Source organism: Mixophyes fleayi, chromosome 2 (genome assembly GCF_038048845.1).
Source record: "Mixophyes fleayi isolate aMixFle1 chromosome 2, aMixFle1.hap1, whole genome shotgun sequence".
NCBI lineage: Eukaryota > Metazoa > Chordata > Amphibia > Anura > Limnodynastidae > Mixophyes > Mixophyes fleayi.
The window spans coordinates 193,583,923-193,656,011 of NC_134403.1; the positions used below are offsets into that span (position 1 = coordinate 193,583,923).

At 39.5% G+C, this 72,089-nt stretch overlaps 2 protein-coding genes across 3 annotated transcripts; one reads left to right on the plus strand and one right to left on the minus strand.

Moving 5' to 3' along the window:
* Positions 1–6,616: 6,616 nt before the first annotated feature.
* Positions 6,617–19,160, plus strand: LOC142138492 (eukaryotic translation initiation factor 3 subunit I-like). Its single transcript, XM_075195215.1, has 11 exons — positions 6,617–6,719; positions 7,642–7,734; positions 10,971–11,058; positions 12,557–12,622; positions 14,079–14,228; positions 15,848–15,975; positions 16,148–16,258; positions 17,708–17,797; positions 17,880–17,953; positions 18,023–18,115; positions 18,203–19,160. The coding sequence occupies exons 1-11, from the start codon at positions 6,717–6,719 to the stop codon at positions 18,282–18,284; spliced, it is 978 nt and encodes a 325-aa protein (XP_075051316.1). The 5' UTR covers positions 6,617–6,716; the 3' UTR covers positions 18,285–19,160.
* On the minus strand, positions 18,993–51,264 carry LOC142138490 (myotubularin-related protein 9-like). Of its 2 annotated transcripts, XM_075195213.1 has the most exons (12): positions 51,155–51,264; positions 48,956–49,040; positions 48,096–48,322; positions 40,504–40,663; positions 39,296–39,421; positions 38,587–38,760; positions 32,904–33,121; positions 32,659–32,820; positions 28,370–28,511; positions 28,042–28,262; positions 19,468–19,619; positions 18,993–19,382 (listed from the first exon to the last, which is right to left on the minus strand). In XM_075195213.1, the coding sequence occupies exons 3-12, from the start codon at positions 48,290–48,292 to the stop codon at positions 19,297–19,299; spliced, it is 1,638 nt and encodes a 545-aa protein (XP_075051314.1). In that variant the 5' UTR covers positions 48,293–48,322; positions 48,956–49,040; positions 51,155–51,264; the 3' UTR covers positions 18,993–19,296. The 2 variants fall into 2 exon arrangements, with proteins under 2 accessions (XP_075051314.1, XP_075051315.1); XM_075195214.1 differs by lacking the exon at positions 51,155–51,264 and having other exon boundaries at positions 48,956–49,429.
* Positions 51,265–72,089: the final 20,825 nt, after the last annotated feature.

The following is a 72,089-nucleotide window of genomic DNA, read 5'->3' on the forward strand; positions in this document are numbered from 1 at the left end:
GTTTAATTTATATTATTTTATTCAGAGTTAAATGGGATGATAATGTAGCTGTGTGTTACTTAAACCAAATTTTCAAAACTAGTGATTTCTAGACATTTAGTTAACTGTTTAAGTCCCTGACTGAAATGTAGTTTAGATCCAGTTGTAATTAGAATACACATAAAGTTATAGGTATATTTATGACATTACTTTCCTATCATGACTAGCAGTGTTTTAGGAGAATATGGAAAGACATTAATTAATTAATTAACTGGGTGGTGCGATAGTGATAGAAGATATGGCTTTTAAGTGATGCATTTCCTTTTATCAGCATACAAATTTTTATCATACACAGTAATCCTGCATATGGTTGTAGAAAGCAGATGCACGGGGACATTTACAAACAGCACAAAGAGGGCTTGCACTTGTGTATGAACATGTTGGTCAAATAGGTGTTTTTTCCTGGTTTTAAACCATGACAAAACCAGGCACCACAGTAGGAATATCGTGCTAGCCCATTCTGTCAGTCATTGAGCCAATGGGACAACATCGGCCCACCAAATTATTAAAATGCTGCCCGGTGGCCAAATCCAGTATTCTTTTTGAGGACCAAAAATGGAAGGGGAGAAGGTCCACAGGAAACATGGAACAGCTGGGGACCCTGTGACATCATAAAGTAGTGGTGGAAGGGGTAAAGAACAGGAGAGTCTGGACTCTATCTTCAATCAGGAGGTGGGATTTTGACTATTGACTGATCATTGTCCCAGGATGTCCCAAAGCAGACTTGATAGCAGGGAAACAGCAGATGGGCTACTGCTGAAGTCATATTCTCCCTCCACCCCTGTTACTACCTAGAATCTATCCACCACCAATAAAAATGGATCATGACCCGGGGAGAGGGCCTAGGTAGGGGGCAAGGATCGGGGGACTTTGGGGATGAACAAAAAGGGAAAGACAAACAGGAGTGATTGTTGTTGTTGGGGACTTTTAGAGAGAGAGGACTTGGAATGTTGTTGAGTAGTCATAATCAGGGGCCAGAAATCATGTAAATCAGGAACCTGCTCACCCAGATCGGGTGCTGAACATCTAGGACTGATTTGTTACCACTCCATCGGGGGACACTCACAGATTCTGGGAAATTGGTGAGCCTACATCGGTAGGGAGACTGATACCCAGAGTCCCTCCAAGCTGGTGGAGAGTTGGCCGAGAAGCTGGGATCAGCAAGACACACAGGATCCACTTATCAGATCAGAACCTGTGGCCCACCTGGATTTGTCAACTGTGGACTTTGTTGCCGGGAGTTTGTGCCGGCTAGGATGTAATTTTTATCTGCATTACCAGAGAGCTTAATGAGGACCTGAAGGTATGGGAGTACTATGTTTATCAATTCAAAAGTGTATTTTTATGATCTAGCATGATGCAACCTAATCAGGCCTTCAGTCATCAGGTAGTTGCAATAGCCAGTAGTGCGGTGCTTGGACAATAACGTTACTTTTATGGCAAAGCAATGGCCGGGCGAGCACAATGTGATAACTGGCAAGCCCTAGGGGCAGAATTGGGATGTTTTTAGGGCTGAGGGACCACAGGCGAGTCATTGGCAGATAGTCGAGCCAAGCTAGTCAGTTTAATGGAAAAGGCCTTGGAACCGAAAAATTCCAGAGCTTATGGTGAGCTTGGCTTGAATTGGAACCAATTTAAAAAGGTAAAAGCTTTGAAGGGTAATGAATTAATTTAAGATGCCATGTTGGCACTCATGAGCAGGTTGAATGGAAGCGGGCATCCAGGACCACTGTTAACACTACCCTGGCAGGCATCTTTTTTTCTCTAAGTTGAACAATGAAATGGATGTTAACGACTTCAAAGTGTGCAACATAATGAGTGGGTGGGTTAAGAGGGAAATCAGAAAGCCAGAACCCCAGAAGCCACTGAATCCAGAAACTCAAGACGTTTTGGGATCTCTCTAGCAGTATTTAAGGTTGGGTGAAGATGAGGCGATTTTGTTTAGAATGGTCTTCGTGATGGTTGTGACTTCAGATGTCGGCAGCAGAGGAGGTGCAATCAGTGGACATCAAGAGGCTAGGTAGTTGGAAGTCCAACAGTTATAGAGCATATGTGAGGTTGGTACAGATGGTAGGAAGTCGAAGCAACGCAGAGTAAATTGTCCCCATCTCCTTTTTTCCCGTTTATGTCTACACAGAGCAGTTGCAAGGTGAAGGAAGTATAAATTGTTCCTTATGTTTATTGGGCAACTTGGAGGGCAATTAACAGGGTCATTACTTAGGGATGCCGCAGAGAGGTAGCAACTGTCATGGTTGTGTAAACAGGGTATGATGTGGGGAGACCTTAGAAGGGAGACAATAAAGACACTTGAGGAGCATTAGGTCACTTGATTTGATCAAGAATATTCGGGATGATAATGCATACCTGCTTGCCCTCTGTTAGGCTAAACTTGGCATAATATTACATTTGGTGAGCACTAAAGCTCCTTTATCCATGCTGACATTGAGAGTCAAGAAAAAAAGTTAACTCCGCCATTCACAAACTTGTGGCCTCAGGTGAAGGGCGATGCATACTGCTTTGCACACCTGTTTTTCCCTTGTATGTAATTGTGTCAATGAAACTATGACATTGTTTTCTGCAAACAGGATCCGTTTCATTATTTCTTCAAGATGCTGATTCTGTGCATAAAAAATATGATAAAATTCAACCTTTATTAAATATCCATTAAAAGACTATACTTGTCAATAAAATAAAACAGCTAATAATATAAAATTGTAATGTTTTTTTAAAAAAACGTATGCTGAGCCTATAGATCTACCTTCTAATATTTATTTATGATAAATAGTCCTCACAAAATATAGTAGCAGTTATGACGGTGTTAAAATCCAGACAGTAGTCACAGAATAAGATACTTAAATTATTATTTATAATATTAAGAATGTATACTGAATATCTCCTCGTGTACTATTTTAAGAAGTTTTTTTGTTATATAATTACATTTGCTGGGGAGATAAATATTTAATTACTGTGTCTATTTGAATCTAATAAAACATTGAGTGCCGTCTGTTTCTTTGTTTTTTAGTTCAGATATCTATATTTTATCTGTTTGGTACTCTTGCAATTTCTTGGATCAATCATACCAATAAAATATAGGGTAATGATGATTTCATATTTGTTTAATACCAGCACGGCTACACATTAACATCAGTATCCTAACAATTTTAGGCAGGTGGTGCAATGTGATACAGTATAACAATTGTTATTTATTCATATATTAGGTATCTCCTTTAAATTACCCTATTTGCTTCTCAGTAATGCCACAATCATATATCAAAGTGCACCAGGGCACCTTGCATTTAATTCCTATAGAGATCTATTTATTAAAGGAAGATAAGCCCTAAATCCACATCATAGGGAAGCCTACTTTCCAAGGACAGTGACCGTATAAGTACCTCCATTGTCCACTGATTGTTAACAGGAAAACATTGCTTTATTTTTAAAAACATTTCAATATTTTTTTTTATTTTCGACTTTAAATTATTTTTCGTAGAATCTGGAAGCCCAAGTTCCGTCTTCTGGTTCCACTTTGCATGCGACTCTATCATGCACGGATGGTCCCAAAACTAGCTTGGCAAGCGGTAGGTATTCTCTTACGGCTGCCTGCCAGTATCACCACATTATCAATAAATTGCCCAATGTGCAGTGATGGAAAATCTTGTGTTCGGCGGGGTCATAATAAATAGACCCCATAGTGCTAAACCATGCTTTTCTTTCTCTATCTATAAAATATTGTTTTGTGGAGTGATGTATTGAAAGGATTATCACAGAAAGGGATGATTGGGATGATTTCCTGCAGTATAACTCCAAAACACTGGATGGTAGTAGCTTAACTTTTTAATCTTCATTTCAGATTTTATAAATTACAACAAACATATTAAGCTTTTAAAAATAGACAATAAACTAAAAATTCTGTAAGTAGGACTCCTAAGTGACTTATAATATCCATATAATTTTCAATATGAAATGCACTATCACATATATAGTTATATATAGGTGAGGAGTCTGTTGTGTGTTGACTAGGCATATTATAATAAAGGAGTATATCGAACATGTATACATAATATTCCTTAGGTCATAATATTACACTGTAAAAATATTTTATTTATGGTAAATTGTATAAAAAATAATTACATGGGATGATGGCGTTTTAAGCAAATATTTGTACACTATGGAGTGTTTTCTATGTGTTTCCAGTTGGAAGATGGCTATACATTTTATACTTACGTGGGATGATTGTGTTTTAAGGATTGGTATGTGCACTGTGGGGTGTTTCCTATGCGTTTTTCAGTGGGAAAATTGCTATATCTTTTTTATTTACATGGGATGATGGTGTTTTAAGCATAGATATGTACAATGTGGAGTGTGCTCTATCCGTTTCCAGTGGGAAGATGTCTATATAATTTTTATTTATGTGGGATGATCACGTTTTAAGCCTAGCTATGTACACTGTGAATCATTTTCTATGCGTTTCTAGTGGGAAGATAGCTGGATTAGGAAGGGAGAGAGAGAGACATATAGCGCCTGATTCATCAAGGTACGCATTTTGAGCACAACGTGTGTTTGTTAACAAACCAACGCAAATCGGATCTGCATACTCCCGAAGTCAACAAGGAACGGATCTGAAGATATGTGCAATGATGAATTCGGGTTTAGGTCTGCTCTGCTCCAGAAGATACTGCAGGAAACATCCAATACCTATGTGGACTATAAATTTGCATAACAATGCACAGAGAAAAAAAAATATTAAATGATTGTCACCTGCTAATAATATAGGCGTTAGTGATAAAACAGTAAACAAAAACATTTTTTTAAATATTTTTTTCATCCCGTTAAATATTTTTACTAGGGTGTTTTTAATGTCTACAAAACATAAAATACATTTTTACAGCTGCTCCTGATTGCAACACATGTTATAGCATGCATAGGAGACTGTCATCACCACTGATCAGGACTTAGGCTGGGTACACTCTATACAAAATTTCTCCCGACGCGAAATCCTTATAGATTTTACCAACGATAAAAACCAAACCAAAAACTCCCGATCAGCAGGCTGATTCATGTTTACACACTAAACACACTTTACATGATTTACCTTCAAATCTGTGCTCTTCATCTGTCATAACCATCGACTGAAAAGATTGTGACTCTGCACACTCCATAGAAATCTATGAACACTTCCGGTCATGAGTGAATACACACTGCAGAATTGGAACGGTATTGTTCCATCGTTGAGCGAGATTTTTAGTTTGGTTTAAAAATCAAATGCAACAATATGATGTCATTTGGAATGATAATCATCGGGACGAACGGTCGTTTATCGTTTGATTGACCTGATAATCGACTGAAAATGCTGTCGTGTGTAACCAGCTTTAGACTAGCCCTGTAGCTGGAGCTGTAGAAAAACAAATGTTTGAGATTCCCAGAGCTTGATTTTTACGCGAGTGTGGCATGTAGATTTACTGTGGAAAAACGCCCCTTTTCCACATGTTCACTCCCCGAAATCGTAGGCTGTAGTACGTGTCCTTTGCATTCGAAAGTGGAGAGGACAGGGCTGTGTTTACCGACGAATGATGCAATTCTGAGCAGAGTGATTTTGCGTATGATGCGCTGGAAATCATGCCTTGATGAAAAAAGCCCATACACTCTTCAGCAAACATAGTGCAGTAATGATCAAGTATATTATACCTTTAAAGATCTCACAGGTCCCCCAAACATAACTTACCCCTGAATCACACAGGGTATTGTGCTTCCAATGAAATATACTAAGACAGTGCTTCTTTCTACCTCAAATAAATATAGGACATGTGAACAGATGATTGCACATGAACAGAGGGACATGGAGATTATAAACAGGTCAGGCCCCTAAAACACTTGACATAATCATAATTATAAAGCGATACACAATTTGCTGGCACTATATAAATGTTGATGATGATGATAATCAAGCTGTAAATAAAGACAAGAATGAAGAGAGACAGAGAATGTCCCAGACAGTGCTAGGTTGATATTATTTTCATCTAGGACAGAAACATTTTTAAAAATGTTATATTTGTAACAACCGTAAAGAAAAAAACGTCACATGCTACCACTGAAAATGATAGAGCTGTTGTGCTGGAATAAAACAGTTCATGTACATTTATTTGTCATTATTACATTTTATTGTTATTTTTTAACAACAGGTATATATATTAAAATGTAATTTACTTATTGTGCATTTTTAAAATATTAAACATATTGTTGATATAAATAATTGAAATACAGCTGCTGTAATGTACGAGTTGCTTTTCCTCTATTGAAACCATTGGGTGAAAGAAAACTGTTAGTGCCATCTAATGGCAGGAAAAGTAACTGCAGGCATTCATCCCGTTCATTCTTTTCTGTGATCGTTCCATCCCTTTCGTGGAAACGGAGTAGTGTTTTACTTTACTAACTCCTCTTCGCAGGAAAGGGTTAGTGAATTCCCAGAGGACGAACAATAGCAACGAGAACAGCTCCCGTGCGGCCAGAGACAATTGTATCCTATGCTGGCACCACAGTGAGAAGGTAGCGTCTAGACTATACAGGAAGTATTCAGCAACGACACGTCCTACTCCCAAGACCATAGAAAGCAGGAAGCAGGTGTACTCTATCGTTCGCACTTCCGGGTTCTTTACCCACGCTGATCCTGCTGCACAACCATGGTGAGTGAGATGTACCGGTCCATTAGGCGGGCTTGTTTGCTTGTTGCAGAGTTGATGTATTAAGGAGATCACTAAGTATCTTTGCTTCGGACTGAGGCAACATATGACTCCCCAGCCATTATGGATGCAGAGACCTGTAGTTCCACAGCAGCTGGGGAGCCTAAAACATGTTGTTAATGCAGCTCAAAACTGACACTGAGTGTGAGCTATTATCCTGCACGTTTGACAGTGAAGGTTTCTGTTCAGTAGTTAAGTAGAAATGATCTTTTCAACATATTGCAGATAAACTTAGAAGTGATGGTCAAGCTCCGATGTTCTAGAATCTAGATACTCAAATTAGCATAGAAAAATGTAGAGTGCTCTCTGTGTATAATCACAAACAATGTCTATGCTATTATAGTGATTTGCCACTATCCTATGGTCATGTGAGAAGTCTGCAATGTATCTTAGACTGCCAGCTTCCCACAGATGTTTATTTTCATCTCAGATGGAGGTGCCAAGTTTAAATATTAGTCGGCATAGAGTCACTTACAGATGACATTAAGGACGCAGAAAGTATTTGTTTACGCTATCACTACTTCAGTTTTAATTTATTAAAAAAATATGGGTATAGGTTTTCTGTCTTGTGGCATTTAGGCACTCCAGGGGATAATTGCATTAAAGTGTGATTTTTGCAAGATTTGCCTTTAAACACATTGCCGTTTTTAAGTTAGCTGCTATAGTTGCCGAATATCAGCGATTTGCACAAATTGCACTTTAATACGTTTACCCCCAGGAGTTTCATAAAATTGAGAAATGTAATGTTTTGGTAGACGCCAAATTAGTTATGTTGATGTTTTTAACACACTGCTGTAATTTCATGAGCATATCAAGTGTGTTAACCTGCTTTCAAGATAAAATATTTCTCTCTCTCTATTTTCAGCGACCCATCCTGCTTCAGGGCCATGAGCGATCAATCACCCAAATCAAATATAACCGTGATGGGGACTTACTTCTTACAGTTGCCAAAGATCCAGTAAGTACGCCTCTGGTTTTACAGGCCTAATTATACTCTAACTATATAAGGTAAATGTTTAGAGTTGTACATTATTACACGGGGGGCAGCATTGAGGATGATATAAATCAGGCTTACATATATTTGAAAAATGTATCGCTAAACTGAATTATTACCCTCTTGATGGAAAGCAGTAGATCATTGTTGTATGCAGGGGATATATAGGACATTATTTAAAAATACAAAAGAAAATCCTGCAGGCAGAGAATGGTGATGTAGATCTGTATATGATCATTGGACATCGTTATAGATGTGTATGAGCTGGAGGTGTTGATGAAAGTAAGAGTTGGGAATATGTCTGTAAATTATAGATGAGCGGGCTCGGATATCTGAAATCCGAGCCCACCCGAACGTTGCCGATCCGAGCCAGATCCGGGTATTCCCGCCAATTGCAAAACTGAAACCGAGGCTGTGAGTCATAATCCCGCTGTCGGATCTCGCGATACTCGGATCCTATAAATTCCCCGCTAGCCGCCGCCATCTTCACTCGGGCATTGATCAGGGTAGAGGGAGGTTGTGTTAGGTGGTCCTCTGTCCTGCTATATCTCGTGCTGTGCTGGGGAAATAACAATGCCCTTAGAAGAGCACAGCACAAGCACAATTTTTTTTTAAAAAAAAAATCCTGCAGTATAAGTCCATTGGTACTGCAATATTACAAAGTTCACTGATTCTGCAGAATAGACTGGGAATTAGTGGAAATGATTGTTATTGAATGTTATTGAGGTTAATAATAGCGTAGGAGTGAAAATAAACAAAAAAAACTTGATTTTAACACTTTTTATGTTTTTTTCAAAATAAATCCAAAACCTTAAATCTGAACCAAAACCTTTCGTCAGGTGTTTTGCCAAACAAATCCGAACCCAAAACCTCAAGCAAATCCGAATCCAAAACACGAGACACCAAAAGTGGCCGGTGCACATCCCTACTGTAATTAGGCTTTGGACCTTTCTAACATAGCCAGCATTAACTTTCTCATCAGTTTGTGCTAAAGTAGCTCTTCTATGGGGTTGGATCAGACGGGCTAGCCTTCTCACCATGCTCATCAGTGGGCCTTGGGTGCCCATGACCCTGTCGGCGGTTCACCGGTTGTGCTTCGTTGGACCACTTTTTGTAGGTATTAATCACTGCATACCAGGAACGCCCCACAAGAACTGCCATTTTGGAACTCCTCTGACCTAGTCGTCTAGCCATAACACTTTGGTCCTTGTCAAAGTAACTCAGATTCTTACACTTGGCCATTTTTCCTGCTTCCAACACAGCAACTTCATGAACTGAATATTCACTTGCTGTCTAATATATCCCTCCCCTTGACAGGTGCCATTATATCACGACAATCAATGTTATTCACTTCACTTGTCAGTGGTAATGTTGTGGCTGATCGGTGTGTGTTTAATAGATAATTGTGGCGGGGACTGATCAGTAAGGTTTGAAAGTTGTTTGTTTGCAAACTTTTTCAGTTTAAAAAAAAAAAAAGTGTTCAGTTATTATTGCTTTTTAGTACAATACAAAATAAAGTTTAGGTGAACATTTTTAAGCCCCACATTTCCCCAAACAACAACACTGAACATGTCCCATGCATGTCCAGCCCACAGTAGAAAATCACATCTGTTAGCCCCAGCAGTCCCATAGCTCACAGCCTGCAGGTTGACCATTAACTCCAGCTGGCACCTCAGGAGCCAGGTGTGGGACCTGTGCGGTTTTGCTAATTGTGGGGAGGTGTGGATCTTATTCTTGAAATAAATACTTAAGATTAACCACTTTGTAAGACCACTTAACCTGAAAATAAAATTTCAAATATAAACCAAGAGGTTAAAATATATATATATTATTTTTTTTTGTTAAAAGTAAACTTTTTCCTTCATTATAGACAGCAGAAGCCCCTCCCATATCTTTAGAAAAGTATCCTAATAGGACCTGATACAGATTAAAAATGCCATATAATTTTAGAATGCAGCCATTTGTGCTAATGTGACATCACTTGCCCTGCGTCTGTGTATGTATCAAACAGTACACACAGTGCATTTTTACAGAGCTGTCCGTAATTCTATGTGCTGTGTTAGAGAGGCTAGATTTCAACATGGCAACTTGTTGCAAAGAGCACAATAGACATATTTTTTTAAGTCATGAAATTTTTATTAAACTTTAATAAGAGAAAAAACAAAAACCTATAAGCAGCAAAGTATCCAAATTATACCTGTTGTTCACATGGGTAAACAAGACTTACAGGCACTATGTATATTCGTATACTCTTCTGACTTTTAGCAGTCATTGTTAAGAGTACTACAAACGTCCATGTTTTGTCTGCTCTCTTAATAAACTTATCCATGCCTGGAGGTAGTTTAAACTACTATCTGCAATCTTTCCATTTTTGTGCTGTTTGCCAGGAATATCTTTTCTAGGTCTAATCATGAATGTTTTATATTTTCTTTATGATTTGGCTTTTGGTAGATTTAGCAGATTAAATGTTTTTATTTTATAGTTATAGTTGGGGAAAAAATTGGCAAACTCCTCCCAAAAATACCCACCTCTTGAATTCTCCCCTTAGTTCATTTTACACATTTAGGGGCAGATTCAATTTACCGCGTTGTTCTCGAGACCATCGTGGCCCGCGCATTATTACCGTTTCTACGGTAACTTCAATGTGGAATTTTGCTTGCGGCTTACAGAGCTGCAAGCAAAGATCAGTTGAGAAATTACCGTAGTAACGGGAAATTGAATCTGCCCCTTAGTGTCCTATCTTTCCTTTTTTACAGGTGGCTTAAATAGATGAAGCATCATGTTTGTTATCACAGGATGTATTTTGGTGATTTTTGTGTAGATTAACTATGATAGGATTTGCAGATGTACTGAATATGGGAAGCCGGAGAGCTTTTAAGGTGTTTCCAGTGAAATTTTTGGTATAGTGAAGAAAATGGATGGGAGGACAAGTAGGAGTGCTCGTTTCTTTTAGTTTATAAATACATACATGCTATACAAGTAAAGCATGTTTGTCTGTGGAGTCTTTTTGTTTCATTTTCCTTATGTTCACAGGTGCACCAGTAGATGTAAGAAAATGTGATAAAGTAATTTTGTTACTTCTGTCTTCAAATAATATGTTTGTGGAGGATGGGCATTATATTTCCATGTCACTGTCATGAGCTGTTCTTTTAAAAAAGCATAACAATGTTAATTGTACTTCTTGGTATCTTTGTCTCCAGGTGGTAAATGTTTGGTACTCTGTGAATGGAGAGCGTCTGGGCACATACAATGGGCACACAGGAGCAGTATGGTGCGTGGATGTTGATTGTATCCTTTTGATTACCAGAAGCATTTATTGGAATCATTTAAGTGACACAGAGTCCGTGATAATGGTAGGAAAAAGGTTAAGTGGTCAGTAAGCAAGCCAGTCCTGAAATGTACGTTTTGCTCAAGATCTCCATCCCTGCAAGTGTCGTCCTCATTTAGCGGTAAGGCACCACAAAACCCCACAGTGCCAGACAGTGGGTATAAGAAACTGAACACAAAGGCCGTTTGTACAGGAACATAGAACAAGTACATACAAGGTTGACGAAATATATACGAATGTGAGATAGCGTAGATAGCTCTGCTTGTGTGAGCTTGCCCTCTAGATTGTAATACTGAAACAATAGGAACAAGTGGAAATCAGAGTGGAGAGTTGGTAGTATCAAGTCATTGTAGGATAATCTAAAGTGAAGATATGGGTTTTGAAAAGTGAGATGAAAGAGGAAACAGGGTGTTGTTGACTGGGTATTATTTTAGAAAGTAGGCTTGTTTGATGCGAGTGTGGGTAGTGTATTAAGCAGAGAGAATAAACTTGTAGTGAAGGAAATAATTTGCATTCAATGGTACAAGTGCATTTTTGTATGTGGCAGGTCTGTTTTGAGTGGCCGGGTTGGGGTTTGGATCTCCAGAATCTGTTTAGTTGCTGTAACTGCCTCATCTAGGGCTGCAGTTAGTGTAGTGTTGTAGAAAGACAGTCAGTCAGGGTAAAGTAGTAATAAGAAATACAGGTGGTACAAGTGAGGATGTGAAGAGGCTTGGGTGTTTAGGTGTTGTTGAGTGTGCATGGATTTGGATACGTGAGGCAGAAGGAAAAGGAGGTTGTGGTCTTAGGGGGGAATTCAGTTGGCTGCATTACTGCCGAAAGTAACGCGGCCTGCGCACTATTACCAATATTATGTTAATAATGTGCACTATTACAGTTAGTACTGTAATCTTTAACGCTGGTTTTTGCTCACAGCTCGGGTAGCCGCGAGCAGAAATCGGGGTTAAAAATTACCGTATTAACGATAATGGAGTTAACGACATGTTGAGCTCGGCCAAATTGAATTCCCTCATTAGAGTCTGAAAAGAGAGTTTGTGCATCTGGAGATTGAGGTGAGGCAATGAAATCAAAATCCTGAAAGTGTCAATTGTTATGGTAGGAGATGTTATGTGCTGGAAAAGACTAAAGGAGGAAGTAATCTAAAGGAGTTTACAAGTGACTGTGTCAGTAGGGTAGTCGATGAGGATGTAAAGATCCCCGAATGAGAATGGAAAGGAAGTGAGCGAGCCAAGCAGTGAATCTGTCACGGGATTGGGAGGCTGCGCCTGAGCAGCTATAATTGATGCGCACATTTTTTATATAGTAAATGTGCAAATAGGAAACCTCTTCATCAAAGTTCTAGGTGCACATCGATTTAATCAGAAATGTGTATGGCATGGCTAGAGAGTGATTGTATTGTCTAGTACTGGTGCCCTAATATCAGACTTTGCGTATGAAATTCTTTAACCAAGTGGTCAGGGGACTCGCGTCATGTGCTTTCTGGATCAGCAGATAACTCCTGCAGATTATTTGACTGTCAAACAGGTGAGTACTTGTAGACCTATTACATTCCCCCTTGTATTTTTTTATCTACTTGTCATTTCTCTGTTTCATTTGTTTTGTTGACTATCTCTTTTTACAAATAATGTAATGGGCTATACCTGTGACTCAAACTTGCCATTCTTTGTGCTTTGCTTACTAAATTATTTATTGTGTTGTCTTTTTACCCTGGTTTTTGGTTTCCTAATGACTTGTTCTTGTATCTTTATCTGCTTTCTGTGTATTGCCTTGCAGCTGCTGTGTGAAGTTGCTTGCCCTATGGTTTCCTTGTTTTTCTATGTGTTGTACATCTTTACTTAGCTGTTGATGGTTTTTGGTAAGACTTGTCCCAAAATGTATTTTGGGAGCGAATGCTAGTGGTTGAACACAGGAGTAGAATAGTAAAAGTAATCATTAATACAAATATATAATTGTAATAGAATAATAATATATGGGAATGATTCAATAGTTTCTGAAAAGGAAATGTCATTATTTACTCTCTGCACTTAGTTTATTCATTAACTAGCTCCAAAACAACAATTTGTTTTCCTGGAAAAACCTCTAGCTTGCTATGAAAAGTTTTTTCAACCTAACACATTTAAATTATATTTACTGATTTCATCTCTTACATTCTCATTCATTCATCACCTTTCCACTGTTATTTTCTTATTTCTACCTTTTTCCACTTTTTTTAATATTATTTCATCACATCTGAGTCATTTCCAATTTTGTTAATTATATATTTATTATTACTTTTACCATCCTGTTCCTCTCTTCATCCAACACTGGCTCCCAAAATAAATTTTGTGACAAGAGTTTTCTATACTTGGCCTGTTCGAAGATCATGGTACAAGAAATACAACCCAAATTAAAATAAGTAAAACATAAGCCACACTACTACTACCACTCACCGCTCGGCATCAAGAAATCGCTAAGAACCACTTTTCTTAGTCTAAGTTGGGGAAGGATTATTGTGTTTATAGCAGACACAACATGACCTTACCAGCAAAGTGCATGGGTGAATCCTTAACACTATTTCCCTTTCAGCTGATCTAAGTTCAAGGCACAGTCTGGAGGATTTGCTGTCTAATGAAGAGCAAAGAACCCGCAATGTCTGCACATCATTTTACTAGTCCTGCACTTATTAAATAACAGATAGTCCCCTAGCTGTTTTTTATCTGCCTTCAAGTACATTGATGAAGCTTAGAAAATCGCAATGGCAACTGCTCAATGCATGCAATGTTATTTACATCACAAAAATAAGTCTTAGGCATTAGGAGCAACAGGGATGTAGAGGCAGAAGTACATCAAAGTTGTATGAGTGTTGGAAGAGTTTTATAATTACATTGCTTTCAATACAACATTTATATAATTAGCACTCCGTTTTGAAACAATGTGTCTCATTTTCTCTTGTGCTTTTTCTCACTGCATTCCTGTCCTTTTTTTCTTTGTGTACCTTCAGGGAAGCAGCTAGCTCTACTGCAGACAAATTCAGCCGTCAGGACCTGTGGATTTGACTTTGGAGGCAACATCATCATGTTCTCGACAGACAAGCAGATGGGTTACCAATGCTTTGTCAACTTCTTTGACATAAGGGACCCATCCCAGATTGGTGAGGAATTGTACCAACAAATAGGGTGTATGGGGAACTAGTAGCATAATATATACCGTTAGAGTAATGAATATATATAGAGTAATTAATATATAGCTAGACTATAAAACAAGATGGGTGTGCTTAAGCCAAATAAACAACCAAATTTTTAGAGAAATTGTTGAAATATTTTCCAACTAAGTTTGGATATACCGTATATACTCGTGTATAAGCCGACTTTTTCAGCACATTTTTTATGCTGAAAAAGCCCCCTTCGGCTTATACACGAGTCAGCTTCGGTCCCTCAGCTCTTAACTTCCGCAGTGGAACGCATGTGCGTTCCACTGACAGGAAGTTCGGCATTTGGAACGTAAACTTGCGTTCCAAATGCTGAACTTCCTGTCTGTGGAACGCACATGCGGAGGTAAGTGAAAGATCTCTCTCTCTTTCTCTTGATAAGAGCAACATGTTTTCATGGGGACCTGTGACATAAGGCACATACACTTCTTCATGTCAGCCAGCGTCGTCGGTATGAATTTTCATGCAGCACATCTGCATTGTGTTCAGTAGTACTGAAGTCCTTTGTTTATAAGCAGCCTTGTATGGAGCTCTAGAACATTTCTGTACAAGTGCAGATCATGAAGGTTAGTTTTATTTCCTATAAATTGGTATTTTAAGTATTTGTTTACTCTGCCTGACTTGTCCTGGAGTTTGAGTTGTATGCTCTTCTGAGTAGTGTACCACAGTGTCTTAAAAAGTGTTAGTGTTATTTGATGTTAGTGTTAGCGATTAATTTAGCATTATGGTCTATTATAACAGTCTATCCTGCAAACAGAGTGGCGGTGGGTCAGCTGACAAGTTTTTTTTTATTAAAGAAATTTACCAGTAGCTGCTGCTGCATTTCCCAACTTAGGCTTATACTCGAGTCAATAAGTTTTCCCAATTTTTTGTGGTAAAATTAGGTGCCGTGACTTATATTCGGGTCAGCTTATACTCGAGTATATACGGTATATTAGTGGTGAGAATGTAAAAAGGTGCCAGTGTCCTACTTTGCATACTTAATGTGTTTTAAACCCGTTACTGAGAATTAGAGGTGGCTATAAGTACATTGTTTATATTTATGTTGGAATTTCACTTTCATTTTGTATCTATTGGAAAAGTTTATTGTATCAACTTGAGGAACATTTTTGTAAATGCATTGCTTCTTTTCTTTCCTAACACTTAGATAGTATATTGAGGATGATTTCCAATGATGGTGATTTACTTTAATATAAAGTTTATTTTCATTGAATGGCATGCATTTTGGTATTTGACTTCAATATATTATTTTACATTGGTGCGCTTAGTTTGTTTTCATTTTATTTTTTGTTTTTGTAAAAAGGACTGGGCAGCTAATCAAATCCCTCTATGATCTGTAATAATTTTTACATTGTTTTTAAATTCATGAAACTTTAATGCAATTGCATAGGGGAGGGTCAAGGTCATGTGCTGTAAATCATCAGTGAGTGTGGGAAATTAACTAGACAAGTCGTCTCTGCTGGAGGTTTACTGTATAAATACTTGCATACAAACCCAATAGTTCTATCCGTGGTTAGTAATGTCTGAGATTAATTCTTGCTGTTATCATTTTATATTGACAGAGGACAATGAGCCGTACATGAAGATTAGCTGCAGTGAGTCTAAGATAACCAGTGCTGTGTGGGGGCCGCTGGGTGAGAATATCATTGCTGGACATGAAAATGGGGAGCTGAAGCAATATAGTGCTAAGGTGAGACCAAGGTCATTTTCCCATTTTTAATGAATAGTCGTCTTTCCTTAGTGTGAAAATTGTTTGGCATATACTTAATGTGGTGGAGTGTGGCAGGAGATCTTGGTATGCTTCTAACCGTCCTTTTTTTTTTTTTTTTTTTTTTTTTTTTTTTTTTTTTCTTCTCCATCAGTCTGGAGAGATTGTCAACACTATCAAAGAACACTCCAAGCAGGTGAATGATATACAGAGCTCCAGAGATATGACCATGTTCGTCACAGCATCCAAGGACTGCAGTGCTAAGGTGAGAGGCTTCCCAATCTCCTGTTGGTCTGTAGAAGAACACACACATCCTTTTGAGAGTCTTGAGAAGAGCTAGAGACAGGTGTCCCAGTGAAGGACTACTTTTGGGCACCTTTTATTGCAAGGGGATGTCCTATGGTTTATTTCCACAACAACTTTCCTTGGTGCCCCTTGCTTTTATCATCTCCACTGAGTCTCCAATGAGGAGGCTAAACACTGGGGCAGTGGGAAAATAACTCATCCTTTCTTGGTAACCGGAAGTTCTTATTCTAGGGATTGGGTTAAATATAGACATGCATTCCACTACTGAGGCATATTAAAGCAATTATTGAATGTACATACCAACAGAACCAGGAACTTTAAACATGTAAAAGGTTTTGTTTACAAAAAATAATAGCATGCGCATATGATGTTATGTCGGCTACAATCCAGAATGCAATATAAAAAGTTTTCCTACAAGTAAATAGTGTTTATCAGACTACAGAGAAAAGAGTGGTTTAAAACAATCACCCTGCAGTCGTTCTAAAATCCATGCACTTCATTTGTCTGGGGTCTCATTCAGGCTTGTCTTGTAGGTATGGCTCACTTCTCCACTTTCTAGAAGATTGTATAAAGATTGTATAAAACCAATTGATCTTTAAAACATATGGACATATATGTATGTATGTATATATTCACTAGATGTAAATATGTATATTAACATCTAGTGTCCTCTTATTAAAACACATACATTAAACATTTTCAGAATGATAATTATATTCATTCTATAATCTACCGATAAATGTATAATTAACTGCATTCAAATTATTATTATTTTTTAATTTTTTTTAAATTAAAATACTTGGAGAAGCAAGAGGGCACCACCTGCCTACTAACTAAACATATGTGTATTGGTGCTGTAGTACTTTAATGCCTAGGAGAAAGACAGGTACCATGTGGTCTTTATTACAGATGCCTGGTGTCACCTTTCACCATAACAGCACTCCAGGAATGCTCATAGAATGTAAACAGAGCATAAATCTGCTTACACTCTTCTTTGCTACAATAATGAATGCATATTTGAGGTTACAGTCCTTTTAATCATGTCCTCAATTTAACAGATCAACCACTTTTATTTCTTCTAGCCTTTTGTCTTTGCTTGGTGCTATTATGCACACTAATGGGGACATTCATGAAAACTGCTGTAAAGAGAAAGGGTGGTGTTGCCTATAGAAAGCAGTCAGATTTTTTATTTTTCTAAAGCAAATGTTTCGTTGCTACAGCCAATGGCGACCATTTCCTTTGCGACAATTTTTATAAACCTTAACCAAAATGTTTTTTGATGTGTACATTGCGTCGAATGTTGCATTACAGTATTTACTCCTGCTCAGATTGTGGGTGCATTGTGATGTAGCTGTGTCTGCTGCAGTAATGTGTTTTGTTTCAATGCTTAACTGTGTTCTCTTTGCAGCTGTTTGACAGCACATCACTGGAGCATCAGAAAACGTTTCGTACAGAGAGACCAGTAAATTCTGCAGCAATTTCTCCAGTCTATGACCATGTAAGAGCATAGTCTTATGCTTATGTGTTTTATTACTGGTGAAAATAAGCTTATTTGCTTCTCTGACGCTCCCTTTTTGCAGGTTGTTCTGGGAGGAGGACAGGAAGCCATGGATGTGACAACCACATCAACCAGGATTGGTAAATTCGAGGCAAGGTAAGCAGGGTTACTATGAGAACAGGCCACATTCTCATGGCATTAGATGCTAACGTCTGCCATTTACAGGTTTTTCCATGTTGCTATTGAGGAGGAATTTGGGAGAGTGAAGGGCCATTTCGGACCTATTAACAGTTTGGCATTCCACCCAGATGGCAAGAGGTGAGTGTAGTCTGAAGCAATCTAGTAGTGAACATATTTTAAAATGCCAGAATAATGTGACAATATGTCTCTTCCATCTTTCCACAGTTACAGCAGCGGCGGAGAGGATGGATATGTCAGAATACATTACTTTGATCAGCAATATTTTGATTTTGAGGTTGAATATTGAGCTAATTTCAGTATGCACTTTTTAATGGGAATCCATCATGAAAAATGTAATAAGAATGTGTTGGGCGCTATCAAATATTTGAAAACTATTAAAAAAAAATAAATCCCTTTTACCTCCGCATTCTCTCATCCACACACAGCATCTTACCTTCAGCATTTGTCTGGCTCTCACCTACTGGTCTACAGGCTACTTTAATGTAGTGTTTTTAATTTGTCTTCCTTTACCTTATAATAAAGTGAACTTCCCATTTAATGTCCTGAAAATACACCCATCCACGCACATGTGTGATCAAGTCTGAAGCCTCTGACACTCCAGTGGCCATAGTCGCTGCCTGGCCTGGAAAGTTGAGGTGGAGAGGTTGGACAAAAACAATTCTGTTTATAGTAAAGTACATTAAAAAATAATCTCTTTTGCACTTTGGTGCTACACATTGTATATTTAACCCTTAAAGTCTAATCAAATTTGCTATTTTAAAATAACTATACCATATTGTTTAGAACCATTGCATATGTATCTTGGAGCGCATGATTGACATCCACTTATAAATGTGTTGGAGAGCTGATATTCATCTATTTTTAAATATTAAAAGCATACCATGCCAGCCAAAGATTGTATGTCCACACAGAGCACCACAGCCATGAATTAAAGTGTTGGTAATTATAAATGAACTTGCTCTAATTTTTTTTCACATGTAATTTACATCCAACATTAGTGCCTGAAGTACTTATTTATTGTATTAACATTTTTATAAAAAAAAAAGTGGCAGTGATTGAGGCAGAGGAACAACGTGGTCCTTGTTCTAGGCAGAAAAGGGCCCTTCTGAGATAACAAGCTCTCCAGTGTGAAAAATAAATAAAAAATTGTTTGAAATTGGAACTGTCTCGCTCAGGTGTTTCTTTGTTCTGTTCACGTGAGTTGTTTGTGAAAACGTATAGTACTCAGGAATATCTTGGCTGGAACAACAAATTGCATTTGGCTGCAGAGTTTTTCCAGGTCTGACAAACTACAGTCATTAGCAGTCTTCACTTACAAGTTCCCATATTCGTTGCCAAGACATCTCTCTATGTTTTGTAGGAATTAAGTATTGGAGGAAGAAACCTACAAATATAATGCACAATGTCAGTATTGGTTCTTCTCATGAACATGCCCCAAACACCCACCACAGTCTTTCTTTGACTCTCACCTTCCCACAGCTGTAAGCTTTGTGGTGCCACTGATGGCCAGATGACTAGTGGATTTTTCTCATATATTGGGTTTAGGAGGTTTTGCCTTTGCTTGAAGTTATTTAGGAAACCCCAAAGAGAATGAGTCTGCTCATGCACCTTGTATAAATGCCTGTTGAAAAACATGAGTTATTATAGATTTGTAATAACACTGTGTGCAAAACACTGTAGTTACCAACCAACATATTAACAAGACTGGCATCTCTCAGTTGCTCGAGACTAAGTGACTTCTGCATGTAGTAGTATTTACTTTTCTTTATGTATGGCTTGACCGTTATATTTGATCTGGTCTATATAAATTTTGTACTGTTCCTGGTCTACTACTCTGAAATGCTCCGCTCTGAAAGTACTTGTTGGTATATGGTAATTGTAAAAAAGAAAAAAAACAAACAAAAAAACCTGAATATAGTGAAATTTCTGTGTTTTGAGTAGGGAATTTGACAAGGATGGAAACTAGGGAAAAGTGTAATTGAGTTCAGAGCCAGGACCTCCTTGACTACTATAATGGTAAAAAGTAATTTGCATTGTAACCGCAAAACTTAAGTCATCTAAAACTACAAGAAGAGTTTTGAAAAGCCTTGAGAGTTCTCTCTGGGGAGGAGCTCTGTTAGAAATGAAGCAGTCGTACCAGTCTTGAGTATATTTGTGGAACATGTTATCGAAGTATGTAGACATTTTTCCCATGGACTAGAATTACCATATTTTAGTCATGAGCTGCTTTTTGCAAAGGGGGATCTGAACATTTCCAGCACTTTTCAACCAAGCATCTGACCACATTGAGCATTTGCATGGAAAGGGTGTTTAGCCTGTCACTCCAGTGGGGAGCCAGAAGAAGAAAAGACCTTTTAGGAATTGAGGGTCTGATTTATTATGGCACACAGAATGAATGCATTGTGGGTTTTTTGGGGTTGTTTTTTTTTAAACACGTAAATCCAGGCATACATGCATCCGTGTTCAACAAGGAGCAGATGTAAGGATACTTCTGTCGAATACGTGTCTAGGTCTGCTCTGCTCTAACAGACAGTATACTGCAGGATATGTCTAATACTTATGTGAAATATAAAGTCTCAATGAAAACAACCCCCAGAACGTGTTCTATACATAACACGCAGTGTCGTGTAGCCTGGCACGCTGGAGCCACTTTAATTATCAAGAGAAATTAGCAAAAATTGAGCTGCTGCGCATGCGTAGCATTTCCTCCCAGGTCCTATTGCGGAGCTGATTAATTGTGTGAGTTGCACATGTCGAAGTCGTGCAATTGGATGAACAAAAGTGTATTGGTTAATATTGTTTTACCGTGTGATCGCGATCAGTATGCAATGCTACACGTGGCATGGCGCAATCACGCTGTAAAATACGCACGCACACTCTTGCACTCTATTATTTAGTTATTTATATAATTCATATTTATATTGGTTCCATTCCACAGTGATTTATGAGCAGATAGTATTTAGTTTATTAGTTTATATTTTATGATTATATGTACACTTTAGTGTTTGAGGTTCAGGTTGCAGGAATTGTCATGTTTGGTGTCATCTTAATCCCCTATTCGTCAGCAGTTGTCCTATTCATTCGCCGAAGAGATCGCACATTGCATACTCCAGTTATTGATGTTCGGGAATAAATCATCAGAGTGATACCAACTGTAAAATGCTAATAGACTAGTTGAAACTGGAGTCTTGGCAGGAAGGTCAGAGCACAACCCCTGGAGAGATGACACCCACCTTTGGATATTTTGGCTTGAACTGGCCTATAACCTGCAGCACTCTGGACCTTGCGGTCGCCAGTGACTTGTACATTGTCCATGCCCGCATACTTACATTACCCCCTTAACAGCACCAATAACAGCGTCGCATCACTGGCAATGTCATCAAGTCTCGCCGGCTTCTTCATTTGTCGCGATGCCTTGCAGTCGGTTATTACATCAGTCGTCCTGGAGCCTGCTCGGGAAGGAGCTGTGCGTTTTTTAAACGTCGGGGTAAGTCTTGTTGGGGTAGTTAGCATCGATATATTGACTACCACCGCCCTCCCCCTTCTGCCCATGAAATTGTAGGCTGTAGTAAGTGTACTTTACGCTCAAGATGAATTGGACTTTGGAGTGCTTTTATGCAAATTACAGCATGTATCAGCATTTAGGTTCGTTAATGAATCAGGGCCAAGACTCTTTCCACACATGCTGTCACCTCATCACAGAGGGCCTATATCTAGTTGGAATGCCCAATGCTGACACAGAGGAGGCTAGTTTACAGAAGAAAGATTTATTCTTCCAAGTAAATTGAATGAACCAACGGTGTAATTGTTTCCAAGTGGGTTTAGGCCCTTTAACTGGAAGTGTCAGTAAGAAAGAGCAGGTGAGGCAGTTGATTCATCTTGAGTACCTATATGACCACTTTTTTTTTTTTTTTATAACTTTATTTATAAAATACCAACACCCAATGTATAAACACAATGTAGAAAGCCAAAATAGATGACAGTATATACAATGGGTGGGCTGTTTGACTGCCTCAGAGAAGGAGGTAGATAAGTTACGGGTTCCATTATATGGTCTGCACTATCAAAAAATTAAATACCAAACAACTGAGTGGTATATCGGGGTGTGTGGTCTACTTTCTGTAGTGAGACAAGAGGAGGGCCTCCTGGCGGCCAGCTTTCCTCTATTTGAGAAAAACAATCCACATATAACATCAAACTTGACAGGTTATAAAAAGAGGGCTGAAGTATCCTGAGGGTGTGCGCTGGTGTTGCGTGAACTGGAGGGACTATTTTTTATATATATATATATATATATATATATATATATTTTTTTTTTTATAAACCAATTTGGGAGAATTTGTGGGATTTATTATTAAAGTATGCCGAAATTTTTTCTATTGATGCCAGGAACCATAGTTTATTGATGAGGTGTTGTCTAGATGGGGGATCTGATTTTTTTCCAGTTCTTAGCCACTAGACACCTGACTGCATTAAGAATTTGTATGGACAGTTTATCTGCATATCTAACAAGAGCCTCTAGTGGAGGGCCCAAAAGGAAGGACCAGGGACATTTGGTAACTTGAATCTGTGTAACATCACTTATTAGAGCAGCCACATCATCCCAAAATTAAGCAATCTTTGAGCAGGACCACCAAATGTGGAGGAATGATCCTCATTGACCGGACCCCCGCCAACATAGATCAGATGTGGTCCCGTATATTGTTTTCAACCTAGTTTGAACAAAATACCACCTAAAATAGATTTTATAGGCAGTTTATTTCACAAGAGAGGAGATCAATCAAGATTCTTGAGACCCGCTCTCTGATTACTGACCAGCATCCCACTTAAGTTTGTGGGTTGGGCAGTTGGTCTATCTGGAGGTGACAAGGAGGTTATATAAGTTAGAGATAATACCTCTTTGGAAGGGATCTTTGACATATATAGATTCCGGAGGGGTTTGCCTTCTCATAACTGAGGTTTTGGGAGGGATTTGACATAATGTTTTACCTAAGGGCCGATTGACGGGAAGTCAAAATTTTCTTTGAGGAACGGTAGTGAAATACAATGATCAGACTCAAGTACATCTCTAATCAGCTTTATGCCTCTCACGTGCCAATATTGAAATTGAGAGTGGCATTGCCCTGGTGAGAAAGCAGGGTTATCCCAGAGAGGTGCTATGGGAGAGGGTAATGTGAAGTGCAATCTACAATAGTCCCATATGTGGGAAGTAAAGGAGATGACAGGGTGGGCTTTCATAGTTCTAGGTCTATCGATTGCTGGCATCCCCAAGGCCGAGCCCAAAAAAGACAGCTTGCAAGTGGAGGATTCCAGATCTATCGACCATGGGCCAAGTTCCCCTGAAAACCATGTCACCGCTTGGCCCAAGTGGGTAGCAGTATAATAAAGGTTAATGTCTGTGAATCCCCTACCTCTATTGTATGAAGCTCTACGCAAAGTCGCAAAGCTGGTAGGTGGGAGTTTGTGACACCAGACAAATTGGGAGAACCAGTGGTGTAGCTGTAGCAGAGTAGATTTGAGTACCTTCACCGGGAGTGTTTGGAATAGGTAAAGTAAACGGTAGTAAAATGTTCATTTTAAAGGAAACAGTCCTACCCAGCCAGGAAATTTTCATTTTTTGCCATCTCAACAGGTCCACCTTAATTGTGTTAATAACATGTGGGAAATTGGTTCAGTACAGAGTCTCCTAGTTGGGAGTAATATAGACTCCCAAGTATTTTTATATGCTCACTTTTTAAAGAGACGCAACACATGGTCCACCTCTGTGGACCAAACGGCAATATCAGGATAAGTATATTGCAAAATCCTTCTGCAGGTCATCAAGGGGATTATTGCTATCTACACAATGCTGACCGCAAATGAACATGGATACAGGGTCAATCCCGTCTTTCTTGTTGACTTGAGTACCGTGCCCAACAGTGATGGTGCTATACAATTATAAACCTGACCTCCGCTCTTCCTTTGCTTAAGTGGGGGGCAAACCACCTCCGCCAGACTTAATTTCCCTCTGATATACCTGCTAACGAGGCCTGGAGCTTACCATTTTTGGCTGGTGACATCTCCGACTGGGTGACTGTCACCTCTAATTTGGGAACTGCCATTATCCTCTACATTACTGTCATGCCTCCTCTGAATATTCCCAATATGTCTGCACTGCAGTACATGGCACTTAAGTGCACCAATCACCCTCTTTTCTCATATTTCTAACCTTGTTATCCCCTTCTACATTTTGAGCGAGCTTAACCTGTTCCAATTTTACCCATCATAAATCTGACTGCCAATTCCACAATCACTCCCAGAATACCAAATCACCATCCATCAAACTCCCTGATCTCCTGCCTCTACTCCCACTTCTCTATACCCCTCCCTAACATCTGTGTGAATCTCTTATAGACAACCAAAAGAAGCCTTAAGTAACTTGTTTACTCCATTGTATCTGCTATTCCATACCTGTACCATATTATTTCACTGATTCCCTTAACCCACTTCCCCTCCCCCCCCCCCCCCCAACCTCTTTCTTTCCCACTCCCCAGGTTATTTTGGATTTTTCACATTAACAAAAAATCTCTCAACTGGCTTCAGTTTATAGCACTGTATTTTATGTGTATTTGACTCCTAGGGAGTTCAATATATACACATTAACTGGCTGAAGTGCATGCATAAGGGTTTAACTGACAACAATTTCTGGCAATACTTAGTATACAAATGACTTCTTATTTGTTTGCTACTTTTAAAAACTGCTATTACTGTTGGGGAAATATCTACCCTTTTCACCATTACTATTTATCAATACAAATTTATTTAATCTGCCCTCATTCCCTACACAGATCTAAATGTCACTTCACAAACCACTTACATATATAAAACTTGTGGGACCCATATGATAACTTTTTAGCTCTGACAGTTTGGGAAAGTTCCATGTTATTAATACATTTTTTCATTATGTGACGGGAGCTCCTGCAGTCAGGAGCTAGTGTAGACAACCCAACTCATCACAAATCCCTCACGCTCTCCAGACTACCATCTTCTCTCTGGGAACAAGTCTCTACCCTGCATAATTATCACCATCTTTCAGATGCTTGGAGATTATTAAATCCCTCTTAGACTGTGGCGGAACTACCATTGGTGCAACAGGTGCAGTGCACTGGGGCCTATGGAGATAAGGCAGCCTGCAGCGTAGTCAGAGTAAGCCTAAGGGAAATGTTGGAGTTAACTTTTTTCCTATATTAACCTATGGTTTCAGGAGTGGGCTCAAATGCCAATCTTTCAATTGGTCCAGGAGAAAAACAATCTGATATTTTTTCAAATTCATAAAAGCGTCCTAAATTTTGGGGAAGGAAAATTGGTTCCTTTATCAAACTGAGGTTTCTTATTACTCCAAATACATTCTACTATAATGGCATAAAATTTGTTAATACAATTATTAGGCTATAGTTACTTTAAGCTGATTTGTCTTGCGTCGTTCTCCCAATGCCATATCAAAGCATAGCGATTGGATGGTTTGATAAAGAATGATGATACTCTGGCACTTTCTCTTACTTGTTTGCTATCCAGGTATGAAGGTACTATGAAGTCGTCTATAATATATCTGCTATGTAATATTTGCTCCAGGATTGTGCATCCCAGACACTAGTATTAAACAGTCATGTATTACTATGTTATACAAACTTTGCTATCTCTGTACTACTGATTAAATATTTGCTTCAAATAAAACTAAGTAAAAATAATAAGAAATAAGTGGAAGTAAAAAGGGGAAAAAAGAAAAGAGCATTAAAATTGTTAAAACTAGACGGGACTAAACATTAATAATGGATATACATGGAATGTGGCAAAACATGTAAAAATGAACCAAATTAACAAAGAATGAATCTAAAAAAACACATTGCAAAAGATAGCAACTCTAATCAAACATATATTTTCAACACATAATTGGCAAGAAAACTAAAATTGATAACATTGGATCACTAAATTATAAAATTGAAATTTAACCGTTGAAGGTTAATGATAAAGCTGATCGTTTAAATATATTTTATGTTAAGGTTTTTCATCTGTATTTACAAACGAGGAAAAATGCCAGGAATAGGTTGTGTAGCTATAGCCCATGCACAACATGAAATGTTACTCGTCTAACAAAGAAGCAGGTACTGTTATATCTAAATAATATTACAACAGATGAAGCAACTGGCCCACATGGCATCTAACCACGAGTGCTAAAGGAACTATGTTCAGTAACTGATGGACCACTATTTCTCATGACAAATTCCACATGATTGGCAGAAAGCAGATGTGATACCAATCTTTGAAAGGGGAGCAAAATCGAAACCAGAAAATTATAGGTTTGTCAGTCTGACTTATGTTTATTGTAAAATGATTTTTATGGATGCAAATCCAAAATATATTGTAGAAAAATATTTCATAATGCCGTTGCGGTATTGGACCAGTCGTGCCTAAACAGTTATTAGTTTTTATGAGGAAGAACATTTCAAACTGGATTTTGCTATTCCAATTTATGTGATATACTTGGATTTTGCAAAAGTATTCAATACTATTCTACATACCAGATTGATACACAAGATGAGAATACTAGGTCTAGAAGAAAAGCATGTCCATGAGTGGAGAGATGGTTGAAGAACTGAATGCAAAGGGTAGTTATAAATGAAACATATTCAGACTGGCCTAAAGTTATTAGTGGTGGTATCCTAGGGATCAGCATTGTGCCGCATTATTTTTTAATCTTTTTATTAATGACCTTGTAGATGGCATAGAAGTCTCCACATTTGCTGATGATACTAAGCAATGTAGAGTTATTAATATGGAGCAGGATATGAACTTGCTACAGAAAGATTTAGAAAAAATGGAAAACTGGGCTGTGAAATTGCAGATTAATTTTTATGTAAACATGCATCTAGGCATCTAGGCAATAGTAATAACTATGCTGCTTACATAGTAAATGATCAAATACAATTGGGAAAATAATTTAGGCATTCTAGATGACAGAAAGCTCAACACAGTGCCAGGCAGCAGCTGCAAAGGGGAGTAAATTCTGGGATGCATAAAAAGAGAGATGAATGCATATGATACAAACATTGCATGAACCATATATGGCACTAGTTAGACAACATCTTTAATATCCAATACAGTTCTTGTCCCCTCACTGTCAGAAGGAAATAGGTGAACTTGAGAAATTTCGGAATGAATTGGATGTAATGAATTGAGGCTAGAAAAACTTTTTTGTTTATTTTAGAACAAAGGGTCCTTATATGTAAGCTAATTAATATAGATAGATATATTTGAGGTCAATAGAAAGATTTGTATAGCAAACTTTTTTGTACGAAGAACCATACAGAAAAAGCGGGATCATCAGCTGTGAATTGATGAAAGAGAAAATTATGGGGTTGACTGATCTAGGAAATTTGTCAGATTGACATTTTTGGGGTCAGAAAGGAATGCTCACCAGCTTCCCAGTAATGCTAAATTGGCAATTGTTACCACAGGAATTTTGCCTTCCTCTTAATCAACAATGTTAGAATTTATGAAAGGTTCAACTTGATGTACCCTTCTATTTATCCTGATTAGTACTGAGCTAAACGGTATGTCTAAAAAAATGTAATTATTTATACTGAACTAAGTGTCCTGCTAATCGTTTCTTTGCTAATTGTTTTCATGTTTAAAATGCTGCTTGGAAAGGAATAGGTTCAGTTCTCTTGCGTAACACTGTGTATTGCCAGGTTGATAAGCTTGTATACTTGTAGTTGAAATAAATGCTCTGTACAGATTGGTGGATTCATACATGGCTAACAATTACACTGAATTGAAGTAATTGAATGCTAGGCTTTAGTATTTGAAGTTTTTTTTAAGAAGAAAATCCTCTGCCCACTTTCTTGACATTGGGTGATTGTTTGTTTTGTATGAAGACGGATTAAATATTTCATCACACTTAACCTTGTAATAAAGCTGCAACGTAGAGTCAGTGTAAGACTCAAGAGTGAAGTTTATCATTAACTATTGTACTCTTATCCAATATTTCTCTTGTGTCCCCTTACCTCTCCTTTTCATTGTTGCACAAGAAGGTTCCATACTCTGAGCTGTAGGCGTGTGTTGCCAATGTGCACAAAAACTTCTCATTAAACTCCAATGACCTAGGAAATTGCAGAGAGAGTTGCCAGCAGCAGTCCAAGAAAAGCAGAAAGTTAGGTGACTCTTGCTGAGAACGACTTTGTGACCACCCAGACCTGGCACAGCGTAGATGAAATGGGTGCCCAGCCTGTAAAAATAGGAATAAAACTATAATGAGCAAAACCAAACTTCAAGTACTCAACTACACAAATAATTTCTGCCTATAGATTGTAGATACTGGACAATTTATCTTACCTGTAGCCATTCCCGCTCTATTAGGTCCTGGAATCCAACCATTGTGCGGCAGTCAGGGGACAGAATAAGCTGAGCAAGAGATGTCACCAATAGGGTGTTGTCAGTCCCCTCCTCCCCATGTACAAGTAGACATGTACCTTCCCTGCAGGTACAGATGTTTTCGTGAGTAGAATAACTAACCGTTCTCAAAATACATAAAAGCATAATTATCAAAGTACAAAAGCATGTGTTTTCACATGCGATATGGCTGTTTATTATTATTATTATTATTATTAATTTTTATTTATAGGGCGCCACAAAGTATCCGTAGCGCCGTACAAGGACAAACAATGGCACAGTACAAGGTGAAACAGCACAGTACAAGTAACAGTAAGCACTATAACTCTGGGGGCTCAGGCACAGCATGAAAGAGAGGCAGGTAACTATGGCCCAAGAGGGTGGGCACGGATGACAGGTTGAGAGTCACTGAGGGGAGCGGAGAGAAGCGAGAGGAGACAGAGGGCAGAGGGACAGAGAGGAGGTGAGCTGAGTATCTGGAGAGGGCAGTTAAAAGTGATGGAAACAGAAGGTAGGAGAGCCCTGCTCAAAGGAGCGAACAATCTAAAGGGAGGGGAAGACAGACACATGGATGAGACGGAGAGACGGGAGAAACGGAGGCGGAGTCGAGGAAGGGGGAGAAGGGAAGAAGGGATGAGAAAGAGAGGTAGCCGACCGGTGGGAGTTTAGGCATGAGACTGGAAGGCTTTAATGAGACTGGAAGGCTTCACCCTATACATCATTTGGTTACCGCTAGCAATAGCCTTATAGGCATGGGTGAGCCTATTTAGAAAGGATTGCGGAAGTACATGACAGAGGAAAATGATTGAAAACATGCTTTATTATTGAAAATGCATTTTTTCAATGTGTAATGGTTTTGAAGTATTTTTATTAATGTTTTTTAATACTTTATACAATATTTTTAAAAAAATGATTAGTGGAATGGAAAGCCCATATCTAGGCTTTCAGTTGTACTGCACATATGCGAGTCGGCAAGCCTTCCTTGAATGTTATAACCAATGCGGTGCACCTATCGGAATCATTCACACTTTTTTATTTTCATTCTTTACTAGTTTATAATACATACTTTGAACAAAAGACAATTAGAAAAGGCATTTCTGTGGCTGAGGAAGTGTTTTCTTTTTGTCGGTACGGACTGTATCACCACACAAGTCAATAGATGTTTCTAAGTGGAGATTTCCTCCTTCCTATAACATCTAGTTGGATCTATGAGAATTGATTTGGGATTTTACCAGTGCTATATGTGAAGTTTCCTTTCATACATTTTGGGAACTGAAGGTATTAATTATAAACTTTTTGTATATATGAAGTCAAGCAGGTCAAGTATTTGGTACTTCAACCATTCTATGGTTTTTAGATGTCTCTAGTTTGCCTTTAATGTAGCACTGAGAGAGAAATAGAGGATTTATACATAGATTGTAAGCTTGCGAGCAGGGCCTTCTTACATCTCTGTCTGTCTGTATTACCCTATATTGCTTTATTACTGCGTTTCATACCAATTGTAAAGCACTATGGAATTTGCTGGTGCTACATAAATAAATGATAATGAAGGTTTATTTTATTTTATATTGCTATTAATCTATTGTTTATAAGATTAAAAGAGTTTTTTATATTTTAACCTAACTCCGGGGTGTTGTTGACATAAGGATATCACATAAGGATATTTTTTTAAATGATATATTTTTATATTTGGGTTACACAGAGTAGTCTGTTGGTACATTAGTGTTGTCTCTATTTTCTAATGTCTTCATTGCCCGTGACTATATTATATGATTTTGTAGGCTTATCATGGATTACATTTTTGCTACTTTCATTTGCACATGAGAAAGAAGATTTTACCTGCTGTATTATAGAGGTGTTTTTTATTTAAATCACACCAAATAGCGAATGCATTTTTTGCAGTCAAAACAGATGTTAAAAAACTTTTCTTGTTTTTATAACATGGTTTAGTGTTGTGAAGCTTTACCCTGCAGCAACTTTAAAATGTTATAGAATTTATAGGTATCTATTGAATCTAATGTATATCTGACATAACAGGAGGTGGGTATCTGTGCTTCCTGTATGTTACTATAGGTCCACACCCTTCAAAGAATGAGAATGAACAAAAAACAATTACCAGGCGCATAGAGCATGTGATATGAATAAAGATGGTGTCTAGAGGTGTTTTTAACGCAAGTGCTTGCATGGTTAGTGTACAGTCATGGCCAAAAGTTTTGAGAATGACACAAATATTATTTTTCACAAAGTCTGCTGCCTCAGTTTTTATGATGGCAATTTGCACATACTCCAGAATGTCATGAAGAGTGATCAGATGAATTGCAATTAACTTCAAAGTCCCTCTTTGCTATGACAATGAACTTTATCCCAAAAACAACATTTCCACTGCATTTCAGCCCTGCCACAAAAGGACCAGTTGACATCAGGTCAGTGTTTCTCTCGTTAACACAGGTGAGAGTGTTGCGAGGACAAGGCTGGAGATCACTCTGTCATGCTGGTTGAGTTAGAATAACAGACTGGAAGCTTTAAAAGGAGGGTGGTGTTTGAAATCATAGTTCTTCCTCTATTAACCAAGGAAACACGTGCAGTCATCATTGCTTTGTACGAAAAGGGCTTCAAAGGCAAGGATTTTGCTGCTAGTAAGATTGCACCTAAATCAACCATTTATCGGATCATCAAGAACTTCAAGGAGAGAGGTTCAATAGTCGTGAAGAAGGCTTCAGGGCACTCAAGAACATTCAGCAAGCGACAGGACCATCTCCTAAAGTTGATTCAGCTGCAAGATCGGGGCACTACCAATGCAGAGCTTGCTCAGGGAAGGCAGCAGGCAGGTTTGAGTGCATCTGCACGCACAGTGAGGCGAAGACTTTTGGAGGATGGCCTGGTGTCAAGGAGGCCAGCAAAGAAGCCACTTCTCTCCAGGAAAAACATCACGGACAGACTGATATTCTGCAAAAGGTACAGGGATTGGACTGCTTAGAACTGGGGAAAAGTCATTTTCTCTAATAAATCCCCTTTCAGATTGTTTGGGGCATCTGGATAAACACTTGTCTGGAGAAGGAAAGGTGAGCGCCACCATCAACCATGTGTCATGCCAACAGTAAAGCATACAGAGACCATTCATGTGTGGGGTTGCTTCTCAGCCAAGGGAGTGGGCACACTCACAATTTTGCCTAAATTGTGAAATTGTGCCTAAATTCAGCCATGAATAAAGAATGGTACCAAAACATCATCCAAGAGCAACTTCTCCCAACCATCCAAGAACAGTTTGGTGATGAACAATGCCTTTTCCAGCATGTTGGAGCACCTTGCCATAAGGCAAAAGTGACAACTAAGTGGCTCGGGGATCAAAACATTGAAATTTTGGGTCCATGGCCAGACAACTCCCCAGACCTTAATCCCATTGAGAACTTCTGGTCAATCCTCAAGAGGCGGGTGGAGAAACAAAAACCCACAAATTCTGACAAACTCCAAGCATTGATTAGGCAAGAATGGGCAGCCATGTCAGGGCAAATTGCAGAGGACTTCAAAAAGATGGGTCACACTGCAAATATTGACTCTTTGCATAAACTTTATGTAATTGTCAATAAACGCATTTGACTCTTATGAAATACTTGTAATTTCACTTCGGTATACCATAGCAACATCTGATAAAATGGTCTAGAAACACTGAAGCAGCAAATTTTGTGAAAACAAATACTTGTGTCATTCTCAAAACTTTTGGCCATGACTGTATGTTGTTAAGGGAGACTCCACTTAAGTCTATATCTTTTTAGTAGGTAGTGTATTTGTAAACACTGCTTAATAAGAAATAGTACTATGTTTTATTAAGAAACACCGTATATAAAACAAAGATGCAATACAGTAAGAGGATAGAAATAATTAACAAAATTAATATTACATACCATAGATCAATGGTTGTAGGATCTTACACAACATACACTAATCACGCAAACACCCCTAGACTCCACACAACAAGCACTATATCTGACATAAATCTGGCACATATGCTACTGGTGCAGAGCTGGATACATCTTAAGAATGGTTTGACTGGGCATATCCATGTAAATATGCTGTTTTTATGTGGGTTTGTTTTCAATATATTATTACATATATACATTTAACTCAGAATGAGGCCCTCTGTCTCCATCACCAGAATTTCCCAGGTCCATGTACTATTTGTGAACTCTAGATCACCTACAACTGCTTTCTCTACAATGTTCCAGCCAGCTCACCTCTCTATACATTCAGCAGCCAGGCCTGCAGTACTTAGAGCTTCTTTGATATGGGACATCCAATGGGAAGCTTGTAACCTGCTGATCCAACGACTCATTCCAAGATAGGGCTCATAGCATGCACCAACCAACCGTGTCAGGCTACTCTGTAGAGCATGCTTCCTAAATACACAAATACTGGTTAGCTTTGGAGGTAGACCCTATGGAGGAAGATAAGTATGTACAATATATTGAGTTAGACGTACCTCCCTAATGGGTGGTGGAGCACCCTCCATTTGGGGTATCTGTCCTTGCTTTCACTGCCACCCCCTGCACTTCTTGCTTGTTTGGCTTCTTGTTCAGTACGAATATCAATAATAAACCCACGTAGTTCCCCTATTAGAGCAGCATTGAGTAGCATCTCATCTTCTTCACACCAACGTTGGGTAGGACCAACCAGAGGCTGTGCAGAGCGCAACATAACCTGGGACACATGAAGGGAGGAGATAGAAATGTTCATTTTGCCACCTTTAGCAGAAGCTACCCATATTTGTCAGGAGCGCCTTGCTGCTGAACATCTAAGCATGCCTTGTGCTGGGCAACCTAAAAGAACATTTGAGCTTTATTCACTGAGCATGGCAATATTGTATTTTTTTTAATCACTCCTATTCCATGAACATAATGTTATAAAACTAGAATATAAAAATTAATTTTCAGAATGGTATACAGAATAGGAGATTTTTTTTACTTTAACACTGAATATATTTGCTTGCTTAGGGACAAGAATGTCCATTGAAACATCTTTAAAACCTGGGCCTTTATTTGCAATTTAGGGATAGTTGGTAACTGTAACTACAAAGTGCAACTTAAAGGGAGATCTGAAAAGCATGCTAGGTAAATGATACAACTTTGCTTATTGCAGCTATAGAAAATCTATTATCCAATTTACATTTAAAAGGACGCTGGTGCACCTCAGCGATGCTCAGCTCTCCGGCTATATTGAATGGCATTGGTAAGAAGAGTGATAAAGCTCACCAGGCCAGTGCAGGGCTTTTTTGAGCATGCATCAGTCAGATTTATGGCTCATGCGCACTGGAACTGTAAGCTGTTCCCAGACAGACACTTTTTAAAATGAAAGTTAATATTTTCTTAAAAAATTTGGAAAATATCCTTTGCTGACTCTAGCCTATCTCCATACTGAGGTAGCGATATTGATAGGAGAAAAGTGATGATACTGTCAAGAGAGCTTCCTCAGAGGCTTTGATAAATAGGGAGTAGCCCTAAATCCAGTGAAAACTCCAGTTATTGCCAGATTTAGGACTTTTCTCCCTTTGATAAATAGAACCCTCAGACTCTGATGATCCAAACCTCACCCATGCCACACCAAACAATCTAAAAAAAAATGCTCCTGCATTGATGAGAACAACTGGTTTTAATCTCGCTCCTATGCAAGCTTCCTACTCTATAAATTCATCCTTTTATCATCAGCACTGCCCTTTCACATGCAAACATACTTCACTTCTCTAGTATCCTCCCAGTCTTTAAACCCACGTCACCTCTTTGTGACCATCAACTCAATTATCTGCCCATCTGCACCTCCTTCCCCTTCCTCCCTTGCAGCTCATGATGTTGCCACTTATTTTAAAGGCAAAATCTTTACCATTCGGTAAGATATTTTGTCATGTCAAATCCCTCACACCCCTCTCACCCACCTCTACATTCCCTAATCTACCCTTAGTTCATTCTCTCCAGTAACTGAAGATGTAATCACTACACTCATTTCATCAGCTTACCCTACAACCTGCCCCTTTGACCATATTCCCTCTCAACTTCTCTGCTCCCAACTGCATGTCCACCTCTAGCTCACTTCTTCTACCTGTTTGTCTCCACTGGCACATTTTTATCTTCCTTTAAACATGTGCTCATCTCACCATTCCTAGGCAAACCATCAGGCCAGGCTCTCTCTCTTCCATACTGCCCTATTTATCTCCTCCTCTTTACCTCCAAATTTCTTGAGCAGCATGTGTACAACCGCCTATCACACTTTCCTCACACTCCATTTTCAACTCCCTGCAATTGGGCTTCAGTCCCCAACATTTTCACTGAGTCTGCCCTCACATAAATGATCAGTGATCTACTTACAACAATGTTTAAGGGTCATTTTATACTCATCCTTCTGGACCTCTTTGCTGCTTTCAACAATGCTCTTCTACTCCACACCCTTCTTCCATTGGCCTTTGTGACACAGTTCTTTTGTGGTTCACTTCCTACCTATCGAACTGCTCCTTTAGCGTCTCTAACTCTAACACATGCTGCTCTCCACTCTCACTCTCTTTTTGCAGCCCACAAGACTCTCTTCTCGGACATCTGATTTTCTTACTATATACCTCTTCTCTTGGGGAACTAATTTAGTCAATTAGCATCAGTACCACCCCAACGCTGACAACACCCAAATCTACCTTTAATACACTGACCCTGTACAATCTCGTGTACCCAACTCTCTCACTGCTATCTCCATATGGACATTTCAATGCTGCCTAAAACTCGATTGTCCAAACAGAGCTTATCATTTTCCTTCCAGAGTCACCACATCCCCTCAAAAAGCCCTCACTGTCAATAACACGAGAATTTCATCATGTTATCGAATGTGCCGCAGAGCATTTTGTTTTTTTTTTTGCTTTTTTACGAACATGTATATTACTTTTGACATGCTTTAATAAAAAAATTAAAAAAATTAAATAAAATAAATAAATATTGCCAGAATACATCCATTTCTAACCCAAGATGATATAAAAACTCTTAACCATTCTCTCACCATTTCCCATTTTAACTACTGCAACCTACTATCTGGCATTCCCCTCACCCATCTAATAAAGCTTCAATCCATCTTAAATGCTAAAATAAGACTGATCTTCCTTTCCCACTGCTTCATATCTGCCACACCACTTTGCAAATCTCTACACCAGCTCCCAGTGTTCTCCAGAATCCAAATCAAATTGCTCACCCTTACCCACAAAGCCCTCAACAACACTACCCTGTCATATATCCCAAATTTCATGTCAAAATACTCTCCCTCTCGCCGACTTAGATCTACCTCTGACTTGCACCTCTGGTAACCACCTCTCACTCCCTCTTATAAGTCTTTTACCATGCTGCTACCCATTTATGGAACCAAGCCCAGTCATGCCCAATCAGATTCTCCAACAGCTCCCAAATCTTAAACTGTTCTCTGAAAACCCATTTGTTTATTAGAGCTTGCCCCACTCCCACCTTTACTTTACTTAATGCACCCTCACAAATATCCCAATCTTCAATCAGATTCATTCCTCTTGTTTCAATTGGAATATAAGCTCTATTGTGAGCAAGACCCTCCTTTGTTTTCATATTTGTACTCATTTTGTCTACTTTGTATATCATTGTTTTGTGCATGACCTGTGATTCCCACTGTCTAGCACTGTGGAGCTCTGAGGCACCTTATACATCAACGATAATAATAACCTTGTGCATAATTGCCAGTGTTTCAAACCAACTTCCATAGAATATGTATATTTCCACATTATATGGCCAGGCAGAAACATAATGCTTCAAAACCTAACACAATATTACAAATGGATACTATCATGATACATTTTCATTGCATTGCCAACACCAATCTGCAATAAATCAAAATGCACATATTGTTCTTATTAGGACCAAATTCAATACCATAATCAACATTTATTTATATAGCTCCAGCAAATTGTGTAGCGTTTTACAATTGGGAACAAACAGTAATAAAACAATACTGGATAATACATACAGACAGAGATGTAAAAACGTCCTGTTTGCAAACTTTCAATCTATGGGACAATGGGAGTTTGATACACAAGGGTAAGTGCTACATCATATTCCACATTGGTCCAGCTAGAATGCAAAGATTAAAAGTATTGAGTGGGCCATATGATCAGTCACACAGCAATGTTGGTCAAAGGGTTGATATCTTGTGTTAGCTGTGTAGAGGGTGATTGAAGAATATTATAAGCTTGTCTGAAAAGGTGGTTTTTCAGAGAATGCTTGAAGGTTTGAAGACTGAAGGAACATCTTATTGTGCGAGGGAGGGAATTCCACAGAGTGTGTGCAGCCTGAAAAAAGTCCTGTAAGCGGAAATGGGAGGATGTGATGAGAGTGGAAGAGAGACGCAGATCTTGTGCAGAACGAAGGTGTCGACTTGGGAGATATTTTGAGACAAGCGAGAGATGTATATTGGTGCAATTTTGTTGATGGCCTTGGATTTTAGTAGAATAATTTTATGTTGGATTCGTTGAAAAACAGGCAAGAAATGTGGAGACTGACAGAGTGGCTCAGCAGAGGAAGAATGATTTGAAAGGTAAATCAATTTAGCCACTGTGTGCAAAATAGATTGTAGGGAATAGGAAGACCAGTAAGGAGGGAATTGAAATAGTCGATGCGGGAGAAGATGAGTGAGATATGTGTGTATTCTGGCAATGTTTTTTAGATGTATCTAACATGATTTAGATATAGTGTTGATTTGGGGAACAAAGGATAGTTGTGAGTTAAGGATCACACCTAGGCAGTGAGCTTGCCAACAAAAATAGAAATGTCAGCAGGAAGCTTGTGTTGGTGGGTGGGAAAATGATTCTGTTTTTGAAAGATTAAGTTTGAGTTGGCGACATGACATATAAGACAAAATGGCAGAAAGACAGTTAGTAACGCGAGACAAAACAGATGGTGAGAGATCAGGAGAGGATAGATAAATTTGTATATCATCCGCATAGAGATGATACTGAAATCCAAAAGAGCTTATTAGTTTTCCAAGGGAAGTGGTGTAGATAGAGAATAGTAGAGGACCCAGGACTGAGTCTTGTGGTACTCTGACTGAAAAAGGAAGCAGAGCGGAGGTAGATCCAGAAAAATGAACACTGAGAGAGTGATTAGATAGGTAGGATCAGAACCAGGATAGGACAGTGTCTTAAAGACCTAGGGATTGTAGCATTTGTATGAGGAGAGAGTGATCACCAGTGTCAAATGTAGCAGAGAGATCCAGGAGAATTAGTAGAGAGTAATGGTCTTTAGTTTTAGCTGTGATCAAATCATTGACAACCTTGGTCAGCGCAGTCTCTGTGGATTGTTGAGAGCAAAAGCCTGACTGAAGAAAATCCAGTAGGTTGTTTGCTGTAATAAAGTGTGTGAGGAGAGTGTAGGCAATTCTCTCGAGAAGCTTAGATGGGCATGGGAGCTGAGAGATGGGGCGGTAATTTGAGACAGAGTTTGGGTTAGAATTTAGTTTTTTCAGAATACGAGTAATCACTGCATACTTGAATCCTGATGGAAAGATACCAGTAGAAAGAGAGAGAAATTACAAAATTTAGTTAGAGGTGGAATGAGCACAGGTGACAGGGACCTACCAATTTGTGAGGGTATGGGATCAAGTGGACAGGTGGTAGAGTAGGAAGATAAGAAGAGGGTAGATACTTCCTCTTCATTTCTGGGACAAAATGAAGAGAGGGTGTCAGAGGGTGCTGCAAAGAAATTGAGCTGATTGCTTGTTGAGGGAGATGATACTATTTCAAGTCAGATCTTATCAATCTTGTCCTTGAAATAGGAAGCAGCCTGGGTACGGATGGTAGTTGGAGGGTTTGAGGTGGAAGGGTTAGAAGTATGTTTGTTTTGCTATGTCCACAGCATTTCAATAGGAGTGGTAGATAGCAGTATATGTGATGAAATCATTAAAGGTACAAGATTTACACCAGTGATGTCCTGCTTTCCGAGAAAGTTTCTGTAGATTCCTTCATCATCACGCATCAGAAGAAAAATGGCATAGCGCAGTTCTTCAACAGCAAAAACACAGGGACCTTGTGGGAAACTAAAAATTCCATGGACAAGTCAGGGAAATATGGAATTGACCCTGGAAATTAGTGAGAATTGTACACTGTACCCTGTATAACATACCATTTTGTTGGTCTGGTGGTAGTAACTGAATATAGGAAATCTGCGGCCTTGTCTGAAAGCTGCAGCCCTCTTCAGATTGTCATCAGAACAAGATGCAGGCACAATAATCTTTGCAGGGTAACTAGGGCAAACTTTAAAATGTTCATTCACTTGACTCAATCTCCAAGTGTCAGTCTGGGAAGAGACACATTAAACATTGGTGTCAAAATCACAGTTACAACATGGAAAAAAAATAAAGACATTCATTTATAATGGTGTTATATCAGCTTGAAAGGACCACTAAACCTCAAAGCTAAATGTTCTGATATGAAATATGAAGGTGAAATATATGCTGCAGTGATAATTAGACATTCCATTATTCCTCTGTTAAAAAATAAAATGTTACCCTCCTTTCTATTGCAAACAGCTGAAGCTCCTCCCAAATTCATTCTTAAGGCATTTTAATTGCTGACAGACCACTAGCCCTGCCCCTCTATACAAATCAGCCAATCCACAGTGTGTTCATGGAAAAGCAAGCCTGCCTAGCTGTCAGTCATTATCTGCTTATATAATTACAGGAGTATCTCCATCATAACATAGTATATTAATGCAGTGAATTAAAGAGCACTTGGTGGACAAATTTAGTCAAGTATAAATACTCAAGTTATTTCATATATTCAGTTCAATAATACACAGCCGTTGATACGTTAGAGTAAAATAGTGGCTTTACTTGCTCTTTAAGTTTGTGAAAAAAGTTTTCCATTGTGTCTCTATGCCATCCTTTCCCCAACTTGCACCCTGGTGGTCTGAAGAAAAATGGGTAACTGAGAGTAATGGAATCCAGAGAGGAGAGAGCCTGTGGACATAAAATCATAAGAATCGCACAATGATTAACCACTTCAAACACCTAAACTACATTGAAATTACAGCCCAACTAAGAATACATTTCACAACTGCATACAATTATTTTTTTTTTCAGATTATGGCAAAAATTAAATGTTGCTCCAGTTTTGTGTAGGGCAGCACTGAGTTGGCTACATACATTTTGTTATAAATAGCTGCTGCTGATAATGATTATATTTTAGTACATTTCACCAAGCAATGTTTCTGCAGCAGTTTGACAGGAGCCTCATATCACTACTGTGTAATATTGGAAGACCCTCTTCCACCCACTATCTAGCACTCAGTCTGTGGCCTGCTATTTGCTTCTATTCACGTTCATATTGCCTATCACATTCAGCTGTGAAACCTGATTTTACTAAAATAATCATGCAAGTCATTGCCTCCCACAAGATCAGCAAACATCTTACCTGAAATAATCTGTGCTGCTGTGGTAATTCAGATGATCTGATTGGCTACAGGTTATCCTATGCCCACCCACTTCAAAACCAGGAACTAGCAGACTTGCAGGAAATCAAGAATGATAACAAAAAAATGCTTTAACCTTAGTCAAAAGCACTTTAAATACAACATCATACTTGCCTACTTTCCCGGAATTTCCGGAGGCTCACGAATCTCAGGTAATCCTCCTGGAATCCCGGAGGAGTGGGCAACCCTCTCGGATCATGAAAAATGCAGAAATTCACGCCATTGAATATCGGGGGCAAGGCTTAATCACATCATTAAGACCCGCCCCCGCTATTCAATGCCGTGAATTTAGGCATTATATAGAGGAGGCGTGGATATGGTGACGCAAAGACGTCACCACGCCCCCTCCTACCCCTATCACGTGACTTGTCCTCCCGGAGGACAGAATCACAAAGTCGGCAACTATGATACAACATATTTGTTAGAATTCTAACAGAAAACCTATTTCCCCAGGGGTATAGGTGTACATTAACATAAGCAACACTTTGATAAATGGCAAATAAAGTTTTGAAGGTATGACCACACACTGCAGGCACTGCACTTTAAACTATAAGGCACATTGTCACTGACCTGCACAGAGCGAGCAACATTCAATGTCTCCTCCATGCCAGGTATCTCCAGCTGGATGACCCGCAAGTCCTTACATCTCAAGGTAACAATACCAGAACTACTTCTGCCTTCTCCATCTTGATCACTCTCCTTGTTCTTTAGCATACCTATGTTGTGGACACTACAGGGAGAAATAATGTGCCACTCTTAATATACTCTAATTTCGCTTTGTGATTTATTTCGTTAGGAAAAAACTAGATAACCTGTTATATATAATGGGGTTTTTTTATGTGTCCCTCTTATTCAGTATGTTGGCCTGTTGGCACTGTTATAATGACTATGAAAGGAGGCATTTATACAATAGCACACACTCTCCATTGATAGCTATGCACTACAACAATGGTTTTTAATTTGTGAATTGGGCATCAATGGTAAGGTTTGCTTTCATTGTACGTGAAGCTCATTTTGCTTATTTAGATAGACATACACAGACTGGAAAATAAATTAGCGGAGGCACAAAGAGTAACATTATAAAAGTCCTATGAGAGACATATGTAGCTAAAGGAAAGATACAAGTATCCAGATATACTGATCACATATGTTCTATGTGTGTTTAATTAGTGGGAATGTTTTCTTTTAAATAAATGTATAGGTGCATTTAATTAGTAGGAAATAATGTGCTTGGTACCTCTTATGATTGTAGTAAACACAATGGGCCTGAGTTATTAAGGAGAGCAAAGCAAAAAAATGGTAACTTTGCACCTGGGCAAAACCATGTTCTATTGGAGGGGGAGCCAAATTTAACAAGTGATGGCAGATTTATATTTAAGGTAGAGCATGTTCTAGATCAACTTTAAATTTCAGTGTACAAATAAAGCTATCAAGTATTTATGTGCTACATGAAAAAACAGCCAGTATTTAACGTATATGCAAAATATTAAACTAATTTGTACCCCTTGCATTGTAACATGGATTGTCCATGAGAAAACTTACTCATTTTTTTGTCTTACTTCATTAATGAATCAGGCCCAATGTTTTTGAGGGGTTTTGCTTATTATAAATTACAATTGCTAGTATGAGTGTTTCAAATCATTATGTTCCATGCAGCCCTACCACAGATGCTAAATGAAGCATATTAACATGACCTAAATGGAAAGAAGACAGTAGATTGTTGCCTGCAATTATAGGCAAGTCAAGAGAATACACAAATGAACAAAACATGACCTGATTGGGGTACTTGAGGGCTGGAGCTGATCAGCCGCCTAACAGCTAATGCCCTCCCTCCTCTTTTTACTTTGATTTGAACACCAACCCAGAATCTTTAACCCAAATACAGATAGGGACACATATGTGGCAAAATGCTTTACTTTATAACCTTATGCAACATGATGGCAGTGAACAGAACTGCAAATTCCAGCTTCAGCCTCACTGTACCCATCTACCTTCCATCCCGTCTTTACACAAAGGGACCCCCCACGATTCTGTTTGTGGGCCCTTCTTAAAAGTGAAAAGGTATGTGAACATAGCAATGTGAACGCAACTGCTTTCCCTGGATGACCCGCTTGGAACTGAAAAACGTGTCAGCAATAATGGCATAGATGATCCTACCTTTTAACTGGGTGGGGTCAGGTGGGAAATTTGCAAATTCAGCAGCATTCTGACTCCATCCTTCCCTGACCTTTTAAACACTTTAGATCCACCAGGCCCAGCCCCTGCCATGTTCCTATGATACTGGCTGTTTTCCCAAACCCTTTCCTATTGCATCTATGTAGCTATTCACACACTTCACCCCTCCGGCCCTGCTACCACTACACAGCACCCGATGCCCCACCACATATCCACATCTTTATTTCTAGAAAAGGGGTGCCGGGCATTTTATATTATACTAAAACCCCGTTCACACTGCCGGCAACCCGGGTCAAGGCTGAGTGAGAACGGGTTCTCCTGCATCTTTCTGGGTCGGATGACTCAGGAATTGAACCCGTGTCTTTTGCAGGGTTATTCTTGGGTCCATCTCGGGTAGATGCCAGTCTCAGGTCTCACCGAAAACTATTGATAGGTGAAAAAAAAAAAAATCAACATCACAAGAGGAGTCAATCAAAGCTCCTCTTGTGATGTTGCCAGGGAGACCCGGGCAGACCCGTGTTCAGTGTGAACCCAGTCGACCTGGGATTTTGTCGGGGTGGGAGGCTCTGTCATCTGGCACTATCCTGGGTTCATATACCCAGGATATTGCCGGGGCTGCAATGTGAACGCAGCATTATTCGGCATCTGTTTTCTGAACTTTAGCAGGTCACTGTAGGAGCATAACAGGTGGCTGGAGAGCATTTATGGGGGAGTCAAGAGAAAATTTTCTTTTACTCTCCCAATTGATTTTATATTGGGGGTTTTTTCTGGAACAGATAAGGCTTTCTCTTTCTTTATTGTGATGAATTATTTTCTGTAAATTACAAGGATACCAAACATGTGTACATTATTGGTGCACAGAACATTTAGATGCTGCTTCAATGAAGGACATATGCCAGTTTGTATAGTGTATCTTGCATGAAATTGCATGCCCAAAAAGCAGATGCAGACTTGCATGTTTCTGGCACTTCTGCCTGCGCATGGAGAGGCAGGACAGGAAAGGGAAGAGGTAAGCAACCGCGGCTCTTGCAGAACCACAAAAACACACATGTACGCCTGTTAGGAGGCGCAAGTATGCGCTGATAATGATGACTTATCGTTAACTAGGTGCATATGCTATTGATGCAGAGGTAGATGTGTCTCGAGACAGGTAGGTTTATATTATTGTGTGTTTTCTAAATTGTAAATCCACTTGACAGTGACTGATGAGAATGATTAAACATAATGTGTAAAGGGCTACCGAATATGTCAGTGTTATTTAAATAATGGTTAATAATAATTGTGCTACATGATTTACCTTTTAATTAATGCACTTAATCAACTTAAAAAAGTTAAGTTAAGAAGGTCACATATGTTGGATTGGGTCACTGCAATCAGATCTGTTTTGAAATTTTTATGACTAGACACAGAGAGGTTGAAATCTGATTGGATTGCAATTATCCAGATTGCAGAGGATATTGGTAGATTCATTAAAAACTAGTTTTCCATTATTTCAGATAAAATCCAAGGCAACTGGAACCAGTTTGATTGGACTTTATTTATGAAGGGGCTGCAAACAGCAGTGGTGTGTCAATCAGATCAAATGGGTAAATTAAGTGACCAATTCTGCACAAAGGTTGCCGGCCAAGTAAGAAAATCTGCTACATAGAGAACAGTATTGTAAATATTTTTGCTTAAGAGATAGAGATTGAATAAATCAAAATCCTTATCTTGAACAATCTAGCAAGTTCAGGAAAATAAGCCCCTCTGCTGCCACCTGTTTTTCAGGTCTAGAAAGAATATTATACTTTACTGAACCCCAGTGAACAATTATGTTATTATTATGTTTATAGGATGAGGTTTACTTCTCATTTGCAAAGACATCACCTGTGTTCCCTGCAGACTCCGGCGGAGTCATTATTGGAAAGTGGGCCAATAACTAACTCTTGGAGTACTCTGACAGAAAGAGGGATAAGAAGGATGAGGTTTAATTGAAAGAAGCCCTGAATGAGCAGTCAGATAGGCATTACAGAAACCAGGAGAGTGTAGTATCATGGATAGAAAAGGAATGGACCATTTGTTGGAACAGTGTTACTAGACAGTGTCAAAAGCAGAAGAATGGTCACGGATTAGGAAGAGGATATATCATGTTCCTCTAGATTTGATGTGGAGTTGGTAATTGGCTACTTTTGGGATCATAGTTTCTCTGGCGCATGATGGACAAAAAGCAAGATGGACAGTCAATGTGAAGTATAATATTTTATGCTTGAATAATGTGGAGTATAATGGACACAGAGAAACCAGCTTTTAGCTGTAGGGCAGGGGTTAGTCAAGTGAGCAGAGAAAGGTGATGGAATTGTCAGTTGCACTTCTGAAAGTGATGAACAGAGATGGTGCTACTATATAAGCAACATAAGTGTCTGCTTAGGGATCCCAGTTGACCATCTTGCTGTACCAATCATTTACTCCTTGCCCTTACCCTTTTCCCTGTTTTCCTATCCAGGATCTGTAAATACAGAACTGACCAGCTCTAACATCAGACCAGTGCTGGAATGTGGTGAACTTAAATATGGAAAAGCCTCCTTCCAGACCTTCTAATGGATTACAGTACTATAGTGAAGTCTGGACCACACAGCTCAAACGCATTTGATTAACTGACTGTCAGAATCAAGAGATAGAGTGGTGTGTGCTGCTGTCAGGCACCCTGAAAGTGACCCACATTTTACATGACTATAATTTATTAAAGAAATATATGCATATGTATGCTATGTTCTTTCAGTTTGTGCAACATACAGAAATTAATTTGTTCCGTTGTAAGTGGCGGAGTTGGTGGGAACCACAGGTTGTTTTTTTTTGCTAAGACCTACTAAAAATGTAGAACCACCCATTGAGTTGAGGGTAGGTGATAGTTAATGATGAGTGTGGAGGTAGTTGACGGTTAATAATGAGTGTGTGTTACGTCCAACGGAAAACGACTATCAGTTGGTATTAACACCGGCCTTCCCAGGGCGCAGAGTCGAACAGACCCCCTGGTCTTCTCCAAGAACCGCCGCAAGGCAGGATGGTTTTAGCTGCCGGAGGCCTGCAGGTCACGGCCCCTAGGTTAGCCCATCGACAGCAGGAGGATGGTCAATAACAGAGCCGGGTTGGTACACAGAGAATCAGTAGAGAAACACAGGAAGATGCACAGGGGAACACAGGAACAAGGAAACAGCCAGACGCCAAGAGAACTTGTTGCTCTGACACAGGAGTGTGTCAGAGTGAGGCAGAAGTAGGAGCGAGGTTTGAATTCCCCGCCTCCAGGATCATGTGACCACAGCAGCGCTACCCGGAAGCTCGGTGCCTCGGAGCAATCGCCGCAGACAGGTAAGTATATTCCTAACAGTGTTGGGGTAGGTGATGGTTAATGATGAGTGTGGAGGTAATTGACGGTTAACGATGAGTGTGGGGGTAAGGTGATGGTTAATGATGAGTGTGAAGGTAGGTGTCGGTAAATGATGAGTGTTTTCGTAAGTCTTTTTTCCTCCATTTTCAGTGCAGATGGATTATAGAAGAGAACTTGTAGAAAGAGTATGCATGCATTTGACTGGATGGGTCAATTGTAACACAGTTTAGCAGAAGAAGCCGTATCCATTTGCTTATTGTATAAAATATAGCTAGATCAGTCCAGGAGAGGTTTTAGATCAGGGAATAAATGGTATATACTATTTATAGAGATAGTGATAAGATTAGGGGCTAGATTACCTAAGCTGCGTGTTTGAAAAAGTGGGGATGTTGCCTATAGCAACCAGATTCTAGCTGTCATTTTGTAAATTGTACTAAATAAATGAAAGCTAGAATCTGATTGGTTGCTATAGGCAACATCCCCACTTTTTCAAACCCGCAGCTTAGTAAATCTAGCCCTAGGATTTCAAGATCCCAGGTTAGGCAGGCAGTTTTTGGAAATAAAGAGTTTAGATAATAGAGGTGTTGAAGGCAACAAAGTTGTTGTCAGTAATTCTCATTTGCTAGATCATTTCTGATGATGTAGGTCAATACAAATGTTACACTTAAATGTAATCTTAGCACATGAGTCTTAAAGAGTGGAAAGAGGGTAGACTTTGTGGTGATCCAGAATGAAGAATCTCATGAAATCAAGGGTGTGGCCTACATGATGAGTGGGTGAGCAGTGTTCTGCGTGAGCCCAGAAGGTGAGATAAGGGAGAGTAATATGTGGGGTCCTTATGCCAATAACTTGTAATACTCCTGATTTTTATCATTTGTTCTTTTAAATTTAATATGTGTTTATTTAAAATATATTCAAAGAAGGATAAAGTAGAAGTGGATATAATCATTTAAAAATGTCAGCGATATTTTCTAGAGCATCTAATAGGGGTGGAACAGTGCTTTTCCAGTCTCCATAAAAAGATTTAGGTAATGGTCCAGCGATGCTGCTTCAGCCCTCCAAGCCCTCACTATGCTCACAAAAGATCAGAGCTGAGTTCTCTTCTGAGCTTCACTACGCATGCACCGAACCTGCACTTTTGATTTTTACCATCTTCAATGTACATGTCTCTAATAATATGTGAGCTTGATAGAGCAAATGAACAGAGATCATGTGTGTAGGCAATAGTAGAGCAGGCTTTTACTGCCTCACAAGTGATCAGATTAAAAGTTACAGACACTGAATGTGTTACTATCCCTTCTTGAGGCAGTGACTTCACGCAAGCTAATTTCAAGACATATACCTTGAAATGGGTACCCCTAGGGTTGTCTGATTTTTTTTTATGGGGACTCTGCTTATGGAATCCAGCCCTGTGGTGACCAGTCTGTGGATGGTTTGTCATCATGGCAGGCGGAGCCCACGTTGATATAGTGCCATCAGCAAAGCCTAGGACCAGTACTAGTAGATTCGGAGAGACCCACACTTTTGGCATCATAAGCTGAATGGGTGGTATCTTAAGCTGTTAGAGGGGGCACACATTAGTGTTTTTTTAACATTGTGCTCTGTTTTATTGTTTTTATTTTACTGTATAGTGCACACGGTGGTGGCATTGTCACTTTAAATCTAATGCATTATGTGGACATTGTGACTGTCAACATTTTAACCGTGGCAACATAATGAATATGGCAACATTCTGAATGTCGACCTTTTAACTATGTCGACATTCTGATTGTTGACAGCAAGCATGGTGTCAACATTCTGAATGCTGACATTTTCATTGTCACCAGGTCAGTTAGGTTTCTTATTTTGGACAAAGTATTCTAATTAGGATTACTGTCTTTTTAAGAGACAACATTGTTATAAGGGGTGCATTATCATCATCATCATCATCATTTATTTATATAGTACCAACATATTCCGTAGCGCTTTACAATTGGGGACAAACATAGTAAACTAATAAACAAACTGGATATAACAGACAAAGAGGTGAGAAGGCCTTGCTCGCAAGCTTACAATCTATGGGACAATGGGAGTTTGACACATGAGGCTAAGGCTAAGTCTACATTTTGCATTTCGGCCCAGCCAGTTTTAAATTAAATGTGTGATTTCGATAAAAACAATAATGTTGCAATATTTTGTGTAAAATTTAAAAAAAACTTTGAACTCTTTAGTTATTTCATTAGAAACAAAATATACAGTTTTTATATTTTGTTGATAACACATATCTCTGTTAGTATTCATTACACATCTTTTTTTATAACCTGGAGTTGTCAGATTATGGTAATTTTGTTACTGCTATCAATGAAGAAGTTAATGCTTGCTACCCATAGACCAGTGTGGTCAATCAAATTGTGGGCTTTCGGTATTTTAAATTTTGTTTACTAATATTTTAAGAACAATTCTTCATTAAAGCTTCTCAAAAGCAAAACCAAAAAATACCCCCAAACTTCTAGTGTAAAAGAATTGCTATATGTATTTTTCTCAACTACATATATATATATAGCATATGTTTTAATATACTCTCACCATACAGAACTTACATAGTACATGTTTTTTGCACATAATACTAACTTTGGAATGTTACCTCTTCTCTACTGAATCCACAGCACAATGCAGGAGCCATAAATTACATTTTTCCTGTCTTTTGCCTTCCACGGGATAGGCAGAGAGTAACAAATGGTGGCTGCTCACACACAGGGTCCCAGTCACAGGAGGCATTAGAGGGCAGCATAACCTTACATTCTCCACTTGTGAGCTCTGAATGAAATGTGCAAGCTCCATGCTGTAGTAGTGATAATGAGCTGCCTATCACTGTAAGACAAAACATGGACATGAGTTACACACAGGAAAAGTGATAGTGGTAAAATCAGGGAGATCTATTTCCTTAGATTGTCCCTAATTTCCAGGGACTGTCCCAGGTTTTAAAGATGACCCGGAAATGTCCCTATTTTTAAAAATATTTATCATCATCATCATCATCATCTATTTATATATATAACGCCACTAATTCTGCAGCGCTGTACAGAGAACTCACTCACATCAATCCCTTCACCATTGGAGCTTACAGTCTAAATTCCCTAACATACATATAGACAGAGAGACTTAGGTCAATTTAATTACAGTCAATTAACCTACCAGTATTGACAAATTGCACACAATTCCTCGTATTCTGCACACAGCATGCAATTATCACTATTTATTGTTATCAACTGGGCTTTCTATGTTAATATGCATTAAATAGGAGTATTTAAAATACAAAGAAAAATTTATTATGGTTAAATTTGCTAAACATCAGGAAGGGGATTGTAGTTGAGAAAGGTCCGACCTAGACAGCATCATGCGTGATCCGCTTCCATAGACCCTCTCAGCAACAAAGTGTCCCCGAAAACTATTTTAAAATCTTATCAATTATGCATGTGAAGTAAGATTAGCTGTTACCCTTACCAGCTCTTCGTGATACTTTTCTCTCAAACTAAGCAAAGACTTGTCACAGAGGATCTTGAGTGAAGAGAGGGAGGAAAGCCTCTTGCTGTAAGAAGGAAGTTGTGGTTCTTGTGACACAGAGGTATAAAAAGTCTACAAATTAACCCTTTGCTCATTTAAATATAGATATTGTGGCAAAGTCATTTTTACTTTGTCTCCACAGGGTAATGCACATTGTATTTTACATATAATACATAGTAGGCAATATAATACATTATAAAAATATACACTTCATACATTTGTATTTGGAGAGTGGCGATGTCAGAACTTGCCAAAAGTCATTTCAGAAGTGCAAAACGACTAAGGTCCAGTGCAAAATCAGCTTTGTTCTCACTTGATTTGCAGCAGAGCAGAAGTTTGCATAGGCCAAAGCTAGTGGTTGGGTGGAGTGGGTGCCGAGATTGGAGTAGGTGCACTGGTGCATCCATTTTTGTGGAACAGTATAAAAACTAGGGGGAATATTTACTGAACTGCAGTATTGAAAAAGTGGAGATGTTGCCTATAGCAACCAATCAGATTCTAGCTGTCATTTTGTAGAATGTACTAGATAAATGATAACTAGAATCTGATTGGTTGCTGTAGGCAACATCTCCACTTTTCCAAACCCACAGTTTAGTAAATATACCCCCTAGGGGTTATTTTGCAGAGTGCAGAGAAGTAAGATAGAGAGGGTGCATTTTTAGCGAAGTTATGGCTGTATCGGTGTTTCGGCCATTTTGACTCCAGTTTTGTGGTCTGTGGGTCCTATTCTATACTTTTAATGGGACCTATTTTGCACCTCTGTTTTGCACTTTAACAGAGACCCATTTTAAGAAGCATCCCAAGAAATCTACTCCAAAGCGATACACACCCAAACGTGATACGTGTAATAAAATGAGTTGTGATATCCCCTCACTCTCGGCATTAATTGATGCCATAAATGAGGCTGAAAAGTGAAAAGTTTGATTAAAACAAAGAAGTGGTACTAAAGTGGTTGGACTTTGATGTGTTATATTTGAATTTTGTACAGTGCGCTCCTAAGTGGATGACTCTTCCTTTGATAAAGTAACTTCTTTCCCAATTAGTATATGCACATGCTGCAGTTAATTCATATATTGCCTAACAGAGGATAGGATTCCTCTGTATTATAAACCAAGCAGATTTGCACACTATATGGTTCTGTGCACTGCTGGAATTAATGAGGGGCCCTGAAAGTAGGAATGTAAATGCCCCCCCCCCCTCCTCTTTTGAGGTCCCTGCACAGGGGCAAACAGGATTTCTAGAGAGGAATGTTTGTCACAATACATTTTCTGTTAGATTAGTATAATTAAAAAAAAATGTTATTCTTTTAAGAAAGCATTTGTTTTAATGGATGAAATTTTTCAAATATGTTTTAAATGCATTTAATATTTTTTTTAAAGTTTAAATATTTTTAATTTGTTTCCTACAAACACAAAGGGGGGCAGAGAGAACATGGGGAGACGGAGGGCAAGACACAGATGTACACATAAAACATTGGAGAAAGAAACACAAAGGGGGAACAGAGATTGGGCGAGATGATATAGACACATTAAAGGGGGCTAGAGAAAGAGACAAGACACACAAACATGAGGGGGAGGAAGGATTCTGGGGTGGGCTGTGATAGGTACTTTAGAGTAAGAAACCTCCCAAACACACAGTGCCTCGTGTGGCCATACTAATATTTTTAATTTACAAATAATGTATTTCATAGAGGTTTACCATACACCATATGATGTAGGTGATTAATGATTTTCTATGGAAACAAGGATCTACTACTCCCCACCCAAAGCCACCCGAAGCACTACCGAATGCCCACTCTCTGCTTTATAAAGAGCACAGCAGATCCTCTTAAGAGCCACGCATGCTCAGAAGAGACCACCTCTCTTTTCAAACAGAGCGGGGTACCTGGGTGGCTACAGTAGCGTCTCAGGCCTTAACCAAGGTTTGCTATGGGGCTCGGCTATGCACTGTTTCATCCCTGGTTCTGTGATTGACAATGTGTAGAAATCCAGAATTAGTACAAACATTCCACTTCCCATGTTTCATCACCTCCAGGCAGATTTTTTGGATGTGTTTAGCGGACAGTGTGATGTTTGGGTATATAAAGGTGTTTCAACCAATAAGGAATTCTTAACCTTAATTGTTTTAATTAACTCTTACTATGTGAGCCAAAAATTAATCCAATAAGAAAAATCACATATAAGACATAAAAGCAAACTGTTAGGAGTCGTCCCTGCTTCTCTTCTCATGCGCAGGCACAGTTGCCTGTGTCCAGCTCACTTGCGTCTGGTTGCAGAGCAACCAGATGCGTCACTTCCAGCCGGAGTCCCGACTGCACGAATCATGCGCCTCCCATTGCTAGGCAACAGGATGCTGTTTCTTTGTGACATCACCGCTACCGGTAATTGACCTGTCTGCTCCCCTATATAAACAGGACTCTGGCACTATTAGGGTGCCAGAGTATTGGGTCAGACCTCGCTCCAGCATCCCTGTTAGTGTGTTCTAGTGCTCCTTTTGGTAACTGCTATTTGGCTTATTAACCTGGCTTTCCCTGACTATTCTCTTGTACTCTGATTTGGCTCCTGAGGATATCTCTCATCTGACCTTTGGTGACCTGACATCTCTCTCTTATGGATTTCCCTTCGGTACTGCATACCCGCTTGGCTTGATCTCGGACTGTTGACTATCCACAGGCACCTATTACTTTGCTGGGAGCTGCCATGGAGAATCAGGACCTGCACGTCCCTTGCAGCTAAATCTAAACAATGCAGATGGTATATAGCTTGCTTCTATTGGTCCAGGTTTCAGGAAGGCCCAGGGGGTTGTCGATCATTGGCTAGTTCAACCTAAAGAATCCAAAGGTGGGGGTCATCTCTCCAGGGGATATGCTCCGATCTTCCCGCCAAGATTCATAGTCTTAATAGTCCATAATTCCCTAACATTAATAACTTGCGTATGCACTCTGCGATCCCTTCGCAGAGTGAACCAGACAGTCGCAAATGTAAAGGGGATTAATATGATACCACACATGACATGATTCCTTCAACCTGTACCATATGTTTTACTGATATGCATATAACTTATAATATTACACATAAGCACTACTATATTTCGACATAAATAACTATGTGTTGCAACTACCATTAATGTGTACTATTATACAAATGTGTGTGTTGGTGCGAATGTATGTAAAAGCGTAAATACTGTTGTTGCCACGTGTTGCGGCTGCGTACGCCCTTCCACGCCGTAGCGTGCCATACCCATCTTTTCAGACAAAGACAACCAAGTTTGTTCGATTTTAATTGAAATGACTTTATCCAATTTGCTGACTTCGACAAAAGCAATTCATAACTATATATATATATATATATATATATATATATATACAAGTTAACCCGTGCATGATACTCATGCATTCTAGTCAAATCAAGCTACTTAAGGTGTTAAAAAGGTTCTTGTCATGCATTTGGGCCATAGCCCAGGCCTCCTCAGGGGAAGAGCATTACTTACCGACGTAAGCGCCCTTTTTTAACGTGGTTTTGTCCACATGTCACCACCTCATCATTCTTCTCCATCTCCATCACCTCATCCTTCATTTTCATCGCCACATCTATCCAGATGTCTATCCAGACACAGGGATCTCTCTCAGCGGTCCTGAGTATCACACTCCTCTCGCTCTGTCACCCCCGGCAACCACCAACCACTCCCCACTGTCACCCCTGGCAACCACCAACCACTCCCAACTGTCACTTCTCCTTCAAGAAATATATATATATTTTTTTTAAATCTTTATAAACACTTTTAACAATTAACAAATTAAATTAACAAATTAAAAACATCTTAGTATACCAAATTTCAGCCCTTTATGATTTTTTTTTCCACACACCAAGCTGCAGCTTGGTTTTATTTTTTACACACACACACACACACACACACACACAGACTAACACACGCCACTAGGCATTTATATTATAGATATATATTTTTTATTTTTTTTACTCCCATAAATGGCAGTCATATCTCATTTGTCCTTTTAAAATCAATCATCTTTTGAGATAAGATTCAGTAAATGTATTTATGATATGCATTTATGAAGCACTGTGCGCTTGTGATATATTGTTTTATATTTACTAACAAAATAGTTACAAATCAATCTTATATATGTTACTTCTGAATGTATTTTATGCAGTCATTCTGTTTATTGTATATAATATAGCTCTGGCCAGAGGTATGTTTTATGTTTTGTTTATGTATTTTTAATGCTAATTTGGAGATTTTAATATATTGATAAATCAGTTATATGAAATATATGCACACAAAGTGTCTTATTATGTCAGCATTTAAAATCAGTTGAATAAATATCCTTTAAATAAGATATTATAGGTTTATTTTAATGAAATATTGAGATATATGTAGTTTGAAATATTTCAGATTTTATTCATTTAGTTTGTGAATAGTAATGTTGGACCTCACTATCAAAGTTCATTATTTTTTATATTTATTTTTATTATTGTAATTTTAGCACCAATTGTGGTTACGTTCTGTGTTGATATTATAAATAAATAAATGTTAATGAGTTTCAATGTAAGTTCAAGATTCATAAAGCAAGTAAGTGTACGCGGTACAATGATTGTTAGGAAGTATAGGAGTTCAGTGGTCAAAGGCAGAATGATTGTATCTACAAAATAAATATATCTTATATGTGCTTGATTGATGAAATACTGAATAATTCATATAAAATCCCACATAACAATAATGTTCAATAACATTAACCAGAACTCATTAGTGATTTACCAAAATATAGGAAAATTTGCAAAAATATAGGGCCTGGACGCAATTTATGGCTCAAAAATGCATCCCAAGATGCGTCCAAATCTGCATTGGCAGCATATGTGGCCGGTTTGCGGCAGATGTACTTACATCTACATACTCATGTACAGAACCAGTCTGTAAGCACAATAATACTTTGTAAGAATTTATTTTCAGTGATACACACATTCACTATTAGGCTTCATACAATACAGCAGCTGTATAGCCTTCCTTCTGAAAGTAGCAAAACTATTTAAAAAATAAATATATATATATATACACAAGCAATGCATCAGTTCGCAATATTGCAAACACAACCTTACTGTTCTTGTCCTACGTTAAAATTCTCCTTCGCTGCCCCATCAAGGCACTAGCTGGGCAAGTATGGTTGTGAGCAAATCAGCATAGGTGTAGGTTTCTTTGTGGGTAGGTGCAGAGCAAATTCACACAATTTACACTACGCAATAGACATATGTTCAGCTCTGCATTAGGCCCATAGATGATATAAAATACAAACAAATGCCGAAATGTTTCTATTTCTTATGTAGATCACGTCACGCTTAATAACAAATCTGGAAATATAAGAAGAGCAAATTGGGCAATACCTCCAGTGTAAATGGTGTAGTTAAGAACTAATTGCACTACTCCATACCTCCCAACATTTAGAACCCAAAAAGTGGGACAAAAGAAGCACCACCCCCATGCCGCCCAAACTCTGACACAAATGGACAAATGTATACAAAACCCCACCCACGTTCCTGTTAAGCCGCACACCTTTGTGGTCCATGAATCAGGATGTCCCTCCAAAAATCGGGACCATTGCAAGGTATGGTACTTGAGGTTGCAGTACTCAAGCATTATTATCCTTTATTAATGTAGCTCCACCATATTACTCAGTGCTTTACAGAGAATATTTAATCTATCACATCAGTCCATGTCCCAGTATATGTTATAGTCTAAATTCTCTAGCATACAAAACACACACTTTGGTCCAATTAGACAGAAGCTAATGAACTTATCGGTGTGTTTTTAGATTGTAAGAGGAAACCCATGCAAACACAGGAAAAGCATACAAACTCCACATAGTACCAAGTCAGGATTGCAAAACTATTTATCTACTTGCCTGTGTTCATTGAGTGCGTGATGTCCTTAAAAGATGGGCTGTTTTTCTTAATTAAGCTCAGGAAAAAAAAGTTATGTGAAAAGGGCCAGGAAAGAAAATGTATTCACAAGCGGATACTTATCTTGATGTGTGTGGTTCTAATCTATATGATGCTTTGGACAAACCTCTTAAGCTAGGTACACACTACAGAATTTTCCACCAACTTTTTATGTCGATCGATTTTACATGCGATCGATGTTGCGATCGCTCGGTCCATGGACTGCATACACACTAGCCTTGTTTAGGACGATAAAGGGAAGAGCGGACGTCCCTTTAGCAACTTTTTACAGCCATGTTGTAGTGAGCAATGACTGTAATTTCGTACTCACTGTTGTGGATCGGTCGGAAGTTTATACACACTACACAACGTAAACGAGATTGGAACGAAAATATTAAACGGTACGACCAACCAAATGAGGCGATAATAGTCCATTTGGGCAGACTTTCAACCATCGTGTCACTGCACACACTGACCCGATTTTTGAACGAGCGGTCGTATGTCGGCTGATTTAGCCGATTATTGGACGAAAACCATGTAGTGTGTACCTAGCTTTAGGCATACTCCAAGTACAGCAGATGGATGGGCTGCTGATAAATACTATCCTTAAAAAATTAAGTAAAATGTGCATTGTAACCAAAGTTGATCACATCACCTGGTATAATGTCTTGCCTGGTGCCAAATGAATAAAGTTAAGCTGACACTAATATGGTGAGCTATATCTACTATCAAGTATACAGTATGCTAGGTTGGCTATAGGTCTGGAATCTCTTATTCAGAATGTTTGGGATTTGGGGTTTGCTGATAAGGGCTATTGTTGAGAAGCATAATGCTAAAAATATAATAAATTTAAAAATGTACTTGCCTCTCTCCACAGTGCCCCAGAATAACCCTTCTCATCAAACTGTGAAGCACTAATTGTGAGAGGATGCACTTGATAATCATATCTATGTGTATTACATTATCCCTAAGTAATACCAATTATTTTTCTTTCCAGTTTTCAGAACTTTGTGGATAACGAGTGTTCGGAATCACACAGGGATGTTCTGGATTGTACAACTAGTCCGGTTTGGCACTTCCTTCAGTGGAGGTATGGAATCTAATGAGGAGTGACCCCATGCAAGGAGGAATGGCCTTGGCTGCTATCCCCTTGCCGGTCGTAGCCCTCCAAGAAGATATTGGACCTGACAGGCAGGTGGTAGCAACTTAATGAGATAATTGTAGTATATACAAGATATCAAAGAATATAGATCTTACTGGTGTAGGTGGCACATCCAGGACACATTGGCACAGATGATGGAGCCAGGACCCTCTGGCATGGCTTGTGTAATCAGGATATGCTGGTGTGAATGGAATAACTAGGACACTCTGGCATGGATTGTGTAATCAGGATATGCTGGTGTGGATGAAATAACCAGGACACTCTGCTGTGGATGAAATAACCAGGACACTCTGGTGTGGATGAAATAACCAGGACACTCTGGTGTGGATGGGATAACCAGGACACTCTGGCGTGGATGAAATAACCAGGACACTCTGGCATGGATGAAATAACCAGGACACTCTGGTGTGGATGAAATAACCAGGACACTCTGGTGTGGATGAAATAACCAGGACACTCTGGTGTGGATGAAATAACCAGGACACTGTGGCATGGATGAAATAACCAGGACACTCTGGTGTGCATGAAATAACCAGGACACTCTGGTGTGGATGAAATAACCAGGACACTCTGGTGTGGATGAAATAACCAGGACACTGTGGCATGGATGAAATAACCAGGACACTCTGGTGTGGATGAAATAACCAGGACACTCTGGCGTGGATGAAATAACCAGGACACTCTGGTGTGGATGAAATAACCAGGACACTTTGGCGTGGATGAAATAACCAGGACACTCTGGTGTGGATGAAATAACCAGGACACTGTGGCATGGATGAAATAACCAGGACACTCTGGTGTGGATGAAATAACCAGGACACTCTGGCGTGGATGAAATAACCAGGACACTCTGGCGTGGATGAAATAACCAGGACACTTTGGTGTGAATGAAATAACGAGGACACTCTGGCGTGGATGGGATAACCAGGACACTCTGACAGGCACAGGGATAATATGCTGACAGGCACAAAATGATATATGAACATATATCATATATCACTTCTTCTTCTTCTGGCACCCTCTGACTGACAGAGGAGCCATATATATAAGAAACTGATGAAGGCAGCAGTCTCCAGTGGTCACTAATGGTCAGTAAATGAAGGCAGCCTTTGTAGCAGGTCTTGTTGAAAGTGACAACAGTACTCTAATTACACAGGCAGTTACACTTATATAAAAAGTAGTCGCCACTTGTAATCACAAAGACATGGGCACTTATAGTGATAAGCAATCTCCACTAGTAATCAAGCGAAGAGTGACATTAATAGTAAACAGCAGCCTCTGCTGGTAATTTTGCTGACAGTTGTACTTATAGGGGAAACAGTTTCTACTTACAATCTTGCTGACAGTGGCACTTGTAAGGAAAAAGCAGTCTGCTGGTAAACTCGCCTACAGTAACATTTATAGTGAAACAGTCTTGACTAGCAATCATGCTGACAGTATCAGTCATTGAAAAAACAATCTCTGCTGGTACTTTAGGAGAACAGTGGAACTTATAGTAAAAAATAGTCTCTACAAGTAATCACGTTGTCAGTGACACTTATTGGTAACAAAAAATAATCTCTGCCACTTATCTCACTAACACATGCTTTGAGATAATATTGTCAGTACTTTTTACCGTCCGCAAATAAAGTGTTACCCAACCGTTAAAATAGGAATGTGATGCCTGGAAACAATTATTTGACCACTGAAATTTTCATAGTAAGGAGAATAAGGTGTGGGTTAGTAGGGAAAGGGAACAAATGGAAGTAAATAGAGGAGATGGAAAGCTAAAGAAGGTTGTTGAAACAGGAAGGTGGAAAGGGAAAAGGGAAGTCCTATATAAACATATCAAGGATGGATTGTATGCTTCTATGCTCTTAAATGCTCATTAAGACCTATTAAAAGATTGGGAAAGCATATTTGTCATAAACTGCATTTCATAGGTCTGGCAGGTCCATTTAGCAACAGTGGGGAGAGTTGATTCTTCAATGATGGAGTTAATTGACAGGTAGATGTCAAAAAGTTCAAATTTATTATGGGGTTTGGGTATGTCAGGAATAGGGAGAGGGATAAGAATATACTTTGGGACAGATGGGACATGAAATCAGATAACATTAGAAATGAAAGTTCTAACTTTCACCCAAAACTTTTAAATTTTGGGCAAGCACACCATATAAAAAAAAAATCTGCTTTTCTGCTTGCAAACACTCTAATGGAGCTCAGAAACATTAGGAAACAAGCATACTATACGGTTTTCAGTGATAAGGTACCACCAATATAAAAATGTGTAAATGTTTTCTTTGATCTCGGCATTAGTCAGGATGCAGCAAACTCCACCATATTTCAGACAAGTTCTCCAGGTCAAGGATCTCACCCAGGGCAAGTTATCCATTTAATTTTGTGAGGATCTTTTGGATCTATGTAAGACAAGAGTTATATAAGGTTGGGATAAAAAATTGGTAAATAGACAAAATAGGGAGGTCTGAAAATAAGAGGAAGTCATCGTACCAAGGCTTTCCATTTAAGAAGCTAATATTGGCATTGTGCCAGCATAGGATGAACGCAGACACAGAGCAAATTAGGGTGTGAGTGCTGTGTTCTATAAAATCAGTATTAAGGAGTTATGAGGGTAGAAAAAATAGCTTGTTTCAGGGAGCCCAACCAGAGAAAATTAAGCTGAGTAACCTGAGATGCCAAAGGGTCTCTGCACAGAATGGAGCCACAGTAGAGTTGAGAAAGGAAACTAGGAGAGGGCAGCAGCCATTGTGACCATCCCTACTCTGAGTGCCATTGAATGCATTGCGCCTGTTGGGCAATGTAGTAGTACTTTCAAGATTTGGGAGTCCCTATCCGGAGGATTTTACCCTGGGCATTTTCCTAGATCATATAAAGAGCGAGCTTGTACATTGTAGTGAGTAGAAGACCGTAATGTTATACTAATAGGTAGAGTTTGGAACAAATATAAAAAACTGTAACATATTCATTTTAACTGTAACGATGTGCCCAGTCCAAGTAATGATTCCTCGAATCTGTCAGATTTGATTAAAGCTAGGAAAAGGGAGTAGTTGTAATTTGGATTATAAACTCCAATATGGCAGGTATTGATGTGAATGATTACATATTCGCTGTACCTTGCTGCGTAATATGATTGGTGCTATGTGAGGAAACGGGGTGCTACTGGACTGAGAACTTTGTATTCATCACCCGTTTCTCATGGTTTAATGTACTTTTTAATCCTTGGCCCAGTCTAAGTATATACACCAGAGCATCGGTGTATTATGTGTATCATTATTTCATGTTATTAGGTACATTTTGAACTTGCTATTACCTGCAATATTGTATGTAGTATAAATATAAAGAATATTGCCATACTGTAAAAAGCAGTCATTTTGCTTGTGTTAGCTAATGTAATAACCATTTGTCTCAAATGCCTATTGTATGAGGTGTAGCTGAGATTTGGTTTGTAATAAGAACAGTGTCTGAATTCACTAGTTGGCAGCTCATGTTAATTAGCTAGGTCAACAGGTAATATGAGAGGTAATGAGGTTAGAACCTCTAAATGATATACAATGTGCCTCCACAGTAATATATTGGCTGAAATAGCATGGGGAAATGTACCAATATAAATGTTATTATATCGAAAGGTATCACAGACTTATATTGTGTAACACTGCTGATATAATGTGTCAAAAGTCTTATTGTTTCATGTAAGTGTGCAGTGTCAATCCTTGATGTACTAATGTAACCCCATGTATCCAGCCAAAACAGCTAATTGAGTCAAGCCATTCTATTGTATGATCAAGATAACAGGGACAGTATGTCTAGCAGCTAAAGTGTTGACTGGCAGACCCCTTCTGTAAGGGGGAGGTTTGAGAAATTTGACCCTACTTCCTGTGTATACAGCAAATAATATTGGGAGAGGAGAATGCCAGGGGAGCTAGTTTGGAGGATCCTGGTGTACAAGACATCATCGAAAAGGACTCTGGTCCAGGCATCGTGGTGCCGCTGGAGGAAACCCTACCAGGACAGGGTTGGTGTGAGCCAGTAACCCAGGCTGGGAGACACCATAACTGTTTTGCTAATTGGTAGTGGTAATATTGCAGGAGGATAAGACTCTGAAAGATTATTACTTTGGAGTGCTGACTGCAAGAGGCTGCTGGAGGATACATGCTACCATTTACCCTGTAACTTATGAACGTCTTGTGGTGTTGTGCTGTCATAATAAAGTCGTATTTTGGATATATTCTGGTCTACCCGAGTGAGTTGAATCCCACAGAGGGTAACTGCCATCCCAGCTAAAGGTGGTATCCTCACATTTGGTGGCAAGCAGTGGGTTCACTCGGCCCGGTGTCGCAAGAACCGGGAAGTCTGCAAAGGATGCAAGTGGTTGCAGTCCAAGATCCTTGTAGGTGCAGCACAGCACGGGCTGCACAGCACCCAGAGGAAGCCTATCAGTGGAGTTGCAAGAAACATGAGCCATGAACAAGTATAACTCCCTAAAACTGGATGAACTGCAGGGATTATGCCGGGCAAGGGAAATTGCCACTACCCAGGATGACTTCAGGCCACAACTAGTGGAAAAACTACGCAAATGGGACCTGTGCCTAATCGATTTTGCGGGCAGGAAGGAAATAGCAAATGTCCCAATAGTGGAAGCCACCCAAGTTGGAACTTATGTTGCAGAAATCCTGGAAGCCAAGGAGTTGGGTAAGAACCAGGAGCAACCTCGTATATTGGTGCTGAGTGATGGGGGATTCATATGTGCAAAATAGTCTGAGGTGGACTTTATTAAGGAAAGTCAGGAGAACTTCCCAGATGTGGTGGAGGAATGGTCCAAGGAGACTGGGGTGAGCTACTATACTACCTCACTGCCCGAGGAGCAGGCGCGACTGGAACCCTCAGACCTTGCCCTACTCTTTCAGGAGCAGCCAGTAAGGATTCAGGAGATCGCAGCTACCATACAAACATCCCCCACCCCAGGCCAGTCAGCAGTGCATAGTGGAATCTATAACTATGGTCAGGTTTGTCAAGAGCTGCAGCACGTCATCGGTCAGTGGATCCGTAGAAAAGGACTTGAGCTGGTAAAAGCAGGGCTGACTGAAATATTTCCCAGCCTTCAGGATTGGGTGGCAAAGTGTAACCCAGAGTCCTGGGAAAAAAACAGAAAAAGGGCAGAGTGAAGGCCCAAGGCAACCCAGCACCCGAGGACCAGCGATACCACACTCGGGAACAGTCTGGAAGCGGTGCCATCGATGTGGATACCAGGGGCACCTTCGACAGGAGTGTCCCAGGAAAGAAGGTCAATTAGACCATTTCCCACCCTCGGGGGTTGTTGGCAGGAGCCACCCACGGAAAAACAAACACTACCACCCTGATGAGCCAGAGGCGAGGGGGGTAAATGCAACTTGCAATGCTGTGGCTGACATGAGGCAAACAACAGGAGGACGCCTTTACAGGCACTTGAAACCTGTTTACGTGGATGGCAGAAAAGCCCAAGGATTTAGGGACTATGGGGCAGCCATCACTCTGGTACGGCCCGAGTTGGTGGATTCCAGAAGTATTATCCCCAACAAGTACTTTGAAGTTAGGATGGATAATGGACAATGGGCAGAGATTCCAACAGCCCAAGTCCAGTTGCATTGGGGCCATTGTAACAACCTGGTGGAAGTTGGAGTTATGGCGGGAATGTGCAATGAGGTGATTTTGGGCAATGATTTGGGGCAACACATCAGGAATTATTTTGTTGGAAAAGATGCCCATAGAAAGGCGAGCCCCAGGCAGAGGAAGCACAACCACCCCTACATGTCAGTGACAAGCGGGTATCAGCAACCTTTCTTTTCCATCTCCGGGCCTCTGAGGGTGAGTAGCCAAGACCATCCTAAGGGGGGGTTGGTCCTGGGGGAAGAGGATAAATCTAAACTGCAAGAAGCCCAGTTACTAGATCCAGATCTAGAAGGGATGCGGGCACTAGCAGATATGTCATATAAGACTGGGGTGGTAGAGGAATGTGCTTGGTTGGATGGGTTACTTTATACAGTGTCCAGCCCAAATCATAAGTACAGGTTGGTAGTCCCACCGAATATCGGGATCGGTTCATAGCTCAGGCCCATGGAGAAGGGGGTACCGATCACCGATGAAAGAGTAGAACACGAGCCAGGCTCAGACAGCAGTTTATGTGGTTAAGTTTAGCGAGGGATATAGACCGCTACATAGCCAACTGTGCAGACTGCAAGAATATGTTAGGGCAGGGCTGCAACAGTAACAGTCAGAAACAGGAGGGGAGAAGGCAGCATAGAAAGCAGGTCATTGAAGACTGCGTGATGTTACTCTCAGTACTCCCTGTAGGAGATAGTGTGCAGCAGGATTCCTACAAAAAGCCAGTCCATAAGCGAACGCAGACTGGAGAAACGAGTAATCCCAGGGCAGAAGGGAATTGGCGAAGGTGGAGACGTAGCCAGACAGGGCCCCAGACAACCAGGGAAAGGCAGTCAGTAGGGCTCTCAGGCAGTCGGGCTCAGAGTAGCTACTGGAGCAGGAGACCGAGACTTCCCACAGAGGCTCTGGGAATTGACCGATGCTGGCAGCTACAAGAATATAACAAGGTGCAACAAGTGAACGCTGGAGGCTGCGCACAGCCCAGGAGGAAATTGGTTCACCTCACGGGAGACCGCATAAAACCTGCAGTAGAGTCTGCAGAAGAGACTGGGGCTCAAGTTTAAAAAGTGGGGCAGGAATGTGAGGAAACGGGGTGCTACTGGACTGAGAACTTTGTATTCATCACCCGTTTCTCACGGTTTAATGTATTTTTTAATCCTTGGCCCAGTCTAAGAATATACACCAGAGCATCGGTGGATTATGTGTATTATTATTTCATGTTATTAGGTACATTTTGCCCTTGCTATTACCTGCAATATTGTATGTAGAATAAATATAAAGAATATTGCCATACTGTAAAAAGCAGTCATTTTGCTTGTGTTAGCTAATGTAATTACCATTTGTCTCAAATGTCTATTGCATGAGGTGTAGCTGAGATTTACTTTGTAATTAGAACAATGTCTGAGTTAACTAGTTGGCAGCCCATGTTAATTAGCTAGGTCAACAGGTAATATGAGAGGTAATGATGTTAGAACTTTTAAATGATATACAACGTGCCTCCACAGTAATATATTGGCTGAAATAGCATTGGGAAATGTATCAATATGTATCAATATAAATATTATTGTATCGAAAGGTATTACAGACTTATATTGTGTAAAACTGGTGATATAATGTGTCAAAAGTCTTATTGTTTCATGTAAGCATGCAGTGTCATTCCTTGATGTACTATTGTAACCGCATGTGTAGTGTATCCAGCCAAAACAGCTAATTGAGTCAAGCCATTCTATTGTATAATCAAGATAACAGGACAGGACAGGACAGTATGTCTAGCAGCTAAATTGTTGACTGGCAGACCCCTTCTGTAAGGGGGAGGTTTGAGAAATTTGACCCTACTTCCTGTGTATACAGCAAATAATATTGGGAGAGGAGAATGCCAGGGGAGCTATTCTAGATTGGAGGATCCTGGTGTACAAGACATCAGCGAAAAGGACTCTGGTCCAGGCATCGTGGTGCCGCTGGAGTAATCCCTACCAGGACAGGATTGGTGTGAGCCAGTAACCCAGGCTGGGAGACACCATAACTGTTTTGCTAATTGGTAGTGGTAATATTGCGGGAGGATAAGACTCTGAAAGAGACCGAGATTATTACTTTGGAGTGATGGCTGCAAGAGGCTGCTGGAGGATACATGCTACCATTTACCCTGTTTCTCACAGGGGTGAACTCCAGGCACCTTAAAGGGTTTGTTGGGAAATTTTTAATGAAAATGCTTTAAGAGATCAGGATCATGAAGATCTCTAGCAGGAATTCAAGAGCAATCCTCTAAGCCATGGCCCTTCCAGTTGACCAAGAAGTGGACAGTACCTCTCGAGATACGAGAGTTGAGAATCTCATTAACCTTGAATTCTTGTTGATCCTATACTGATACAGCCGGTGGGCTTTTTCTAGTGGAGGAAAATTTATTAATAACGAGTGGTTTCAAAAGAGAAACATAAAATACATTAGGAATTTTTAAGACAGGGGGCAGTTTCAACCTGAATGCCACAGGATTGATTGCTTGCAGGACTTTAAAGAGCCCAATAAAACGTTGTTGAAAATTTCCTGGAGGGTACTTGAAGATGAAGGTTTAGAGTGGACAAATTCTCCTTGTCTCCTGGAGTGTGTAAAGGTGCAGGACATCTCTTCTTATCGAAGAATCTCTTGCCTGAGTTGGAAGCATGGGTCAAATTTTGTGTCCATTGAGAGGAGTCTTGGAGCACAAAATCCACTGCAGGAACAACAGATGTCGGAAGGTCAGGAAATGGAGGAAGTTTCAGATGGAACCCCTGGAGATCAAAGAAAGGGGAAACTGAGGTGGACTCATGATACAGGTTGTTATGGGCAAACTCTGCCCAGGGCAATAAGTCAACCCAATTGTCCTGTTTAGGATAAATATAATATATGAGGAATTTCTCCAATTCCTGATTGGTCCTTTCTGTGAAACCATTAGTTTGGGGATGATAGGCAGAAGAAAGTTTAGCTTAATTCCACAAGCTTGACAAAAGGCTCTCCAGAATTTAGCCACGAATTGAGTGCCACGGTCCAAAATAATTTTAGAAGGAAATACGAAATCTCCTTTATAAATAGTTCAGGCAGGGTAGGAACTGAAGGTAAGCCTTTCAAGGGTAACATAGTAACATAGTAACATATTTGATTAGGTTGAAAAAAGACACCAGTCCATCAAGTTCAACCTATTTGAATCTCCTGTCTCTTATATTTGAAATTGATCCAGATAAAGCAGCCGCCAATCTGTTTCAATAGGGAAAAATCCCTCTTGACCAAATATTGTAGTCCTATTTCTCCCTGGATCCACTATTGTCCTTCATTTTAATTAACAGTCGTAACCCTGGATACCCTTTTCAGCTAAAAATATGTCTAACCCTTTCTTAAACATATCAATTGAATCTGCCATCACAACCTTCCTTGGCAGTGAATTCCTCTCTTCTAACTTTAGGCGGTTAAGGCATGTCCTATGTACAGTCCTTGGCGTAAAAAGTTCCCATGAAAGTTCTCTGTATTGACTCTTATGTATTTGTACAAAGTAATCATGTCCCATCTTAGACGCCTTTTTCTAAAGTAAAAATGCCGAAACTGGCTAACCTTTTTCATAACTTAATGGCTCCTTACACTTTATTAATTTTGTCAACCTTCTCTGAATCCTTTCTAGTTCCAAAATTGACCTATATGCTTTAAACACCATTAAAATGCAGTTGAAATCAGATGCACTCACCTCCCAGGTATAGGGGTTTACATCTAGCAAGAGCTGGCTTGTGAGCCACACCCAAATGTGCCTTAAATAGGCTTAATGGACAGCTGCTATGACAAAAAGGCAATATTTTGAAACAAAACCAGAGAAAAAACAAGCCTGCGCTCGGTATATTCCACATTATATATGGTACTAGCTGCTTGGCAATATAAATGCCCATATATGTTGTCGAAGTCAGCAAATTGGATAAAGTCATTTCGATTAATATCGAGCAAACTTGGTTGTCTTTGTCTGAAAAGATGCGTTGAGCACGCTACAGCGTGGAAGGGCGTATCCAGCCACAACACGTGGCAATAACAGTTTTTACACTTTTACACACATTTGCACAAACGCACACATTTGTAAATAGTACACATTACTTGTAGTTGCAACACATAGTTATTTATGTCAAAATATAGTAGTATTTATGTTTAATATTATAAGTCATATGCATGTTAGTAAAACATATGGTACAGGTTAAAGGAAATGTGTCATGTCTGGTATCATTTTGATCCCCCTATGCATCAGCAGCTGTCCGGTTCATTCGGCGAAGAGATCGCACATTGCATACTCTAGTTATTGATGTTAGGGAATAAATCTTTAAAGTGATACTGACTATAAAATGCTAATAGACTAGTTAAAACTGGAGTCTTGGCGGGAAGATCGGAGCACATCCCCTGGAGAGATGACCGCCATCTTTGTGTCTTTTGGTTCGAACTAGCCTATGATTTGCAACATCCTGGACCTTCCTGAAACCTGGACCAATAGAAGCAAGCCACATCATCTGCATTGTTTTACTGTATTTCTGTCTGCATATAAGCAGGGGCTTTTCATCTAGTGAGCAGTCATCTTTGACCACAGATTTCAGACCTGAATGACTGTTCACTGGATCCAGAGCGCCTGCGATAAGTAACGGCTGTACTTATTATATTTCGCCTGAATTATTCTGCTACTTTTGGATAATAAATCTTTGTGCGTTGGAAACACAAATCGAGATTCGACAATTGTTATTAGATAGCGACAAAACGTGCATAACAATGTATACAAAACAAAAAGACAGTTGTCAGCGCTTAACCTTCACACTGCATATCTGTGTGTGTCTAGCAAAATGAAAACATGAGGTATTAGTTCATATTTTGATCAAAAGATTTAAGCCTGCATCCCAATGTCAAGGGCACCTCATTATATGCAGGTCCTACACTGACCTATAGGCTTTAAACACCATTAAAATGCAGTTGAAATCAGATGCACTCACCTCCCAGGTATAGGGGTTTACATCTATTGACGTTGGGATGCAGGCTTAAATCTTTGATCAAAATATGAACTAATACCTCATGTTTTCATTCACACACAGAAATGCAGTGTGAAGGATAAGCGCTGACAACTGTCTTTTTGTTTTGTATACATATATGGGCATTTATATTGCCATGCAGCTGGTACCACATACAATATGGCATATACCAAGCGCGGGCTTATTGCCAAGCAGCTGGTACCACATATAATGTGGGATATATCGAGCGCGTGCTTGTTTTTCTCTGGTTTTGTTTCAAAATGTTGCCTTTTTGTCATAGCAGCTGTCCATTAAGCCTATTTAAGGCACATTTGGGTGTGGCTCACAAGCCAGCCCTTGCTAGATGTAAACCCCTATACCTGGGAGGTGAGTGCATCTGATTTCAACTGCATTTTAATGGGTTTAAAGCATATAGGTCACTGTAGGACCTGCATATAATGAGGTTCCCTTGACGGTGGGAAGCAGGCTTAAATCTTTTGATCAAAATATGAACTGATACCTCATGTTTTCATTTTGCTAGACACACACAGATACGCAGTGTGAAGGTTAAGCGCTGACAATTGTCTTTTTGTTTTGTATACATATATGGGCATTTATATTGCCACGCAGCTGGTACCACATACAATGTGGGATATACCAAGTGCGGGCTTATTGCCAAGCAGCTGGTACCATATATAATGTGGGATATACCGAGCGCGGGCGGGCTTGTTTTTCTCTGGTTTTGTTCCAAAATGTCTTATTTATGGAGTGGTGCCCAGTATTGTACTCCGTATTCAAGATGAGGTCTTACCAATGATTTATGTTATGTTTGTTTTGTCGTTTACCAATAAACATTATCAAATGTGATTATTGTGGTTCCAACGCACAAAGATATTTAATTGCAAAACACAGCAGGATTTACAGCAAGCCATCATGACGCATAAAAGGTATAACATTAAAACAGGAAAGTATAAACACCAAATACATTACGCATGTGCTTCACCTGGGCCCAGGTTAAAATATAGTCATGTTGTCTATTGTCAAGAAGAGAGAACAATGGCCCAGGCAAACTTGCTTATATGGAGTTGCAGTTAACAAAAAACACAGATGATGTCACTATGTACACAGATAACACTCAGAGAGGTCTCCATTGATCCAGGGTTCAGGTCAGTCCAGTATAATCAAATCATAGGTCGGTTCAAAGGATTCCTCTGATAAGGTGTGGGCAGCTCACTCCAACAGCTGAGCACATGCTGTGCCTAAGGGAACTGATCTACTCCAGTTTTTACCAACCTATTTGCATTCCAAACACAATATCATTTTGAGCATTAATCCTTTATCTACCATAACTCGCGATCGCAGAAAGTGATCGATTCGCCGATAGGAGCAGATTCCTTATGGTAATGTGTAGATCAAAATGACCCCAAACATTATACATTTCCTATATCCTGAGCCTTAGATACCTTTAATATATTATCATTTATGTATAAATAATCTCTAATACATTTGACTAATAAATAAATGGGGATTGGAACCATAATAAATGTGTACTATTTACAAGTGCGAATGTAAATGTGTGTGTTATTAATCCGTGCAATTGCGTCATTACACATGGTGTACTAATCGCAATCGCACAGTAAAACAATATTAATTAATTTAGTTTACTTCATCCAATTATTTGACTTCCACATTTATATAGTGGCAAAATTACACTGTTTTCTCTTTTTGTGCATGTCAATACTTTACTGGCCCTTGCAGCTGCTGCTTGACATTGAGCACTATTGCTAAGTCTACTGTCTGCGAGCACTCCCAAATCATTTTCCATTTTAGGTTCCCCTAAATTTGTTCCATAGACCACATCTACTGTATTACTTTGGTCCCACTAACTTCCTTGTAGAAACTAATTAGATTAGTTTGACATGACCTATCCCTCACAAATCCATGCGGATTCCCACTAATAATCTTATTTCAGTAGTTTCCCCACTGTTGATGTCAGACTTGCAGGTCTATACTTCAGTGGTTGTGATCTTATTCCCTTTTTAAACAATGGCACTACATCTGCTATTCGCCAATCCCTTGGTACTGAGCCAGATGAAATTGAATCTATAAAAATAGTGGTCTGCTATTCTGAATTTAGCTCCATAAGAACCCTTGGGTGTATGCTATCTGGACCTGGAGCTTTATTTATCTTAATTTTATTCAGTCCCCTTTGGACTTCTTCCTCTGTCAGACATGTATTAATTAATGGAATGGTTGTATTTCCATTTTATGTATTATTACTACCATTTGTTACTCTTTAGAAAATACTGAGGAAAAGAAGGTGTTTAATATCTCTGCTTTTTTCTTATTATCATTAATCAATCCACCCATCTCACTTCTTAGGGGTCCTATATTGTCTTTTTAAATCCTTTTGCCATTTCTATACTTAAAAACTTTTTAGATTTTGTATAACTTTCTTTTGCAACTTGTTTTTCAATCTAATTTAGCCAATCTGATTTCCTTTTTTCATGTTTTATTACATTCCTTGTAGATACGGAAGGATTTCTCAGTCCCCTCAAACTCAAACAATTTAAATGCCCGCCTCTTCCTTACTATTTCTTCCCTGACCTTTTTATTTAGCCAAATTGGTTTGGACTTAATTCTTTTACATTTTTTTTCCTTAGGAATGAACTTTTTTACGTGTATTTATCTAACAACATTTTAAAGACAGCCAACTTTTTTTTCTGTATTTTTTTTCTTCAAAAACTGCTTCCCAGTCTATGCATTTTATAGACTCCTTTAGCATATTAAAATTTGCCTTTCTAAAGTTTAAAGTCCTGGTTGATCCCTTCTACTCTTGCTTTTGAAAACTAATTTCAAATGATACCATATTATGATCACTGTTTCCCAAATGCTCCCTTACTTGAATATTTGGTATTATATCTACATTATTTGTTATTACTAGGTCCAGTATATTCCGATTTCTAGTTGGTTCCTCTACCATTTGGGACATGTAATGATCTTTTAGCATGCTCAGAAACCTATTGCCTCTAGCTGTACAAAGTGAGCAGCACGATAGAGACGATCCGTGATCACCCAAACCATAGAATAGCCCTTCGAAGGACTTAGATCCGTAATGAAATCCACCAACAAATAGCTCCAGGGACGGTCAGGAATAGGAAGAGGATGTACAAGGCCATTGGGGGTTTGAATGGGGACCTTGTTCTAAGCACAGATTAAGCAAGAGGAGACGTATTCGTGCACATCAGACAGCAAAGATGGCGACCAGTAGCTATGGGATATTAACGCCTTCATCTTCTTGATTCCAGAATGACCAGCAAACTAAAAGGCATGAGCCTATTTCAAGAGTTTACCACGTAGGTGAGAAGGTATATAGGTCTTCCCAAGAGGAATTCTCAGGTCCGTGGGTGTAGTTGCCCCAATATATTTGAGATCTAAAATGGGTCTATCCTTATCTTTATCCTTATCCCGCAAGTAGCTCCCTATCTCCAATGCATAGGAGAAAAACCCATGGGCTGAGTCTCCCAGCGGAGGATCTCTGCGATAAGACAGCCCTGACTCCGAGGGAGGAAGCATCCACTTCTAGGAAGATGGGCTGTTGTAGAACCGGAAAGGAAGTAAAAGCCTTTTTGAGTAAATCTAAAGCCTTTATAGCTTCAGATGGGAAGAGTTTGGAATTGGCTGATTTCTTGGTGAAGGCAGTGATAGTAACAACTAGGGAAGAAAACTCTCAAATGAACTGTCGGTAATAATTAGTGAATCATAAAAATCGCTAAACGGCCTTGAGACTGACAGGTTGGGGCCAGTCCAAGATGGCCTTGAGTTTCCCGGATCCATGTGGAGTTCAGAGCCCGAGACTAAGTAATCAAGAAAAGGGAGCTGATTCCTCTCAAAAAAACATTTCTCAAACTTGCAAAATAATGGATGATGCCGAAGTCAACTGAGAACTGTAATCACATGTTCACGATGAGAGGTTAAGTCAGGTGAGAATATGAGAATATCGTACAGGTAGATGACCACAAAACGATAAAGAATATCATGAAAGACTTTATTAATGATATTTTGAAAAACAGCAGGTGCGTTACACAACCTGAAGGGCATCACCAAATACTCAAAGTGGCCTTCATGAGTTTTAAAGGCTATTTTACACTCATCTCCACTTTTCAAATTAGGTTATAAGCGCCTTTGAGGTCCAATTTAGTAAAGATGGTGGCCCCTTTAATCCTATCAAAAAGTTCCAAAATCAAAAGTAACCTGTTTTTAACAGTGATGGCATTGAGGACCTGATATCTAATGCAGGGGCGGAGCCCTCCATCTTTTTTTTGACATAAAAGAATCCTGCTGCTGCAGGAGAGGAAGATTTCCTTATGAAACCTCTCTATAAATTGTCTTCAATATAGGCTGGCTTGTGATTCAGGCAAGGAAAGGGTATAGATGCGGCCACGAAGAAGAGTCTTGTCTGGTAATAGCTCAATAGAGCAATCCCAAGCCCGATGAGGAGGTAACTTAGAGGCCTCTTGTTCACAAAATACATCAGGGTATGTGACATACTTCGTAGGGATGTCCAAAGACACAGTGGCAGAAGGTGAGGGTCCCATCTCAGATAACAGCACCTTCTGAAGGCAACAAGAGTGGCAGGAGGGTCACCAGGATAACACTTAAGCCTTTTGCCAGTCCAGTACCGGAGAGTGGAGTTTGAGCCAGGGAAGGTCCAATAGCAGAGGATTTATGGCCTTGGGAATAACTAAGAAAGAAATTTTCTTAGTATGCAGTGCTCCAATTTGAAGAGACAGTGGAGCTGTACGAGTTGTAACAGATATCCCCACAATCCTACTACCGTCAATGGCGGTGATGACAATGGGTTGGGGGTAGAGAAACCGTTAGTAATGAGAGATCAGCTGCCGTAGCAGCAGATATAAAATTCCCAACCGTGCCAGAATCAATGAGAGCTGATAAACCTGCTATACCTAACCCTGCCTCTCCAAAGCCAGTTAGGCCTTTCCGTTTCCCGGGCGCTTAGAGATGTCCTGATCCACCGCAGTATTATTATTATTATTATTATTATTATTATTATTTTTATTTATTTATAGGGCACCACTAGCTATCCATAGCGACGTACAGGGACAGACAGAAACACGATACAGGGTGAGACAGCACGGTACAGTTAACAAAAAGCACAGTAACTCCGAAGCTCAATGTACAGCTAGATGAGAGGTGAGAGCCCCAAGCAGGGTAGAGAGAGGGGTAGAAGGGCAGGAGGACCTCGTGGAAGAGACAAGGAGCTGAAGAGCAGAGTTAAGGTGGTGGAGAACAGAAGGAGAGGAGGCCCTGCTCGA

Bases quoted from the DNA above. Each gene is read 5' to 3' on its own strand.
- LOC142138492 (XM_075195215.1), top strand. The intron at 11,059-12,556 runs GTATCCTTTTGA...CCAAGTGGTCAG, and splicing joins ATGGTGCGTGGATGTTGATT to GGGACTCGCGTCATGTGCTT. The intron at 15,976-16,147 runs GTGAGACCAAGG...CTTCTCCATCAG, and splicing joins TGAAGCAATATAGTGCTAAG to TCTGGAGAGATTGTCAACAC.
- LOC142138490 (XM_075195213.1), bottom strand. From the start codon at position 48,292: ATGGAGCTTGCACATTTCATTCAGAGCTCACAAGTGGAGAATGTAAGG. The intron at 38,761-39,295 runs GTAAAGCCACTA...GTCTCTTCCCAG, and splicing joins TTCACAAACTTAAAGAGCAA to ACTGACACTTGGAGATTGAG. The intron at 19,620-28,041 runs GTAAGGGGACAC...GTTTTTCAACAG, and splicing joins TGCAACAATGAAAAGGAGAG to GCATTTATACAAGGTGCATG.